This window comes from Hoplias malabaricus, chromosome 12 (genome assembly GCF_029633855.1).
Source record: "Hoplias malabaricus isolate fHopMal1 chromosome 12, fHopMal1.hap1, whole genome shotgun sequence".
NCBI classification, from domain to species: domain Eukaryota; kingdom Metazoa; phylum Chordata; class Actinopteri; order Characiformes; family Erythrinidae; genus Hoplias; species Hoplias malabaricus.
In genome coordinates this window covers 12,737,998-12,810,086 of record NC_089811.1, presented here as the reverse complement: position 1 = coordinate 12,810,086, position 72,089 = coordinate 12,737,998, and the positions used below count along the sequence as shown (strand labels likewise).

Here is a 72,089-nt window from a genome sequence, read left to right as displayed (position 1 = left end):
CACATAAGTGTCACCGCAGCACTGAGAAAGATCAAGCTCCCAAATCATACCTGCTCTGAAGAACAGGGTTAAATGGGGATAAAGTGAGTGTACAGAGCAGCAGATGGACTACAGTCTGTAATTGTAGAACTGCAAAGTGCTGAGTGGAGCTAATAAAATGGACAGTGAGTGTAGATACAATGTACGTGTTCCTTTTCGTGCAGTATACAAATATTATATTATAGAATAGTGTCCATAAATGTTATTAAAGTGTGCAAATTGTATGCCATTTTCCAAGTACTATCGGGGGCTCAGAATGTTTAAAGAATCATATATTCTGCATACTACATGTGCCTTCTTCACAATGTTTCATACAGAAAAAGCAATTATCTATCATTGGAAAATAATGGCTTGACATTACCTAAAAATAATGCAAGACTGCAACAATGGAACAAATGTCTCTTGATTATTCCTCAACACCCAAACCAAAACAACAAAAACCATGGGTGAAATTCATCAACTGACTGAATTGAATTCTATGGTGCTCTGATGAAGGCATTAATAGCCCTGTCTGAGAGGTGTGTAAGGTGCTAATTACCGTCAAGGTGAATACAGGAGAAGTTGCGGTGTCAGATAGAAGCCACAAAGAAGCCAAGAACGATGTGCTGCTCTTAAATCAGAGCGCATGCCGTTTCACAGGATAATTATGTCAGGTTCCTGGGACTAGAACAGATTTTTTTTTTCTGCCGAAAGGGACACAGCCAATTAATATGCATGGTTGCATTTTTAGACTTGCATTTATAGCCTAAGTCTACACATCCAACAATGGGTGGTTTGCATTTTCATATAGAACAGAGTTTAGGCTTTAATTATGATCCAGTTCAATTCAAGTCGATTTGTAATGTGCTACAACAACAAAAAAACATTATTCTGAATCATGCCTAAGGTCCACGTGTCACTATTATCAGGAAATGCTCTCAGAGGAAGACGCACTTAAGACAGCTTTTCCTTCAGGAACCAAATATTAAATGGAAAATTGAAGAAACCTTTAGAGGAACCAAGACTTGAATTAAGAATCTTTATACAGAGGTGTTTAATTAAAATGGTGTCAGGTTCAGTTGGAGAAAATTTCCTCAAAGCTCGGTAACATCACAGTGTCTAACTACATCATGATTCAGTGATATAATCTATATGAAGACATAGCTTAGTAGGGAGTGAGCAACTGAATGTTGGATCAAATAAAGTGCAGTAATATTTCAGCGATATTTATTGTCTATTTTGAGGAATTATAAAAACAGCAAAACTAAGTAAAACTAAGGACTGAATAAAAAAACCGTGCATCCTAACTGGCTTAATTTTAGAAAAAGTGGAAAAAAATATCACTTTTTCATCTTTGTCTGTTAACTCAAATTTTCATGAATTTTAAATCTAACATTGGGTTAGGTTTAGGCTTTGGTTTAAGTTTTGGGTTAGGTGCAAGTGATGACATTTAATCTGCTCAACATTATGCCTTTCTATTTTTTGTAACATACTTTTAGGTTTACTGTAACTTTAGGTTGAGTGATAGGATTGCTTTTGAAGTTAGGACCAAGTTTGGGTTTAAGGTTTGAGTTTGGTTTAGGGTTACATTTAGAATTAGAGTTAAGTTTGAGGTTCGGGAAAAGTTTGAATATAGGGTTAGGGAATGTTTTAAGGCTGACATTTCACGCTCAGTTGCGAGATATTCACATATAATTTGAACACAATTTACAAATCCTGGGAACAGCTTTTAAGTAAAATATGTACAATTTTGAATTGAAACCAAGCTCATTTTATTTCAGCTTTGAGAACAAGATCCAATCCTCTCTACAAGCCTTTGTCCAAGCAAGTCATTTTTCCCAATTTTGAAGGCTACTATGAATATTTTGGAAGCCCATCATATACTCATTATCAAAATCTCATTGAAAAATAACAGGATTCCAAACCAATTCAGAGATGTGAGGAGTTCTCAGACTCTTAAATAAGGATTTGGAATTCCTTCACTGGAATAGCCCAATTGGGTCCAGGCCCTTGTGGGCCTTCAGTAATGTCATCTTTGATGAACCCATCATGAAGATAATGCTGAGAGCAGCAGGAACCAGAGGCACGTGGGCCATCCACCGACATCCGATTGAGTAAATAGAGCAGATAGATGGGCTGAGATTAAGCTAGTCTGATCTCCCGGGAACACAGAGAGCAAACAAACCATCTGTAATCATTACTCTTTTGTGTAATGCCACTCAGCAACAAGAGCATGGATATGAATCACAAAAGGACAGATGAAGACAAGCCACATTTACTGTTTACCTTTTCACGGGTGGAGATATTTAATATGAAATATTTTTAATGGCCCTTTAACACCCTTAATGGATCTTTAACAAATGAAGTCTTAATGTTTCAACATACCAAGAGGTTTTGGAATATTTATGCTCCCAAATTGTGGGAACAGTTTGAGGATGACCCCTTCCTGTTTAACATGACTGTGCACTGGTGCACAAAGCAAGGTCCATAAATACATGGATAAGTAAGTTTGGTGTGGAAGAACTTGACTGACCAGAGCACAGACCTCAACCCAACAGAACACCTTTGGGATGAATTCGAGTAATGATTGATAGCCAGGCCTTATCCAACATCAGTATCTGACCTCACAAATGTGCTTCTGGGAAGAATGGTCAAAATTCCCATAAACACAAATCTTGCTGCAAAGGGTGGGCCGACATCTGTATTAAATCCTATGGATTAAGAATGGAATGTCACTCTATCATATGTGTGAAAAAGGCAGATGAGCAACTACTTTTGGCTATAAAGTGTATCTATCTGTCTAGCTATCTCTTTCTGTAATATAGCCATGCATACATGTAAATCCTCTGTTTATTGCCAGGTTTAGTGGGGTTGTCTTAGCAGGGCAATCAGCAAACTTGCTGGACACAGGTCCCACAGCATCAAGCACAGTTATGGACAAAGTTCCTTTCATCACTTTCACAGTCAGTCAACATTTTCCCAAATTAATATTGAACTGGACTGTTTTTGCACAAGACATTTAGTTACACCAATCCTCAGCAATTAAGGGGCCTGCTTGGTCACAGCTCGGTTATTTTCTTAGCTCATTTCCAGTGATTGGAAGACATGGCATCATTTGGCGGATGAATCCAGGACCACCAGACGAGACAGAGATGAGCAGATGAAAAAAGAGAGCTGTCATGGCCCCGCAAATCCTATTTCCTCAGTGGCTCTGATAACAGTAATAATATAAACACACTCTGACAGGGGTTTTGTCGTGTTTTGCTTCTTTGCTTTTCAATCGGTGGTCGTAAAAAAAAGAAAAAAGAAAAAATCGTCCTGTGTAGAACTGAGCACAGTGCCATTAAGGGAAAGGGTTTTGTTTAATTCACACATCAGGGAAAATCATGGGCCAGTATTCACACGGTCCAATGAGCAAACCCAATCATCTTGACACCATTAATTTAGCTCCATGCGGCGTAACGTGGCCATTGTCCATTTCTCGCACTGATGGCTAGAGAGCGATACTGGGTTCAGTAGAGGAAGAATGGGGAGGGCAAAAATTTACACATTTCATGGCCTCCAGGTCAGTTAATATCAGGGGCCTTTATAGAACCGGTCTCTGAGCTTTGTACTCAGACCAAAAGAGCCACGGGAGATGAACACAGGTCCATTTCTATTGTGCTTCATCTCTGAATAGATGCTGGATGATGAAGAAACAGCTTCATTTGAATTGCCCTCAGAGTCCTAGCAAACTGTAAGTGAACATTCATGGGCACTAGATATTCCTATGCTTTGTGAGTAACTTAATACGACTCTAGAGTTGAGTTTTCTGTAGTAGTATATAAAACCCCTAAGCACATGTATAGCACTGCTAGAAACAAGGCAATACATATTTTTTTATTTATATTTATTTATAGTTTTATATTTATGAATTTTTAATATTGAGTTTATGACATGGGAGGGGTCTGATGTTTAGCTGGGTTGCAGCATTTGAAATGTGAGTGGGATTGAATCTAAAACATCCCTGATAAGCTCCTATAATTAAGTTATCACCATTATATTAACATTATTTATAATGCATTGTTATATTCATCAAGTAGAATGAGCATGGTCATGAAGCGAAATGCACTTGTATAAATATTTAAAACCATGTTTCAAATGCATTATAACATGTTATAAATGTGTTTATAATATATGATAAACCTAATGGTTACAGTTTATGTTAAATCTAGAGGCCTGTTCTTTAGAGTTCTTGTCTGCAACAAGCTGCCACCTCCTAAATAAAGTGTGATCAAAGAGAGCTCTTGGGGATGACCTTGGGTTTTCAGCCTGTTAAAGGCCGGCTCTGCCATTCCGCCCACATGGACAGTGGCCAGCAGGACCAGCTGCTGAAATCTGCCAGAATAACCACACCATTAGATTGTTTTTTCTTTTTCTTTTTTTTAATGCAGCACTTGCCAAAGCAATCACATTTAAATTCGTCATGTGACAAAGTCATAGATTTGGTTTTGTGTAATGAGGAAAGCAGTCAGAGGCCACCCTTCTTTTATTTAATTTCCAGTCAAAAAAGCCACATGCATTTCACACACACACACACACACACACACACACACACACACACACACACACACACACTCACACACACACACTAACACTTAACATGCTCCTGAAAAGTGATCTAGGCATTGGTCTTACCTTTTGAAGTATGCTGGTTCTTTCTGGGTGATGCCTCTGCTAGCTGTCACAGGCATATGTTGGTTAACAGTTCAAGGCAGTTAGCATTCTTCTGGTGTTAACAGCAGTTTAAAAAGAAGCAGTACTGTTCTGCACATATGTATCACAGTAAGTATGTGCTGGATTTCATCCTCTTTGCATAAGCCCTGCCACTGCCTGTGCCCTGCTTCCCCATTGAGGTAACAAGCCAGAGAAGAAAAAACAACCCCGACCAGGGCAGAGTTCAGGACATGCCCCCCGAGCCACATAGACGAAAGCAGGACTGTGGCCACATGCCTCATATCACCCTGTTCAAGCCCTGAATACTTATGCAAGCCCAATGAGAAACACCAGGGAAGGTGGTGTGCCAATAGGTATAAAGGGCTTTGGAGAGTTGAAAAGAGGGAAAGAGACTGAGACTCTTGGCTGTTTTTCACTGCAATGTACCTACACTGCTTGACTCTACTCGTTTTTTAGTCCCTGGTACCTGGTTGGTTTTCCATTTCCATGGCTGCTGCCCCAAATTGTCATCGGGGCTTTTCAAAACTGAGACCCTAAAAAGAGCCACGGGTTTGGAAACCACAACAAAGGTGGCGGTAACATTAAGCATTGTTTACTCATGTATTTTGTATGTTGTTGTTGTTGTTGGCTTTATTCATCAGTTCAGAGAGCTGAGAATAGATTTTTTTTTCTTTGTTGCACTGAAGTTTTTTCTTCAGCCACCATGGTGTAATGTTCCAAGAGTCGGATCGAAAGAAATGTGACCTGTACAGCAGCTTTGAAATTTTACAAGCAGCTTGTTTGTGCTGGTTGTCAATGTGTGCCGATTATCTTTGGCCAGTACGCACTCTGCAAGGTTTAAACATAAGGGTTTAGTCCCTACTTGGGTTGTTTTTGGAATTAGGAGAAAACATGCAATGGGTATTAAAAGAGTAACTGGTTCCAGATACCTGGTACCAAAAAACAAAAACTCTGAGTAGAGTGGAAAATCACCATCTGAGTTTTGTACATTTGAGTTTTGTGTGGTGCCAGGAGGCTTTTGCTGAAAGGGTTCATACTATGGGAAATTGTTACTTCTTCAATGCATGTACAATCATTTTGATTAATCAGGTGCACACCCACACACTGTGAAACAAAAGAACCCAGTGAGTTTTTTTTAGGTGGGGGCATCCATCCATCCATTATCTGTAACCGCTTATCCAATATTTAGGGTCGCGGGGGGTCCAGAGCCTACCTGGAATCATTGGGCGCAAGGCGGGAATACACCCTGGAGGGGACGCCAGTCCTTCACAGGGCAACACAGACACACACACATTCACTCACACCTACAGTCACTTTCGAGTCGCCAATCCACCTGCAACGTGTGTTTTTGGACTGTGGGAGGAAACCGGAGCACCCGGAGGAAACCCACGCAGACACGGGGAGAACACACCAACTCACTCCTCACAGACAGTCACCCGGAGCGGGAATCGAACCCACAACCTCCAGGCCCCTGGAGCTGTGTGACTGCGACACTACCTGCTGCGCCACCGTGCCTCCCGGGGGGGGGTTAGTGTAATTTAAATAACATGGGTAAAACAAGCCGTTCTGATTTTGCTTCTGACTTTAGGATTGTCCTGCCCTTTTACCTGAGGTTGGTGGGATCTCATCATTTAAAGAAACAGGCACTGAAACCGGCCATCCTAAAGAGTGTAGGCAGGGGTCAGTGCTGATGTGGTGTTTGTTCCTTGTAGTAATTTGATGTTTTTGTAGAGGTTTCATAAATACACCAGAACTGTGTTCACTTCTGGAAAAGTGGTGTATGTTGTTTAAATGCTTTGTGTTAGGCTACAGCAAAAGGCCAAAAATGCCCCTGCCTTCAGTGTCACAATCACTACATATTTGTTCAATGAATAATCCAGACTATTGACATGCTGTTATATTCTGGGGTGGTCTTGAATAAAATGTATATGGCACATCCCCTTTAAATTTTAAATCTGTCCTTCATTTTCCAACTGTAGAAAGTCAGTTGTAGTCAGTATATGACGCTGTCAAACTCAGGGTCAAAACAGTCCCCTTTAAGACAAAGTTTTGGCCTGAATGCTAGAACGCCATTGTTTGTTCAATATTGTAACTGATTTTTTTTTTTTGGCCCTATTCTTTTTGTCATCATTGTCTCAGGCTACCCATGACTGGATGATTGGCCACCTCTCAGTTGCTGCCATTAGCTGATTTGGCCACAGGTTGGTATTAGCCCCCTCAGATCCAACCCATTTCCAAGAGGCTAAAGAAAAAAAAAGCTTTTTCTTATCACATGCCACAGCCTGGCTGTCCATCCTCCATTGTCCAGCCCACTGATGTGTCCACTCCACACATCAGGCTGGGTTTTGCCTGTAGAATGGTGGCATATTTCTGCCTGTTCGGAGGGGTCCCAACAAGTTTGGACGCCTGCCAGCCCACATGGTTTGGACAACTGAGTTGTTTGGAGATCCAATCTTTGCTTAATTTATTTTGTGCAGCAACCCCCTCTTTTTTGGCGTCAGCACAAACAGATTCGAAGAGGGCCTGGCTGTATGAAGCAATCGGCAGATATGGAATTCAATTTAGGCATGAGTGTTCGCACGGAACAGATGTTCTTTTCAGTCCATACTGTTTCCCTCTCACAAAATCTCTTGGCAGACCTCATGCCCCTTGGCTTTCCAAAGACTCTGTCCAAAGATCCAAGTGAACCGAGGTTGGGATGTGTTTGGGCGAGATGGAATAATGCCCTATAGATGTGGTGCTTATGCATACTATTCGACCAATGTAAATCACTTAAGCTACATCTTAAAACCTCTTTCACCTGCTTTGTTTCCAGGGTTAGAGTTGCTTAAACCTCTTGCCAGACATTTATTCCAGTGAGAAGTTAATGCTAACATTTTGGAGTCTTTATGGAGTACAGTGCACTGCGAGTATGTGTATCTGTGTGTATTTCTAGGATGGGACCACAATTTGGTTGATTATATGTGAAATAAGCTGCGAAATTGATTTTATAGTTAGGGTTAGCAGTAATGCTAAATGAAGAAATGTATATATGGAAACTGTAGTAATGCTCTTATTACTTATTAACAAATTACAGCAAAAACAAACAACTTATTATCAAAAAACAACATTGTAACAACTGAAATGTGCTGCAGTACCTCAGAAAATTTACTTCAACTGTGCAACAAACCAGGGCAGGGGGCTTTATATCTCTTTGGCCCACACTTGGCATTGGGCATCTTGAACTTAGGCTAATGCAGCTTCTTCAAAGTGTCTAGTTCTACTGTTATTAAAAGGAACACCTTAAAACTGCAGAAACAACTAATTGGAAGATGTGTCTAAAGCATGCCATATATTAGATTTGCATGCCACATGCTAGATTTTTATATGGTTACATCCCTAGTAAACATGATGGAAAGATGAAATGATGAATGTACAGACAGTGCTAACAAGCATAATTAGATCTTGGGTTAATACACTTATTCTGCCCCCTACCCAGTGTTCTCAGATATCGATGCTAATATGCTAATGCTGCTGTAATTGAAAAAAAAAAAAGGCCAGAGCACTTTCCCAGTAGATTTGAGTTAATTAGAGGGAACATGTCAGATGACTGTGTGTTTATGCATGCTGCTCATTGGCTGGATCCTCAGCCTCAGCATTTTTGCTCATGACAGATCTGCCAGGTGGCGTTCTATCCTCTGGACGCACTCCTTTCTGCTGATCCATATTTCATTGACCTTACTTGCCTAATGATCCATTCACTGACTCGCAGTTTAACATCTATATTTGAATAATAACGTTCATACCCTAGCCTGAAAAAATTGGACTGCCATGTTGGCAGATGTGAGCCAGATGTTGGGGCCTTTATTCCAGATGATGACCCATTGCCAACTGCTCTGGTCTGTAAACTCATTTGGTACGCATGGCTTTGTGCGTGATAGCACAATAATATGCTATGTTTCAGTCCCAGTGCAATCTGCACTGGGTCAGTGACATGAAGAAAATGAGTGTACACATGTAATTATTATTATTATTATTTATTACAAAACCAAAATTTTGCTACTAAATATTTTCTATCTCCATAGAAAATATTTCCTAATAGAATGGGACACAGAATGCCATGCATCAGTTAGAGAGGCATAAAACCCTCCAACACTGGGCTGTGGAGCAGTGGAACTGCACTTTCTAAAGCACACCACAATCCTGTTAGAATGAGTTGATGTGGTGTTTGTGATCCAGAACTTATGATCCAGCATCAGTGACCTGACCTGGCTCTATGCCATCAAAAGCAGCAATGGTCTAATATCTATTGCAAAGCCAGAGGTGTCAAGTCTATTATGGCACAAATGGTATTCTCAGCGATACCTTGGTTTCCAAAGAAAGACTGGACAACTCTGTGTTCACAAACATTTGAATTTCACATGTCTGGCTTCTCTGGCTTGGTCTTAAACTGGCTAAGATCACACACAAGTGGTAGTGAATTTTGTTAAGTAATAGGGCATGTGGTGTTCCCCGAGGCCCAATATTGGGCCCTTTGTGATTTTGCTTATATTGCTTTCCTATTAACAAATCATGGTATCTCAAAGATGGAAATGTTTTACATTCTTAACTTTGATGTACATTTATTGAATGACATTTTGTTCCAAGTTATTTTGAGCTTTTTTGATTGGTCCATTTGTCATGAAACCTTAACACAATCAAAAAGAGGCAGGTGGCATTTTCAAAAGATGTGGCATTCATATATGTTCCATTTTTCTGCAGGGTATAGACGGATAGTGTTGTAAACTTGTCTTCTACCGCGACCCTGAAATGGAGAAGCGGAGAAGAAAATGATGATGATGATGACTTGTCTTCTGCTGGTTTCAAAATGAAGAGTGTAGACAAGTCTGGATATAATGCTGTTTACTGAGCACTCTGTTCCAGACTGAAGTATGATCTGGTCTCACACTGAACCTCACACTAAATCTCAGACTGAATCTCAGACTGATCTCACGGTCTGTGAGAGGCACGCATCTTTATACCTCATTCTGCAACGTTACACATATATTGATCATTATCTAAACAGGATCTGAAAACAGGATGAACTGTCATAACACATCATTGGGCACTGTCATAAAACAAGCCATAAACAACCTAGGCCATGAACATCATCTGAGTTCCTGGTGCACTGTCATAAAATTAATTATGTTTGTCTAACAGACTGAGCTTACCAGATAAGATACGGTTACGGAACTTGTAATCTCCAAATCAGTCCAAATGCCAGGAGAAATGGTTCAAATAAAGTAAAAACAATTTACAACAATAGTTTTAGTCATTAGGCTTTCAAATAGTAGTTCTAGTAGTTTCTAGGCTAAACAACATGGAACATGGAAGACATTTTGATGCCATCCCATTAATGGATGGAATCTTCTTAGAAAAAATAAACTTTTAAAATCACCAACCAGATGTCCACAAAAAATTATATATTTTAAAAACAAAAAAAATTATATATTTCAGCAAACTTCTAAAAGTTTCCCCACAGCCATGATATGTGGGCTTACTTACCATCATACAGCACTTAGACCACCAAAGCCATTTTTATTGTGTGGAACATCAGAGAATTACTTCAAGCCCCTAATCAGCATCAGCTATTGGGCAGGAGCACACACTGGAGCCATGTCAGTCCATCACAGGGCATGACCCACTCACACACCTCACTCCAGAGGACATTGTCAGACAGTCCAAACTGACAGCACCTGAAAGTCCTCCCTGGAAGCAATTTGAGGTAGGGATTGAACCCAATAACCCAGGACCCCCGTAGTTTTGCCCCCCACACTCCTGCTTGTGGACCACAGTTGTTTGATTGACAACCTCTGCATCATAACATTTTATACATCAAGGTGCACTCTAAACTGTGTAGAGAGAGAATTGGGATGCAGCCTATAAAGTTAAGATTAGCCTGTGTTTGTCTCACCAAACAGGATTCATATAGTTGCACTAATGCAAAAACATGATCAGTCATTTTTCTCACAGTCCTTACATAGATGTGGCTATTCTCAGTTTGAGCTATGAGCAATATCTAGCAGATGGGTGATGAGCGAACTTTCCAGAAGAGTGAAAAGATCCAGAAGAACTCTGCAACAAGCTCAGCACTGTTTTTTCCTCAATTTGTGCTGTGTCCAATACCCATGAGTGGTTGTTTTAACTACCTCTCCATTTTAATTTATGAAACTACTATATAAGATATCTAATGATGCTGTATTTGGAATCGCTCAGTTTTAGAAAAAAATATTGCACTATACAGGGGCAGCCATTTTGTGGTGGTGTTGAAAATCTCAATGGTACATTTCACTGCCAAGTTCACTATCAAATACCCAAAATGCATTGCAAAATGTAGTGTATATAATATGTTTATATGGAGTTAGATTGAAGCCAAACTTATTGTAATTGTAAATAGTGATTTGAAGGCATACCTTACTTTGTACATTTATTAAAGTGTAAATACTGAAAGAGACTTATTTGGTAATTTTGTGGTAATAAATCAATTGTTTTTCATTTTACTTTTCAATAATTCCGATTATCTTCTTTACGGTTCAGTAAATGTGCACAATTGTTGCAGTTTTGTTGCACTGCCACCAGAATCCCAATCATACAATGTGCCTTAAGTCTAAATTGTAGCTCTTTAACATTTCGTGAAAGTAGACAGGCAGATTTAACACAAGTTTTGTGTAGTGTTCATAATTCAGCACATAAATTCACTCATATTCTTACGCACAGAGATTTTACTGTTATTGCACTTCTACATCAGTCATAACCTAATGGCTCAGAGAAGTGTGTGAGAAGTGGGCAGCTATGGTCACTTTCAACACATGATCATCGGAAGCTCCTTTTGCTTGTTCATCATGCATTCTGGTTTAACTATTCAGAATGCAGCAGTAGACTATAGCAAATCAAATGTATTTCCTTAAATGTAATTTGGGTGGCATGGTGGCTTGGTGGTTAACATGTTTGCCTCCCAACTCTTTGATCTTGGGTTCAAGTCCCACCTGGGTGGTATTTTGGTCAAATTGACCTGTTTTCTAATTTTTACAAGAGGAATAGTGGTACAAGTCCTCAGTTGTTCATCAGCATTTCATTAGATAAAAGTGACACGGGTAGCTGTGGCCTACTGGTCTGAGGACAGGGCTTGGTACCAGAAGATTGCTGATTTGATCCCCAAGACCAGCAGGAACATCTATGACCAAAGTGCCATTGAGCAAAGTATCTATCCCCCAAACATTCCCTTTGGGCTGAGAATGGGCTGCCTGCTGCTCCGGGTGTGTGTATATACTGCCTCTAATCACTAGTCTATGTGTGTTCACTGTCAAATTTCATTGTACAGTTGTACAATTATCATACAGCACTTTTCCACTGCATGGAACCTACACAGCTCTACTCGACTTGGCTCAGCACTTTTGCTTTTCCACTTGCCAAATCTGGTACCTGATCCTGGAACCAGGTACTTTTTCAGTTCCAGCTCCTTCCAGGTTCTAACCATGCTGAGTAGGTACTAAATGGTGATGTGTAAACCCTGCAGAGTGCTGATTGTCCAGAGAGACATGTCAATCACCACAAAATGCAGAGCTCCTCCAAATCCAGCACAAACTGCTGCTTGTAAAATCTCTTAAGTTATAGTAGCTTTCACATTTAATTTTTATCTGACTCACAATGGCATAACTCATAATTTTATCTTGAGGTATTGAAGAGGTTTATATGCTCCTTGGACCGATGGCTGATGAAAATTTTAAGCGAAAGCTGAATGTGTGACAAGCAAAACTGATCTGTTTGGAGATTGTTCAGTCCAAAAAAACAAAGAGAACACACAAATGCACTATGAGTAAATTGCGCCTTAATTTACTTTTATTTTCAAAATAATAAATGCGAATGAAAACATTGTCTCAATTATTTTTTTCCAAGATTTGCATGATTTACGACACCCATAAGTCTTGATTATAATGGATTTTTATCACCTTATTATCACCTTATGACAAAAAACTAATCACACGTCCATTGTTAATTGTATTCTAGTAATAATTGTAATCACTGAACATATATGTTATTTATATTGTTTAAAATTGAGATAAAGAAAGTATATGTTAATGATTTATGAAGTAAAAACAATTCTGAAATAAAATTTTAAGTCCCCAAATATGTCCCAGGTCAATTTGACACAAGGGATACCAGAGGGTCCAAAAAGTGAAGACAATGCAAGGGTTAAGTGGATTGCTGTATAAGTGTAACTATAAATAAATAAATTCTCGGGCTCAAGCACGAAGTTTGAAGATTTAATTGTTAATTATTAATTTCACAGAGCCAGGGTGAAAGCTTTGACCTTGACAGTAGATTTTAACTTACATAAACATGTTTACTTCACCAGAATAAGAGTTGTACTTGTTTTCCATCTCCTAAGGAACTGTTACATTCTGTAATGAGTGATAAGCAGACAGTTATCAAAGCTTCAGAGTCTGTATGCAAACCACAACTTTATAAGCTCTTTCTGCCGGTTGCTAATTCATCAGAATTAAACTGTTCCCTAAATTGTACAGAGGCATGGTTATTTCATAAGCTTCTCAGCATGCTAAGTGCTGTTTCTCATAGCTTCTAACTAAATACATTTAGAAAGTGGCAAACATTTTAATAGTGTCAGTTTAAAAGAACACACTGATAAATCCCAGCTTGCTGTGCAGTGGGAAGCCTGTGGTTGTTCTTCATTATATGGAACAGCCAGTATACTAACACTTAGAGGACTGCATGTATCAGAGCAAATATTAGTACATATTTTACTAAAAAGAGCACTAAAAATACTAAAACTATATTCTAAACATGGTCACCCTTATGTGGGGGCACCACTCTAAAGAGCATAAATTGGTTGATCTAGGGACTACAAAGCAATTTAATTCTCTAATTTCACAAGAGGGACCGTCCACAAAACAAATGTAAAAATAATTGGAAAAATGTCCTAGAAAGACCACACTGGACGGATACTGGTGCAAATCTGACCAAAGTCATGGGAATGGATTGAGGATTTAGAACACAGCCCATGATCCTAAAGACACCTTGTCCAAGATGTTTGTCAACAGGGTTAATTTTAGCAGTTGATTTCACTAAAATTTGTATTAGTTTTAGTCTCAGTTTAGTGTTAATTAGTGTTAGGTTTAGTTTAGTTTTTTAAAAAACATCTCATTTTAGTCATTTATTTTTTTTATAGGGTTTACTATTTTAGATATTATTTATTACTAACCTGCTTCACACAATACCTTAAAAACAATTTTCAAAATTACCTTTACATCCAAAATTATGGAAGGAATTTGGGCACTTTATTACTATTCTGCTCAGTTGTTCTTGTTGCCATGTCAACAGCACACAGACAAAGCATTATTAATCTTTCACATTTACGTTTTTTATTTGTTGATGGAAATTAATTGGTTATAATTCTTGTCTTTCTAATGATTAAATGACAAAGCTCTTTTGGCTGAATGTTCACTGTCCTAGTGCATTCCCTGTTCAAACATTTGGTTTCAGAAGAAGTATTGGACAAGCAGGTGTTTGCAAACTTTTAGCTACATAGCATTCTTTGTTTATGCATTGGTTCTCCATAAGACGGTGGTTTAATGCATAGCCTCTAGTAACAGGATTGTTGATCTCTGCTGTGGTGAGGCCTTTATTGCTTCCGAATTCAGACTCGGCGATAATCCTCAGGTGTGGATTTGTTGAATGCTGAATAAAGAATATATTTACATTTGATGCTTCTTCCTTGAGACATGGACAAAATAATGGATACAAAATATGTTATTTGAATTTATTAGTAATGCAAAGCTGATCAAAATTTCCAAGCACAGAGCCAGACCAAGAGGGACAAATCCTCTTCTAAAATCAAGGGTATAAAAGCAAAGTTGTCCTCACTTTGCTACAGTAACAATCTCAAATGTCATGAGGACCTGGCAAGGGAAACTCAAACCTGGAGAATCAGGGCAGCCTTGCCCTTAAGCAAGGGAGTGCTTTGTACCCTGCAGAACCAAAAAGTGCAATCCCAAGAGATAACCCTCAGCTTGGCAGAGTTAATGGCAGGTTTGCTTGTCATTGTGGACCAATGCTCAACTAACTGAGCAATCTTGGTTATTATAACACCCCTGTGAACTTAATGGTGGTCTCTCGACATTGCATTAGATATTCCCACCCTTAAGGGCAAGGCTCTCGGGTTGGTTTTGAGTTCTGCAGGGTCTGAAGGGCTTCCTCTTTTATCTCCTGGCATTTGAGGTCTGATGAGCATAAGTTTGTAGGAAAAGCTCTTCTTGAGCTACAAACCCTATTCCAACAAACCAACCTGTTTATATTTTGTAAGTTTTAAAACTTAATGCCTGCAATAAACTCCCCCCAAAAAAGTGACGAAGGACAAAAGAGTGAGAAGATATTAGAATATTCAAGTGGATCATAACTTTGTGCCAAGGTTTGTGATAAATTGTCAAAAAATAAAGAAGACCATTTCTCAACACAAGACCGTAAAGTAGGATGAAAAGATGAAAAGCAACTTGAAACTCTATTACACGAATAAGCCATCAACTTTAATTTCTCTGGGCCCAAACTCATCTCAGATGGTTTGAAAGGCAGTGGAAATGTGTTGTGGTCAGAGGAGTCCATGTTTTGGCTTGTTTTCAGGAAAAACGGATATTGAGCTCTCTGTTCCATAGACTATAATCAGCGATAGGTTAGAAATCAGCATCTGACATGGTTTCAGTTTGTATTAGTGCCATGGGTGGCATGGGTGACTTGCATATGTGTGAAGTTACCTTTGATTCAGAGGCGAATATTGGGATTTTAGCGCAACTATTTTGCTATTAAGGAATTGACTTTGACCAGGGAATCCATGGTTATTTCAGGGAGACAATGCCAGGCCTCTTTCTAAATGAGTTACAGCAGCATGGCTTCACAGACACAGCTTGACTGACTTTCCTACAGTCTATCTGTCTTCGGTGGCACATCATGAAGAGGTTAAGCAGGACGGGGTTATCATGGACAGCTGAAGTCTTGTATCAGCGTAGCCTTGCTACGCCCATGACTAATAATGAATAAACAAACTTTTAGTTACTGCAGCTTGCATGCAAACAGGGTAATCAGTTAAACAGCAGCAGGAATTATACCTTGTGGTGTTTAGAGAGCAAAGTGAGACCTTTGAGGCTCTTTTAAAAGCAAGTAAGGAGCATTTGCCTGAATAAAATGAGCACTAATTGCCTGGCTTGGTTGGTACACATTTTTATTTGCTGTTTGGGAGTTGCTTCATCCTCAAATAATGACCATAACGCATTATTCGACTGAGATATGAGGAAATCAGAGGTAAATATGCACACAATTGGTATTTGGAAAGGGTTAATTCATGCTAGCTTTACATTTTTCGTTCATTTATTGGAAATATTACAAATTTTACCATATATTCTGTTCCTGTTTTTGATTATACTGACAACATTTATCAATTTCCCTACATTTCCCCATCTGTAATTGGTCTCTGAAGGGTTTCTTTGTCAGTACTTGGTCCCAGTATTCATTAAAATGGTCTAGACTTTCCGTATAATACCATCATACCACCTTAAATCGCTGATAGCATTCACTTAGGGCTGCAGAAAGTTCCCTCTGGAGTGGGAGCCTCATTGCTTCTTTCTCTTTAATGATGATTTCACACTTCACTTCTTTATCTCAGAGTCCAGGCTTCTTCGGGTTGCACACACAGCGCCAAAGGAAAACAATGAAGCATTTGTTCATTAACACTATTACACTCTCCCAGTCTTTGAAAGTCAGCTTCTTTAGGGTTTGGAGGGAGCAATATCCTCCCAGAAATGTCTAGAATATGGTATTACTATGTATATATATATACTTTATATGGTATTACTATTGGGTGATTGGGTGAGTGTGAGAAATTCTCCATGAGTGTGTCATTGTGTGAGTGTGTGAAACTATACACATGTGTGTGAGTGAGTGATTGGGTGAGTATGTGAAATTGTGCACAGGTGTGTGAGTGACTAGGTGAGTGTGTGAAAATCTCCACAGAGGTGTGTGCGTGTGTGAAACTGTCCACAGATGTGAGTGACTGGGTGAGTGTGTGAAATTCTCCACAGAGGTGTGTGTGTGTGTGAAACTGTCCACAGGTGTGAGTGACTGGGTAAGTGTGTGAATTTGGCTACAGATGTGAGTGAGTGAGTGAGTGAGTGAGTGTGTAAAATTGGCCTAAGGTGTGAGAGTGTGACTGCCTGTGTGTGTCTGTGTGTGTGAATTTAGCTACAGACAGGTGTACGTGTGTGTGTGTGTGTGTGTGTGTGTGAGAGAGAGAGAGAGAGAGAGAGAGAGAGTGTGTGTGAGTGAGTGACTGGGTGAGTATGTGAAACTGTCCACTGGTGTGAGTGACTGGGTGATTGTGTGAAATTGGCTTAAGGTGTGAGAGTATGACTGCCTGGGTGTGTGTGTGAATTTGGCTACAGGTGCAAGTGTGTGAATGACTGGGTGAGTGTGTGAAATTGTCCTCAGGTGTGAGTGTGTGAATGATGTTACGACCCAGTCTAGGGTTGAGCCGTAACAGAATGATGTGTGTGTTGGAATGAATATATGTGAAGGGAATAACTGTAACAGAGATGTAAATGGTGAAACAAAAAGGACACAAACGGAAACACAGAATGGATAATGAATAGAATATATATTGTAAATGTGATATGTACAATGAAACCAAACACCAGTGAACTTCAGGATGGCCTTAAGCCGACAAAAACAACAAACAAACACCCCTCCTAACTGACCCACAAACAACTCTAACTTACCTAAGTGTAAACAAATGGAAACAAAAGACAACACCTTACCTTCCTCCCTGTCTATCCACAAAAACACACACAAAACAAACGGCAGCCAAACCTACTCTGGTGAAATATATACACAGTGTTACAATATTTTACAAAAGATAGATCTAGCGTCAGTAATCAAAAAGGGGCAAACGCAAACTCGTAGTCGAAGTAGGAATGGATCAAGTCAAAACCAGGTAAACAGAATTCAATATACACAACACAAATCACAGCACAGAACAAAGCTTTCTAACAGCGTACACAGACACGTATTTATGACTCTCGCCGAGATGAAGTAGACGAAATGGTGACAGACACAACACATGGACTGGATGGTGGACCGGACTCAGGACGACGAACAAATACACGAATATGGAATGAACTCTAGACGAAACACACGGACTGGAACAGATTGCAGAACCTATAATTTTACAGCGATAGGGAGAGAGAGAAAACACATACACATACACAGCGCAGCGTAACAATGACTATGTGAGTAATTGGGTGAATGTGAGAAATTCTCCATAGACATGAGTGTGTCATTGTGTGAGTGTGTGAAACTATACACAGGTGTGTGTGAGTGAGTGACTGGGTGAATGTGTGAAATTTTGCACAGAGGTGTGTGTGTGTGTGTTTGGGTGAAACTGTCCACAGGTGTGAGTGACTGGGTGAGTGTTTGAAATTGGCTTCAGATGTGAGCGTGTGAGTGACTATGTGTGTGTGTGTGTCAATTTGGCTACAGATGTGTGTGAGAGAGTGGGTAACTGGGTGAATGTGTGAAACTGGCTTTGTTTGTGTGTGTGTGTGTGTGTGTGTGTGTGTGTGTGAGTGACTGGGTGAGTGTGTGAGAAATTGTCTACAGGTGTAAGTGTGTAAATGACTAGGTGAGTGTGTGAGTGACTGAGTGAGTGTGTGAGAAATTGGCTACATGTGTGAGTGACTGGATGAGTGTGTCAAACTGTCTACACGTGTGTGTGTGTGTGTGTGTGTGTGTGTGTGAGAGAGAGAGAGAGAGAGAGAGAGAGAGAGAGAGAGTCTGTGACTGGGTGAGTGTGTGAAACTGTCCACTGGTGTGAGTGACTGTTTGTGTGTGTGAAATTGGCTTAAGGTGTGAGAGTATGAATGCCTGGTTGTGTGTGTGAATTTGGCTACTGGTGCAAGTGTGTGACTGACTGGGTGAGTGTGTGATGTTGTCTGCAAGAGTGAGTGTGTGAGTGACTGGGTGAGTGCGTGAAACTTTCAGTAGGTGTGAGAGAGTGAGAGAGAGAGAAATCATCCAAAGTTGTGTTTTTATGGGAGAGAGTGCGTTGCTGTCAGACTGAGTTACAGAAGATGAATGAATGAATATGGAAAGTGGACGACATGTATGTTTGAAAATTGGCCTTTACGAACATGAGGGTGATTACTAAGATCAGGATTTCCACTTTAACTCGAGACAAATCTATCCGGTCTTGAGTGTGTTTGAGCTTCATCGCTTCTCGGGGTAATATCTCTGGCCCTCAAATAGATTTAAGTCATGGCCCACGGATATCAGCCTTGTGAAATGTTTTCATTGCACGGAAATATTTAACAGAAGGTTCAGTGACCCACAGATAATTTCACCTGTCACACTGATGACTTAATGTGCACTTGGTGGTGGTGGTGGTGGGGGGGGGGCATGGGGGGAGGGTCTTTTTGTGCTTGTGGTGGCTGATACTTTAGCAGCCTGGCCAAGGCAGCAGAATGTGCTAAAAATAACTGCAGCTCGCTTTGGAATATGAATGTGGGATTTCCATATCCTCTCTGCCTTCCATTTCAATTCATCAATCACATGTGGCTGGACTGTTGAGCATCCTACACTGCAGCAGCAGGAGGCTTCAACCAGTGGGCAGGGATTTTCCAGTCTCAGTAAGAGTGTGGTTAGCAAGAAGCTAAATGTTGTGTTTTTTTTTTCAAACTGATGCAAAATAGATCATTTCATTTGGGGTGTTCCTTCAGAAGTCAGGTCTGATACTACAGTCTGTATCTATATCAGTAGCATCAAGACTCCGACCGAACCCAGCATACAAGGTAAAGCAAAATACCACATTTTCAAAATTAAGGAAGAGTTAAATTACACAAAGCAGCAATATCAAGTGTATTGTTTATAGGTCAGCATAAGTCATTACAAGTCATTTAAGGGTTAACATGACATTATACACATCGCATCAAACAGCAAGAATATATCCACTCTCGTTCGCCGATAAGTATGGTGTAACACACTTAATTAAGCATTAGTAACTGATTAATTACTTAGTAATTGCTAATATGTGCTCTGCCAGTTGAGTTTAATTATTTATTAGTTTCTAATTGGTTTACTCATTAGCAATGTACCTACTTCTGCATATCATGTGTTAATAAACTGATGATTGTATAGAATTGTTTGAAATGTGAATTATATGTTTGTTAATCTACTACATTTATCACTTTATGTATTCCATTTTGCCTTGAGTGCTGTATGGAACATGAAATATACTTAAGTGATGTAATGCACCGTTAAAACAGTACAATAACATTATACCAGTAGATGTGGTTATGGTAACTCTGAAGGATTGCTAATTTACTCCTTAACTGACAGTATGTCCATTTCTGTTGGGTTTTACAGCTGGTCAACCACAGCAGCATCTATCCAAATCGTGTCCTTTATCCGGAATCTATCTAATGGCTTAAACTGTGGCATATTGAATGTAATAATATTTTTGCTTTAATTTCAGATAAAAGGTGTTTCTCCAAGACCCCGCAAAAGTTTTCCACAGAGACAAGTTTTGAAAACTGGATCTACCTGAAGTTTTTCTTGTGAAAGTGAAGCTGTCTGCATTTATCACCACTTCTGTCTGTGTTCATACTGACAGTTGGGATGATGGGATGGGGAACATCTCCTGGATGCATGAAACGCTGATGCTTAGCTGCCAATCTGAGCCCAAAAAGCACACTGTTAACATTGGTGTGCTTCAAACTCTTTAAAACATACCAGAAAAAGAACCACAAATATGCCAATGCTATGTAATGTATAACTGGATTTCTGAATGAATATCCAACGTTTTTTAAAACTGCATTGTATAATATATATTATATAATATATGTATATATATGATTGGTGATACAATTTTTACAATATCTAATTCGACTCCTGTCCACTAGTGGCATTGTTTCTCTTAATACAAACTCTCTTGTTGTGTACCTGAAGAGCAGTTACAGAAACAGTGCTGTAAACTGTTGTGATAGGGTATTACACAGGAGAAATTCCTGCCACAACTTACAATTATCGAGAAGATTAGAGTTAGGGTTATGGTTTGGATTAGAGTTAGGTTTAGCCACAGGTTTGAAGCTGATTTGCCGTGTGAGAAAGGGAGCCAGGTCAGTTTTGCTTTCTTAAGACTCCAGACATTGTGACAGGTCAGTCCTGCAATCTCCTGGAGACAGGGCCAGTGCTTAGACCACTGAACCATTTAGATGCTCCTTATCATTTGATTAGAATTAAGACCACAAAGGTAGCTGTGGCCTTAAGGTTGGAGAGCCCAGAAAGTGCTCATGAGTGAGTTACTAATTGTCCAATATGTTCTGTGTGTGTTTGTGTTCTCCAACCACAGATGGTATAAATATCACACATCATTAGCAGGGTTACCCTGAAGATCATCCACTAAAACTATGGCAAATATGGATCATATGGACAAATTGTCCAGTTATTGCTCTATCGGTTTTTCGGGCTCTAGGAAGGAATCAGACACGGAATGACTTCATGAATCCACAATAAACTTCTTCTGCATGTGACTCGGCTACGTCCATCGTTCTGTAGGTCTGGTAACCACTTCTGTACGTATGATGAAATTTCCAAGCAATTTCTGAGTTTCTAATAGGCATGGTAAGTGATGTTGCGCACACATCAGTTACCATGCTTTTACATACAAATGAGCAGATGGCAAACTTATTGCAGGTGGTGTCCTTCCAAACATGGTGGCAATCAGATGCCCCACGTTTCTGGAATGCACTATACTTTCATAAACCCAGGACAGAACCTGAATCCAGGGCAAAATTTCTTCTAATCGTCAGAGGCCTGAATCTGGCAGATGGCACTAACAGTACACAGCAAATTCACCGGTCTTAAATGAACACTATTAGTGTTAACTTAACAATGAGAGTGTTAAATTATTACACCAACAGTGTTCATTTAAGACCGGTGAATTTGCTGTGTACCTCACATTTGCTTACAACTAATGGGGGCATACTTATGGAAAGTGTCAGGGATCACGGGGCGGACGCACTTGCTGAAACACAGTGAGTTTAATTGAACAAAAGATATAACAAAACAAAGACAGGCTACAGTGGAAACAACTAGACAAGGATTTTAAACAACTTGGACTTGGAACAGGAAATACACAAAACGACAAAACTAGGAAACAATAACGACCTGACTAGAAGAGGGAGATAAACAACACGACATGACTTGGGAACAAACAAATGTGAAATGTCCGACCAACAGGAGAGACACAAGGGAACTTAAATACAAGACACAGACAAGATACACCTGAACAGATAACGAGGGGTAACAGATGAGACACAGACGAGGAGGCGGAATAAAGGCGGGACTAGGGAAACAACAAACAGAGCCATGTGCTGAGAGCGAGCACATGGCCGGAAAAACAGACATGACAAGACTAGGGCGTGACAGAAAGATTGCTGCTTATAATACAAACAAGCGCAGTCTTTAGTGTTCAGTGATGTTTGTCATAATATGACACATTGACCTCTATGGAGTCTATTTAAAGAGACATAAGCCTTAAGTAATAATATCAGAGTATGTCAGTGGTTTTACTTCCATCATAATTGAGTGCTGATTGACCATTTCTGGAAGGATTCACGTACAGTAAAACAGGTGAAAATAACACCTGGTTATGTTAATCCTGTCTGAATTGACATGTGGACGAATATTCCATTATATCCCAGGGATAACAAGTTTTTTGCAGATTTACTCAAGAATGGAGGTGCTGGAGGAGGCATTTAATTAAAAATATACCATTCAAATATGAGGCTATGCTCAGCTGTTGAACAACACAACACACTCTAATCTGAAGGACCTAGGACCAAGTTTATTCACTGTTTGAATTACCACAGGAACTCATTTGTAACTCCACTTGTTTGGATTTGTTGCTCTTTTTGTCTGTGTTTAGTTTCATGCATTTAGCACTCTCCCAAATTTGGTATCAGCTCCACCATAAGTAACTTGAAACAGAAAAATAAGTCAATATTACCCACACATGGAGCAGGAATGCAGCAATATCCTCACCTCAGGTTCATGCTTTTCAATGTTTTGTTTTTTTTCTAAAAAAATATATAAATAAATAACCCAGATGCCTTTTCTGTTCTGTGAGCAGGGAGAGTGAGTCAAAAGCCATGCTTAAAAATAAAGGTGCTACAAGCAGCAATGCCATAGAAGAACCTCTTTTGGTTAGAAGAACCATGTTTGTTTAAGAGACATTTGAATGTGAAGAAACTTTAAAACATTTTTTTTAAATCCTTGGATCTTATGATTCTTTATCCATTAAATGTTTTAGCAATAAATGGTTCTTTACGTTCTTTTCTATGGCATTGCTCAAAGAATATTTTAGCACTTTTAAGACACTTTTTGTGCCATGACACCGGGGCTTTGTAAATATATTTGACTAGCATTGAGCACAAAACCAGATTGGAGAGCTGGTAAAGTGTGAGGATATATATATATATATATATATATATATATATATATATATATATATATATATATATATATATATATATATATAAACATCTCCTTTAAAGCTCCGTTTAATCTGTCAGTCCTTGGTGTGAATGTGAGACACTCCTGCAGCAGGTCAGATATCAAGCAAGGCTAAGTTCTAAAAACAAAGCAACAAGGGTCTAATCATTTAGCTTCTTGTCTAAGAAGGAAGAAGGGAGGGAGGACCACTACATGCCCCTGGTCATTTCAGAATATAACTCCAGCTTAATAAGAAGGCACTCGCATGGTTGAAGTTGTTGCCCTCAGACAATGAACCGCTGCTTTTTCTTGGAGGTCTCATCTACTTTGACATTTCTCCCAGGTCTGAGGGAAGTACGATTCTAATTAAGGACATTTCCAACAGAAACGGAATACAGACAAGGCTGGGTTCAAGAGAAGAGGACGGAAAATTAGTGCTCTCAACACAAGAAAAATGAAAAACTCAGTTCAGGTGCGATTTTTCACGAGAACATCTTGTGGTGCAAAGTGAACTGGCAGAGAACATGCTATTAGTGAGACGCCAAAGGGCACTCCACTTCTCCAGCACAGAGTCAGCATTGTTCAGTCTTCTCCGTCGCCAAGCCTATCCCCTCCTCTCTCATTATTCTTATCTCATCTTTCACTCCATTTTTTTCCCTCTCTTGGAAGGGAAAGAGCAAAGAGAAGACATAATAGAAAAAGGAGAAAAAGGCTTTAACTTAAAGCAATGTAAATAGTTGTGTAGTTACTGAATCATTACATACTAATAAATATGTAATAAGCATTAATATGTCCAAATCACATGCACAGTTGTTTTTAATGAAAAGTTGTTTTTAGCAATAATGTTATATGTGATAATCAACATGATTAAGTATAGCATCTACAAATGTATGTGCACACCTGCTAATCCAACATTTCTTCTGAAATCAAGGGTGATAGTAAGGATTTTGTTTCCTATTTATTGAAGTACTAGCGTCTACTCTTCTAGAAATGCCTTAGTGAAGATGTTAGATCATTTCTGTGAGGATTTAATGGCATTCAGCCATGAGAGCCTCAGGTACTGATGTTGGATGATTAGGATCACAGACGTCATGCCCATTTCTTGTAAATAGCAAATAGACGCTGATTGGCTGTGTCCACAATGCACTCCTATTACGTGTCAACATTTTTTGAACTTATAGTGTATACGGGGAATAGTATAGGGGTTAATAAAGCCCACCAGAAGCACGGCCAGGCAGAGTCCAACTGTGACATGAGCCTCAAATGAAGTCAGCAAAGCCTCTTGCCATTGTGTGGGAGTGTGCAGTGTTTTCCTTAAAGGGGGACTTTGTGGTTGTGGTATATAATTTAAATCCCCTTGTCATAAAGCTGTCACTTATTATAGGTGCCATATCTGGGCATTATTGCACCCTCTAAGCTGGCTTTTGTAACTCCCTTTACAGGAGATGGTAAATTTCTCATTTGGAGGAGGCGAAGCTAATGTGCCTTGTGTGTAAGGGGAAAAAAAAACATACGGACGTTCCTCCAGCTGTAGAAAGCGGGGTCTGGCGGAAAGGTCCATTACTCAACTGCTGTGGGCTGCTGCTTCACGCCATGGGAGGAGATGAGAGCTGAGTTTCATCTCCAGTATAAGGGGGAAAAAAAAGCATTTACACAGTCCTCCTCTACCTCCCTATACCCACTCACCCTTTCCATCCGCCCCCTCACCCCAGAGGACCCCCGTTCTGTTCTGTTTGCTACGGAGGTCACGTCCAAAAATAGCTCGGCTTGAGTTACGAGAGGGTTCGGGTTTTGAAGAGATAGCACAGGGAGATAGGAGAATAATGAAGTGTGTGTGTGTGTGTGTGCTTGTCTATGTATTTGTCCCTCTACAAGGACCATTTTTTATGCAAAAGTCTTACTTTAAAATAAGACTATACTTTTATGAATGGTTTTAAAATATGTTATTACATGGTTATTTATTAATCATTGTTTCCACAGAGGTAGAAAATACAACAGTGACTTTTTTTTGTCCAGTAGTTAGTGTTGGAGAACTGAAAATAAATGTCAAAGTATAGAATAAGCTATGACCTGAGAATGTAAATGTCTTCATTTCACATGTTTTAAAAGACATTCTATCTGTGGTTAATTGTTTTGGTGGTTACATGTTTAAACATATTAACAAATATGTGCTGAACCTGAGAGTTGACTAATGAAGGAGACAGGAGACAGTGTAGATGATTGGGGGTTCACTATTTGGTAAATTACAAGTCACATTTACCCTTTCTATGTGTCATAAATTATTATTAATGGCTTATATATAATGTGTTTATAACCTGATTAATAACATTTATATACAGATTGTAAACCATTTATAAGTGTAGTCATATTCTAAAGTGGTACCATATTAATTAATCATATGTTTCCCTTTTTTTACACCCCTAGGACAGCTTTGCCCTCGATGCTTGAACATTTGATGGCGTTAAGCCACAAGAAACATTAGTAGATGATGTTGGACCATTAGGATCACAGACGCCACTCCAACTCACCCCAGAGGTTTCAAAGAGTGATGCATCTTCCCAGAAAATGCAGATTCGCTGTCCTACAGCCCCACACTGGAGGGGGCAAGCTAACCATTGGAAATTAGGCTCATGTGCAGGTACTTCAGAGTGTCCCATTCTATTGCCATGGCTTTAATTTAATTATTATTGTTTAAGAGCCGGTCTAAAATGAATTTGGACTGAGACCCCCCCCCCTCCTCCTCCTCCTCCTCTCGTCCAGGTTTCACATGGTGGCATTTACACTTCACCCACTCGCTTCAATAAACTGTGTGATTTCACTAAAGCAAACCTGTCAGGTGTGAACACACCCTAAGATTAGGCTTGGGTTACAGCACTGAAATATTTAGCTCCTTTTGTCAAGAACACAACTGAAATACCTCACAAAGCCAGGAATACTAGTGTGTTAGACACACACAGAGAGAGAGAGAGAGAGAGAGAGAGAGAGAGAGAGAGAGAGAGAGAGAGACAGAGAGAGAGACAGAGAGAGAGAGAAATGAATTAGAAGAGAAGGATGCAGAGATACAGATAGAGACAAGAAGAAAAAAGTTATCAGAGCCTTAGAAAGTGATGGAGAGGGAGAGAAAGGAGACAGAGAATTAAAAAGAGAGAGTGTGTGGGGTGGGGGGTGAGAGGGTAAGAGAGATAGAAGAGACAGCCTGGGTGATAGAGTGAAATTGTGTGTGTGTGTGTTTGTGTGTGTGTGTGTGTGAGAGAGAGAGAGAGAGAGAGAGAGAGAGAAGGAGAGAGAGAGAGAGTGAAGGGGGGTGTGGGTTAGACAGAGAAGAAAGATACAGAGACATAGATGAAATTAGATAAAGAAAATAAAAAACAGACAAAGAGGAGAGAGAGAGAATGAATGTGTGATAGAGAGAGAGAGAGAGAGAGAGAGAGAGAGAGGCTGTTATAACAAAGATAAAGAGACAAAGTAAAATTAGTCAGAGCAACAGAAAAACACAGGGGCAGGAAGTCAAACAGACAAAAAAGCAAGAGAGAGCAAGAGAATGAGTAGGAAAGAGAGAGAGAAGTAGAGAGTGGGTGTTTGGGGGCCTGAGAGACCAAGACAGAGTAGACATGGAAATAGTGTGAAAGTGATTGAGACAGAAAAGGACAACGAGAGAGAGAGAGAGAGAGAGAGAGAGAGAGAGGCAGGCCTGTCAGTCAATATATCGAGCCCCTGAACTTACAATGGGGTTAAGCCACCACTCTGAAGCGAGTGGACATTTTGCTCAAGTCCACAATCCCCTGGACAATGTTGTGGAGCTGCGGCCTGCACTGAAGGTTTATAAAGCAGGGCCTGGGGGACGGTGTTTTTTAAGCCAGTGAACTGGATGTCCAATAAGTTGTGAAAGCCAGAAGTTTGGAGGCAGGTCATTAGCGACACAGGGAATGATTTGTTGGGAGTAAGAAGGAGGAGAGCTAACGTTAATCTAAGACTAAAACTGCTGCCAGTTTGTTATGCTCTCAAACAGAAAGCTGTGAGGTGTGCGTGGACAGAGTCAAGGCCGTGGATGAAGCACTGCTGTCCCCAAGTGGTCACTAGTGGTAGAGCATCTTTCAGATCGGGCAGATGTTTTTAGCCTTAGCCGCTAACGTTTCTTTGAGGCTATTAGCAGGAAGTGTGTTAGCTTAGCTTAAAAAATGACACTGGAATATACTTAAATGATGTATAATTAGGATACTTCCATGCACAGGATTAACGTATTTGACGTTTGCTATTTTTGGTATACTAATTATTTACTTAGTATTCTAAGTACGTATTGTTAGTGCTATTAAAGATATACTTAAACACAACCGATTGTTCGAAATCTACTACTTGGAAATTACCACTAAGATTAAGTGAAATATACTTAAATATATATTTTTCTACAAACTGTATTTTAGTGGCATTTTGTGTATTAAGTACACTGAAGAACTACTGAAAGCAAAACATACTTGTGTTTATTATTCTTAATTTTATTTCTATTTATTGCCATTATTTTTACCACACAAAAATGTATGTGCTTGAAATAGCCCTACTGATATTAAAGTATATTCCTAGTACATTTAAATATATTTATCTTTTACCTGGAAACAAAAAAAGAAGTTTATTCAAGTGTGCTGTAAGTATATGTCTTTTAAAGTTAAGAAAATAAGGAAGAATACTTTCAGTGATATAATAAACACAATAATATTTGCATATGCCCTGTGAAGGACTGGCGTCCCCTCCAGGGTGTATTCCCGCCTTGCGCCCGATGATTCCAGGTAGGCTCTGGACCCCCGCGACCCTAAATTGGATAAGCAGTTACAGATAATGGATGGATGGATGGATGGATATTTGCATATACTCTACTAAATTATATTTAGAGTATACTTGTACTTAAGCATATCTCAATCAAAGATGAATGAAATTATATTCTTTTCTTCTTTATACTTATTTTTTGTTTGTCTTTGCGCTGTAATAACTGACAGTAAATAGTATGGGTGGAACTGTACACAGAAACAGATACTATACATATATACCTGTTTACTAATAGTATACTTACAATACAAAATTTATAGTCAAACCTTTTTTTTTTTAATGCTATTCACATCCATCTCAGATGTCTTATATTTACTCCATCACCCAATCCTGGGAGGCTTTATGCCCCTTCAGCCAATGCTTGGTATTGGAAACAGCCAGTCTGTGCTTCCAGAGTGCTAGTCATCTGGCAATGCATTATCTATTGTCATTTATACAAAGCATTGTGTGTGTGTGTGTGTGTGTGTGTGTGTGAGTGTGTGTGTGTGTGTGTGTGATTTTGTACCATTGAACACTGGGGACAAGAAGTCCACTACTTTTTCAACTCCATGACTCAGCCCTCACAACTACATACTGAGGACAAAGTACGAAGGCCAAAAACTCTGCTAACTTTCCCTTTTTGTGTGCTAACTAGAACTTTAAAACAAGGGATGAATCATCAGTGGGTTCAAGCTTAGCTAGCCTACTAAAATAAGACCTATTTATTTGTTCCCTGGAGCTAGCCTTTCCGTACCATTCCAGTGCATCCATCTGGGCGTGGGATCCAGTGCTGTGTCGCTGCAGACCCTCAGCCGTGCTCCGTTTGTCTCTCTGAGATTTTTCCAGCCCTGGGTGTTGGTTTCAACAAAGCGTTAACTGTACCTAATTAGCTCGCCCTAATAGATTGAATCAGATGGTGCGGTTTTCCGCTTGGAACAAATATCTGCGGACCAGCCGGCCCTGGAGATGCCGGGCCGAACGCTGACGGAGGAGGTGGGATTATCCTCGTTTTCCTACGGCAGATGGTGTGGGAGATTTGCCGACTCTTGCTTGCGCCCTGAAATGAGAAACGGCTGGGAATCTTCCCTTGGCCATAGCATTATCATCGCATAACTGCCTGTGATGGATCTTGCTATATTCCCATTGGGAAGAGGCCTGAGATGTGGAGGGAAGAACTGTGCTCTCAGTTTTTGGAATCAAAGACTTGGATGTAACATGTAAACACTGTTAAATATTTCCAAAGCCTCCCACTTCTCAGTCTATATATGTAAATAATCGTGTAAAATGATTCAGTCCACTCTCAAGGTCATTCTCAGGTATATTCTACAATATAGTTCCTTCTTTATGGGTGTGGATGTAAACTCTGGGAGCCTACTCTTTGTAAATCAGTCTTAATCCTAACCTTGACAAAAGAAACTATAACTGTATAGTGAGACAAATGCATCTTTATGTTTTCCCCTAATTTTTGTGAAATGATTTTTCCAACCTCTTCATTGGTGTGAGTGTGTGTTTGTGTAACTGGGTGAGTGTGTGATGCCCTATGATGGACTGCCACCCTGACAGGGATGTGTACTCTCCTTCTGCCCACAGATTCCTGGTAGGGTAATGAAGGAAGGAATGTTTACTATATTATGAAAATATATATAAACATATATGTATATATATAAACATATCTTTGTTTGAAGGGTGCTCAAATTTTAGCCTACAACTACAAGTGTTTGGATGGGTCCAGAAAATGTCTGACAAAGATCTACATACTGTAAAAGACATTTAAAAGATTATATGAATCTCATTGAATCACAGGCAAATCAATGAGTATGACCCAAATGAAAGTGTTTGGGGAAATATTAGGTGTACAAATAATTTTTAAAGTTGTTTTGTATAATGTATAATTGCTATTAAAAATTCACAAATTTTGAATTTCATAGTTTTACTGTAACGTTTGTGTAGTACACTTGTAATTTTATTCAACAAATAATAACCAAAACATTAAACATTACTTACATTAAATTAACCATATTTAAATCATCTAAACTAAAACTAAGTTTTGAATACAATATTATCCCCAAGATAAAAAAAAATCCATGGACATTGTTTTGCAGTGCTATTTTCCTTGATGGAGCTCATAACGAATGCTGTGACAAAGCAATTCTTCTCACCTGCCATTTTCAAACTACTTAATTTGTAGCTTATTTTCCATTTAATAAAATGACCATTGCACTGCAACCTTGAACTGGATAAGCGGTTACAGATAATAAAATGAAATGAAAATGAAAATGACCGTTGTAATTTTTAATACTATGCAGCAGTTATTATAAAACGACAAAAGAGCAGGAGAATGTTTGGACTTTGCGTTACGATTATACACACAAAAAAAATAATAATAATAATAATTGCACTAAAACTTTTTTGTACATCTAATAACTTCCAGTCCAAGGAACATCAGCGCCAACCTGGAATCTTTTCCCCACGACATTCAAAATAACGCTGGGTCCACTATCTTTCAGGAATCCGCAGGTAAAGCTTCAGAACTCCATATAAGCGCCTGCATAAGGCAGCTTTTGTTCTCTCTGTGGCACCCCAGAAAGTCTGGCTTATGACAAGAAACTGGGAATGCAGACGGCTGTTACTTTGAACAGCTTCCCCAAGCAGCCAGCACATTGTTATCTTGTTACACGGGTGGTAATTTCTCGAGCTGCAGGACCACCATTGTGCATGAATGGCTCCAGATGAAGATATTAAATGACGGAGGCGAGGGGGCTGACTCGTTTGTCTTTTACAGCTGTAGATTCTCAATGGGTTTTCACAAAAGAACCCAGACGAGCTGCTTATTAGAGAGAGATTTCTTGCAATGCCCCTTTGGGATCACTCTCCCAGGAAGTAGAGCTTAGTATGCATTCACAGGGCAACAGCACCTATTGTGATTGTGCATACAGATGTATGCCAGATGTAATGGGACCACATCTTGCAATGAGTTTCAGGTGCAGAAGACATTCTTCCAGAAGGCTTGGGGTTCATCAAGGTTTCTTTGTCAGTTGTGAGATGAGACATTATGGTCTTCTCCAACAAAAGTGGTGGTCGCCTTTGCGAGTGTCCCTTGGATACAGACTCTTGCAGTTCCTGATCGTCTAAGGTCTTCATGACTTTGGAGGACTATTGTAACTGTAATACATCTCTGTGATGTAGCTTTTAGGGTCAAGAAATACTTATTCCTCCTCACCATTTAAGTCAGAGCAAACATTTGAGAAATCCCAAATGGACACTAGCAAGATTTACAACCCCAATGACGTTGGAAAGTTGTGTGAATCATAAATAAAAACAGAATACAATGATTTGCAAATCCTTTTCAACTTTCAAATTCAATATTCAGTTGAATACACTACAAAGACAAGATATTTAATGTTCAAACAGATAAACTTTTTTTTTTGCAAATATTTACTCTTTCTTCTTTCGCATTCTTGCTTGATGTACAACATCAGTTGCTCAACAGTCCAGGTTCTCCATTGGCATATTTTGCGCTTCATAATGCGCAACACGTATTCAGTGGGAGACAGGTTTGGACTGCAGGCAGGCCAGTCTAATACCTGCAGTCTTTTACTCAGGTATTTAGCCATTTTTGCTTAGTTCTCTTTCTTCGCTTTACTTGTTTTCCCCATATTTATTTAGGATTATAAAAGCCAGTATGGACTTTGAGTGAAGAGGTGACAGGCTGTGTGAGAGCAGAGAAATTGTAAGTGCCCATATGTAATTGAGCATGCATTAACGGTGCCAGTGGTGCTGGATACAGCCTTAGGCACAAGGGAGGACTTTGCTTAAAGAGGTTTAGCTTCAATTAAAAGTGTTTTTGAAGTGAGTACGGTTGAAATGCCAGATCCCACTGTTGGGTTTCTGGAGATGTTGTGGTAGGTGATCATGTTTCAGAGTTTCTGTGCTGGTGCGGCCCAGATCTCCACATTAATATGCATAAGCACAGAATCAAGGAATTTCATAAATAAGTTGTGGTTTGGTGCTCCAATGACAGATGATATCTTATGTATTAATTATTCATAAATATTGATGCCCCTGCTGCACCTTGTGGAGCTGATTCTTCAGCTTAATTACTTATGAAAGTTTTGCCTTTGAGAAAGTGTATATTCGCCACCGAAAAGGAGGAGCTGATTTTACTCAGGATTCATGAGCTTTACTGATCCCTCTCACGATCGTGTTCTTCAAACGGGCCTGTGGTGCCGAAGGGCTGCCAGAGGGCTGGAAATAATCAAAAAATGTTTGTTGTTCATCAGAGAACAATCTCCTGGAGAGTGCTCATCAGGGGGCGGAGAAACCGAACCTGCGTACTGCTCTTGATGGCTTTGGTGATTGCTTGTTGAGATCAATACGCTTGCACTTAGAAAGGAGAAAACGGAGCATATGCTGTTTTCCCAGGCCAGGGAGCAGTTTATCACTGAGACGTCTCACCCAGACTATTTATTTTCAGCTCCCATGTCCCTCTGGCCATTTCTTTCAAACAATCAGATGTTGATAACATTGGTATATCCACTCACTGTCCACTTGAAACCTCTAAGTTTTAACTGCACCTTGCTAGTGAACAAGTTGGAGACCCTAAGCCCTCTGTTGCCTTCTGTTGATACACAGCTTGTTATAACCATCCTCTAGCCCTGCATCAATGGTCAGTTTCTGACCACTGGCATATTACTGCTGTGGATGGAATGGTCCACCAATCAAATAATATCCTATACTGATTTCAGATACCTTGTTGTACAACATTTCTTTTAAATGTAAAGTTATAAATAGTTCATATGTATTATGTCCAAATTTAGTGAATTAACAGCTTTTTCCTCTTCTGAGCAGGATTTCACTATGGGACATTGTTGCATGGATTTGATGGCATTCAGCCACTAGATGTGTGGTCAGATTGTGATATTGGATGATTTCTTCTAGATCATAAACCATACTTCAACTTATCCCAAAAGGTAGTAGATCTTGTTAGATCTTTCTGCTAGTCCACAAACCAGTGCTAACAGGTGTTATATCACTCATAGGCTCATATGAAGCTGCTTCAAAGTGTGCCATTTTGTGTTATGATTTCATGACTGTGTTCAGTCTATTTAGCAAGTGTATTTAGTCAGTTGATCTGGTCAAGAAATCTGTGAGAGATCTGCATTTGTTGATCTACAGTCAGGTATACACTGATATTAAAAGTAATACGATGAGAAGACTCATCTTCCCCGTACATTCCAGAAGTGGGTGAGGGTGGAGTGCAAGTATAGTGTGAACACAGAGTATGGTATAGGCCTGAATGTTTGGAGGCACAATTCAAGTGACTTCTTATGGGCCACTTGCCCTCACAGAGGAAAGGATAATTCCAAACCAGTGTTCACCACCACTATCTGGGGAAATATCAATGAATGGTCTTTTCAGAATCTATACCAACCCAAGCTGTTGTGGTGGCTCACGTTGACATAACACCTTACTATTTTTTAATGGAAAAAATGGAGTAAAGAGCCTCTTTTGCTTTTTTTTTTTTTTTTTTTTTTTTTAGAAATTCAGATTTTTAGGAGCCTAAAAGAAAATATTAGAAAATTGGAAAAACAAAGGGAATATTTACACTCAGTTTAAATATTTGGATTTAAATCAGGTAAATCCAAATATTTATGTTTATCAGTTAAATGGATAAACTGATAAACCTTACATGGACCCACTTCATATTGTGTTCTAATTTTGTCAATGTTGTAAACATTGTTTTGTGGTCCATATAAAGCAGCAAAAGTGAGTGATGCTAATAAAGTGGATGGAGGGTTTCATTACAAATCTATTTAATACATTCCAAAGAATCGATTGGAAATCATGTGAAAAACAGGAAATAAGAAGTACCTCCAGTATCCATTTGATGAGTTTATGACCATGCATAACAAGCTAAGCAAATGATATACAAGGCTACACATGAGGTATTTAATTTCCACCACCAAGCAGAAGGGATCGATACTGCTTAATTATAAATGAGCTCATTAATTGATCTCTTTAAGGTGAGACAGTGTCCATTTACACACTCCAGGATGTGAGCTTTAGCCTCAATCGTTCACACGGCTGGACAGCATTAAATTGAGTCTGATCACTTTTCAAGTCAGGAGGAAAAACAGTAAATAATGAAATAATAATTGAATAAGCAGCTTAATTAAGTGATTCAAATCATTACAAAATTACTTGCACCACGCTAATTACAACGGTGTGATTATGTACAGCTTTTATAGGATTTCATTTCAAGGCCAAAATCGGATTAGGTTCAAATATGCTGTTAATTCCCTGTAGATTAATGATTTATTCTGTTATGTAATTATGTTTATGGTTTTGCTTATTGAAAGAAATAATGCTAATAACATGCAAATCATCCATCCATCTATCCATTATCTGTAACCGCTTATCCAATTCAGGGTCACGGTGGGTCCAGAGCCTACCTGGAATCATTGGGCGCAAGGCAGGAATACACCCTGGGGGGGCACCAGTCCTTCACAGGGCAATACACACATTCACTCACACACTCACACCTACGGTCACTTTTGAGTCGCCAATCAACCTACCAACGCATGTTTTTAGACTGTGGGAGGAAACCGGAGCACCCGGAGGAAACCCACGTGGACACAGGGAGAACACACCAACTCCTCACAGACAGTCACCCGGAGCGGGAATCGAACCCACAACCTCCAGGCCCCTGGAGCTGTGTGACTGCGACACTACCTGCTGCGCCACCATGCGAAAAGTTACAATGTCTTAAAACAAAAGCAAGAATGCAGAGACACTCGTGAAGTACAGTTCTTATAAACCAGGAAAATTATTGTACTGACTACTAATGGTGCCCCCTTGTGTAGAACTTTAATCCTGCTAAACATGAGTGAGTGGGTATATAAGTGAGTGAAAAATCTACACATGTTCCATGATGTGATTTGCATCTAAAAATTCAAGACTAAAAATATTATGACATATAACAGACATTTTCTAAATATTTATACGACTACTTCAAAATGAGCAAATTCATACTAACAAAAATATTTTTGTATTTTATGATTTTTGTGCAATATAGCAAAACATTACATACACACAGGCTACAGTTGTTAAAGTACACATCATTATAACATAATAAAATAAATCTTAATTATCCAACTGAGGTATAAAGTGGATTGTGTTGTTTACCACACAGTAGTGGTTTCCCTGTTTTTGACGTCCTTTACTGGAAATGGAATTAATGTTTGAAACATCCCACTTGATTGCACACATTTTTTAAAACCACGGTTTCTATTTATTTATTGGTTATGTTTTGTTTTATCTTAAATATTTGTGCTGTTAAACCTTAGTGACTCTGACTCAACACCAGTTGCTGGAGTCAGTGAAATGATTGTTCGGCTCCACTTAACTCTACCACATAGACTCTCATAGAGCAAACACGTTCCCACACTGAACATAGTTTAAACATAGTTTGAACATTCATTATCTGTAACCCTTATCCATTTCAGGGTCGCGGTGGTTCCAGAGCCTACCTGGAATTATTGGGCGCAAGGCGGGAATACACCCTGGAGGGGGCGCCAGTCCTTCACAGGGCAACACACACACACGCATTCACTCACACACTCACACCTACGGACACTTTTGAGTCACAAATCCACCTACCAACGTGTGTTTTTGCACTGTGGGAGGAAACCGGAGCACCCGGAGACACGGGGAGGACACATCAACTCCTCACAGACAGTCACCCGGAGAGGGAATCGAACCCATAACCTCCAGGTCCCTGGAGCTGTGTGACTGCGCCACCATGCCGCCCCACATAGTTTAATCACTTTTAACAAATTCAGACTCTCAGAGTCTCTCATTTAGAGTCGACCTTGACTTCCAGACATGTCCAACACAAGAAGTCTACTATTATGGAGTTGACTTTGCATCACTTTTGTTTAGGAGGAAAACACAGTGCAAGTTTATAATGAGAGACATCAAATAAGTATAGAGGGATCAGTCAGATTGATTGGACAGTGAAAGAAATTTATGCATAATGAATATATTTACTCAAAACGTGAAAAGGAGAACCTGATGTTGCTTCATTTTGTGTGTTGCTGTCCGGTCTTTTGTCTTCATGCAGCTGTTTTAGGCAGCAATGCCATTAGATAATGTTTCACTCTGGTCCAATAACTAACAGCGCTAATCAGTTTGACTGACGTGAAAAATAATTTTAATATAATATATATATACAAAATACAAATAATAATAAGGGGGTGGGGCATTGCTCTTGCCCCCCCACCACCACCCCCACCTCCGGCTCCGGGCCTGATGAAGTGTTCCTTTAAAGGACATGTTACCTTCAAGTTACTACAGGTTTTTACTGACAATAGATGGAAATTAAAACACAGTTCAAAGACTCAGAGAAGCCTCAGTCTCTTCTTTGTCGAAGTTGGATGTACAAAGTGAACGACAGGAGGAAGGAACACAGTCCGAAGAAAAGAATCCAGCGCAGGAGGGTCCAGAGTTTGTAGACTAGACTTTCAGTGAATGTAATCTCTCTGTAAACAGAACATCACAAATATGGAATATTATATTTCCAGTTGCAAATCATTACAACCATTTTTTAATGTGTGTGTTAATACAGTCCCATACTTTGTAATGGCCTCAGGATTTATATATGTCAGGTCTGAGGTACTGGAAGTTTCTTGCGTGGTCCACGTAGTTTCTGTAGTTTCTGGAGTTGTTAATCTGGTGGTGGTCACTGGTAGCGTGGTGGTCTCTTTAACAGGATGCTGTGTTGTTGGCTTTAAACACTGCGGAGCATTTTCTGCAGGGAAACAATAGCTTTTTTCACTTATAAAAATAACAGGGCATTACCTTCAACCTAAGCCCACTCCTACCCTCTTCCAAAAGTTACATACTGAATTTTCTATACTAGTGTCGAGCAATAAGTGAGATGAGTGGGTTGGGTAATTAACCAGTCTAAATTGAGAGTACATTTCTTGTATAACATCTTTAATCCTGCAACATGTTAAGGATTTAGCTCATTAAATCAAAATCGGAGTCTAGAATAATAAAAAGAAGAACAGTGATAGTGCAGCTTGATTTATTTGACAAATGTTGCTTGGTGTGGTTGCTCAAGTAGTTGGAAAACTTCACATTTCATTATTTATTTCTATTAATCTTCTAAATTAAAATAGTGAAAAGGTTTTCAAGAAAGGGCTAGGTTTCAAAACTTACCAGATAAAGCATCCTTGCACATTACCAGCTCCATGAGCTTTCTGCACCTTGATTTAATTTTCCACTTAAATATCCCTCCTTCTGCAAAGTACTTAAAGGCTGAAACTTTTCTTTTTGATTATTATTATTAAATAAAGGTATAAAAATGCTTATTTTTCACAAATCCTCACCGTGATCAGCCCTTTGTGTTTTTATCTGTGGAAAAGGAAGTGTTTGCTACTCTTCAAGTTAATTTTTGCCAATAGCTGGTCGCTCAGAGATTTTCATATTGGATTAAGCTCGTCCAGACATCTCAGTATAAGGATTTCTACATCTGAATTTTCTGTGATGTAATATTCGTCAATATTGCCATCTGCTGGACAAATCATTTTACCATTTTTGTTTTTGTTAATGAAAAATAAAATGATTAAATCAAGCATTTTAAAAGAGCAAATTGTTCCCTTTATTCTCCATCTCCACACATTCATTACGATTTTAATTACTTGTTTACATTTGATCCTATCTTCAATTTCATTTTAATTGTACACTTTTTGTCTGAAGAACATTTTGAGCTACATGTATGAAACAAATTACTAAAATTTCAAAGATCACAAGAGAAATAAAGGTTTAACACAGCATTCTTCATCCATAATTGTTTCTTATTCTTGCCAACATATTTAAAAAAGAGTTACGTGTTTTTAAATTGTAAATATGGTTGAGTGTGAAAACTGGTTTATTTCCAAATTGTTTCTGTACAAAGTTTGTCCTCAACACACTAGAATCATGCTTAAATGCACCTCTCAAGGTGGGATCATGATAATCTTTTTATTTGGTATCAAAACTATCCAAGATTTCTACTAGAACAAAACCCAACTGTAGCATTTCATCCTGATTAAAGATTAGAATGGATTACAAAATCTAGATCCAAATTTTCAGGATTAAAAAAAATTTTGTAAACTATTTTGAAAAACCCATTTTTCAAGTTTAATTCCACTAGATTGTTTTAATCTTGTCGGATCCCTTTTGAAAAACTGACCCCAGGTGATCTGGGAAGGTGGGGGGAAGCGTTAAGGTTGTCGGCGCTGCACGGTTTTTACTCCAAGATTGATAAAATGTAAGGTTCTAACTAATATGATACTTTGCGTAGTCAGTTTGTCAATGCATTCAGTTTGTTGCTTAATGCCTATTGTCCCTATGTAGTGCACTGTGGGTGGTGAATTGTAGGATGTTCACTTAAATAGTAAAAGGTTTGCCTGATGTAAAGGCATTTCATTTAAAAAAAATAATAATACATTCAATGGTTATTTATTTAAGTATTTCTCGCCTTTTAAAGTTTTTTTTTTTTAAGTAGTGCACCATGTAGGGTATACAGCATGATTTGTGTCTTAAAGTGATGAAAGGAGAACGGAAAGTTTCATTGTGGAGATTAAACTTTAGTTTTCTTTACAATGACAATGACAAAGTCACTCTGAGCTGGAGAAGGAACCACGAAATAATTATTTTACTGACAGATCCTCCCAGTGAAGTCAGACATGAAGGAGACAAGCATTCTGTGTAATGTTAAGTAATTTTGAGTGTTCAGCCTTAGTTTGTTAATTTGTAATTATTAAAATTGTTATTAGTTTATTAGTATAATTGCTAAATTTGCTATAATTATTAGTTTTTAAAATTTTGGAAAATACAAGTGGTGCAGCGCAGTGGCACAACATATAGTGTCACCGTTCTAGCTCTGCTCTGGATGACTGTGAAGAGTTTGGTGCGTTCTCCCTGCATCCGCATGGGTTTCCTCCCGCAGTCCCATAACACACACTGGTAGGTGGATTAGCATCTCAAACGTGTCTATAGGTATGAGTGAATGTGTGAGTATGTGTCACCCTGCGAAGGACTGGCACCCCCTTCAGGGTGTGTTGCCACCTTGCTCCCAGTGATTCTGGGTAGGCTTCAGACCCACCTCGACCCTGAACTGGATAAATGCTTACAGACAATGAATGATTGAATGAATCTATAGGAATAAAAGTTGTAATTTGAAGCAGGATTAAGTAGAACTGAATCGAATGTGTTTGCTGTGATTATTGTTAGCAGTAACAAACACTCTGTAACCACATTTGGACTCATGGCACATTAAAGGTTATTGATATATCTGAGTTGGCTGGTATTTTTTATTTATTTATTTATACATTTTAATATGAGTTAAATGTTAGCTTGAAAGACTGTAATTATTGCACACTGTTGCCTTAAATTTTATTTCTGAATTTACTTAAATAGGTCTTAAATAGAAAATAATTGTTTATTGTTGTCAGAAGTATGCTTAGCAAATTTTAATGAACTGACAATAATGAATAATTATTTTCAACACAGTCTCTAAACATCAGTTGAAACCACAGCAAAGATCAACTGCGTATCTGTAAATCTACAATGTTTATTAGTTTGTCTCTAGAACCTTAAGGATGGCACAAATATTGTACTTATATTGTACAAATAATCTATTAATTAGACAGTGTTCATTTTATTTGGATGGTCCAAATTCACATCTACAGGTGCTTACTTAAGAGACCCAGTGTACCCAGGACGTTTCCATTAGAAAGCATCATTATTTCCATATTAAATCTACTGAAAGGTCTATATACCTTTTACTGAGAGTTAACAGGTATCCTATTCAAATGCCAATGTATACGCTATTGTAGTTTGAAGCAAATCTGTGGGAATAACAATGATGCCTTGAGAATTTTTACACGTACCACTGACATTTCCATTTTTGCCATGTATACTATTATGCTACTGACAGCCTGTAGATAGTTTGTAGCACATCTACAGAAATAACACTGAAAGCTCTGGAATTTCTACATTCATTCCACTGAAATGGTTATATGCATTCTACTGAAACCTTAATAAGTATTCCACTGAAATAGGTATGCTACTGACAGTTCACTGATGTTTGTAGCACATGACACAGAAATGACACTGATAGCGTGACGATGGTCTAATGATGAAAACCAAATGAGTAAACTTACACTAAACTTAAACATACTACAGTCTCTGTAGTCAATAATAAAGAATCTAAATGAGTGCTTAAGTAAATTAAACTGACAGTCTGCTGATGTGTTTATTAATGGTAAATTAACTATCTACAGATACTCTCTTACAGCTAGTTGCAATGCAAGTTACTGAAAGTATGTGAAATCTCTACAGGGGGACCATCAAAATAAAGCGATACCAAAAAAAGAAAAATTCACTATGGATTTGAAAGAACACGGATCAGTAATTATGTTAATTAAATAAAGAGGCTGCTGGTGTTCTCAAAACAATGGACTCGCCACACCAGAGCCCAGACATCAATATCGCAATATGTGTTTCAGATTACTTGGAGATATGTGTTGGGTGTACTAAAGTTTTAAAGCATTTTTTGTTTTTTAATTTAACATTTAATTATAATAAAAAATTCAAACGTCGTGATTGTGGGAAATCGCATTTCTCTCTGGTTGTATCCTTTTCTGAATTTTATAAAAATTGTTTTTTGATTATAATCATGAACTATGATATAAATTTTTGATATAAATTTTTAGGTATTCTATATTGAATAATTAATGCCGTGCAACACTTACCATAAGATGACAAAATAGCATGAATTTGGAATTACATGTTACACCAAAATGTATTTGAATGCCTAATGTTTATATACACAGCAATCAGCCATAAATAACACAATGTGTTTTCTACATTCATTGTTCATTTAATCAGTACTGACCATATAGGTGCACTATGTATGTTGCTGTGTCTGATCCACTCTTAACATTCCACCACCACATCAGTGTCACTGCAGCTCTGAGAAAGGTCCACTACCAAAATAGCGGTCCTGACTAATGAAAAACAGGGTGAAACAGGGCTAATAAAGTATGCAGAGCAATAGGTGGAGTACAGTCGTATATAAAATCATCTTTATTCTCAGAGTTTCTAACTATTGTATTACTGTCATTTCACCCTATCTTTATGCTCTCATTTTCATTTTCAGTTCAAAAGAAATGAAACTCATTGTAACTCATGGAGTCCATGTTGTGCCTTATGATTATGAAATTATATTGATAACAAACATAGTGATTTTACCTGGTGAGATGGCTATCTCCATATAGATATACACGTGTCTGCTGACCCGTTCTATGCCACACCAGTACAGTCCGGTATCGTCTTGTTTAACATCCTTCATGTGGATGATGAAAAAGCCCTGGGTTTTATTGTCCTCTATGGTCACTGGTCCATTGGGCTGAGCTGACTGATCCGTGCGTATGAGTGTTTGGCAGAAATTAAAATAATAACCCTTGCACCAATATTTCACATTGTTTCGGTAAAAGGGATGGTACTGGCATGTGATGTGGATGGATCTTCCAGCACATTCCTTCACTTCTTTCGGGCCAGTGAGATCACCTGCAACTAAACATAAGCGCAAGTGTCCATTAGAACCATTAGTGTCCAAGCATATATATATTATAATGGAATACCTGAAAGTGTACTATTATTCTTGTGGCTAAACAATACCTCGCAAAATATTACAATATTTAAGATAAAACTTACATGAAGCAAACATGGACAAACTGTCATTTATAACCCTTCGCTGTAAGAAAATTTACAGTATAGTATGTACAGTACGGGTATATATTTTTTGTTACTAAAGTAAGGTGCAAACAATAGAAATGTGCCTTTAAACGTACAGTAGTGGTTCTAAAGTCCATCTCTGTTTTCTAATGGTACATTACATTTTTTCCCAGTAGGACCGATGAATATTTGTAAGTTTTTGTTATAGTTTTTGAGCTGTGTAAAATAAAATAACACCGTAGTACTGGAGATGAAATGGAGCGTATTAAATCAAGACAACTGTAAATCTACTATTGTTATAGAATATTGTACCAATATATTCCCTAACTAAAATGTCTGAGTTTGCAACCTTGAGGGTAACACCAGAGTGACTGAGCGTTCTATTCAGAACAAATGCTCCGTGAGCAGGTGTCTTCAAACATTTGCCCACATTGGTGAATGGAAAGGTACTACTGAGGGAAAAAAAAGACATATCGACACTGTTCAAAGAAAAACAAATATATCCAAAAGATTAACTTGATCAGCGAAAGAAAAAGAAACCTTTCTTAACTTTCGATGTTAGTCAATATTAAAAGTAATTTTGGAGAATTCCTATTGGTCCGTTCATCATGAGGTTTTCACACAATGTGAAGGACAGCTGCTGTGTTAGATGATGTACTAAACCAAAAATTTGACCAATCGAGACACGTTCTTCTTTCAAGAATGACACTTCAATGTAAGTTAATGTAGTAAGATTTAATTCCATTTTTTTTCATCCATTTCTAATGGTCTGTTCAAAAAGGGGGTTTTACATATGTTTATGTCATGTACATCATGCAAAATATAATCCATATAAAGCATGACTTACTCTTTTCGAACAGAAGCAGAAGGAATATAATCATTGTTGCTCTTTTTTCTGCTGAAGCTCAATGAGAGATAAGGAAAAGAAAGCCAAATGTTTTCTAGTTTCCTGCTATGCGTGTGTGAGGTCATTCTCAACTTCCTGTGGCTGTAGGGCTTGATTTGACACAGGAAATCACACATAGAATGTATGCCTTTGAAAGGCACCGATGTTCTTGAAACAAATTTCAAGTGAAGTATGTGCTTTCACTTGTGGCTTGCTTATGGTAACTGGCCTAGTATGTTACTAAGTGTGTGTGTGTGTGTCATTGCGAAAGATTGTAGTGATATATGATTCACTTTTATTCAAAGCTTTATTTGTTTTAAGTTTGAAGTGCGCTGCACAAACTGAAACTGTCAGTTTTTTGGGAATCGACTCCTAACAAGTAAATACTTTTAGACTTTATTTTGCTTTCCCTCACTGTGCAGAGAGGCATTGGACAGCACAACACGTTTGGAAGCAGACTCTGAAAATGATTTGGGATATTTCACAGTAATATTTACCCCATGTCGCAGGACTGAGTTTTTTGTTTTAAGATAAAACAGAGAGTCGACTCCATTTTAGACCAAACCATGACCAGTTGAACATGTGTTCATACAAAGGGACACTTTAAAAGCAGCTAAAGTAAAGAATTCAGCGTTCTCTTGACTGTCCAGAAACATTTGGACATATACTGTATCTCCCTCCTCCCCAAGCATGGGTCTGAGGGTATAAATCCCCCCAGCACTTGGCTGTGGAGCACTGGAACTAGGTTCTCTGGAGTGGTGGAGCTTCAATCCAGTGTCTCTGGGATAGTTTTCAATGGTGTTTGTGATCCAGAGGTAATCATCCAACATTCAGTGTTTTCATTTTCATGTGTTCGTTATTGACATGCCCAGACTTTCCCTGGTGGTGTTCCTCATTCCTGTACTTCAGCTTCACTGCACATGATGTGTCACATTCAGAGCATCATTCTTGTGAAATCCAGTGTGCCTCAGCAGGATACAATCATCAGGATCTTTGGAAAAAAAAAAGTTACACTAACAGCGCAGATTTTAACGAGATACAATGACTTCTTTTCAACCACAACATGACTAGACAGCTCAACATGCTTCGAGAAGGGCACTAACTGCACAGATGTTATGTCAGCAACAGCCACCTGCACTGGTTAATTTTGTGCCCACAATGAGGGGAAAATTTTTTGTTGTGAGGTCATGCTTAACTTCCTGTGGCTGTAGGGTTTGATTGTTCACAGGAAATAACACATTGCATACATTTGATTAAGGGCAATTTCGTTCTTACGACAGATTTCAATTCAGTGTAGTATAGAATTTCATTTATGGCTTTCTGTTGTTAACTGTATGTTACTCTGTGTGTGTTTGTGTGTGTGTGTGTGTGTGTGTTTGTCTTTTTGAAAGAAGCCAGAGTCTGTCAATCAAGAGCAGGTAAAGCATGTAGAAAGACCTTTTTACTCTTTGATATGGTTTTAGAGGTGAGGTGTGAGGCAAATAATCGCCAAGGTCAATGTGCTTTGATTGTTTAAATATGAGAGCAGTGTAAAGGCCTATGCTACTCCATAAAGGTCAGAGACCACTCTTAATGTTTGCATAACCAGATAAAATGGACATTATGCCCATGTTATTGCAGAATTAATTACTGGATCCACCCCTTTTCCTATTCACCAACTTTCTTTTTATTCAGGAGAAGACATCTCTGGAGAAGGCTGGTGAAATATTATTCCACACCTCCAAAGTTCAGTCTTAGAAGATGGTTGCATTTCATCGCTACTTCTAGCTCCTAGATGCTCAAAGAATCAGTTCTTTGGAAGTTGACTCCTAATCAGTAATGAGTTATACACTTTATTTTGCCAGAAAATATATGTATCCCTAAAAAAAAGCAAGTTTACAGGGAAATGAAACAAGCTTCTTATATTTCAATTGGCCGATGCATAACAATAGCATAATTTAGGGAAAATAAATATTCTGGGGATATGATTTTTCAAATAAAAAATAATGTTTAATGAAGGAATAAAAGAATAAAAATGAAAGGAATGAAATAAAGAAAACAAATGTAGGAAAATGTGACAAATAAAAAATTGAAGCACTAAAGAAACAAAGAACAGAAAATAAACAAAATGAACAAAAGAAAGGATTAAACAAAAAAAGAAAACAACATAAAATTAATTAACAAAATTAAACAAAACATACAAAGGTAAAATATTTAAGGACGCACTGAAAACAAGCAAACAAAAAGCACAAAACATGTAAAGACAAAATGATTTAGAAAGAAAGAAAGAATGAAAGAATAACATGTTAATGTTCACTTTTATCTAAGGTTTTAAACTGACTTCCTGTATCGGTTTGAACGGAACCTCATGCTGTGGTTAAAGATCAGTCATTTTTATGAGGTTGTTGTTATGTTGTTTAATGTCCAGCAGAGGACACCACACACCAGTAAATGGTAAGAGCCAGAAAATCCCTCAGTCAAACGTTATTTTCTTAAACGATTATGACGTTGCCAGTGAGGCATGGCGAAAACTGGCTGTGATCGCTAATTAGTGAGAAATTCAAAACATGATTCAGATTTGGAATATTAAGGAGATTACCGCAAAGAGGAAGGATTTTGTGTTTTACATGAACTCATTTGGACAGATCACTTATTTGAGGCATTTAGCAGTTTTCAGTTTGAATGACCATATATGTCTATTTACACTATAACCTGTTCAACACCTCCTACACTTAAGTTGTTTGCAATGTCCATATACGGAGTTTCAGTTCTGAGCTTCTATGACAGAAGGGAATGAGATTTTCAGTGCAGTGTGGTTATCAACAAAACATTTGCAAACATAATCTTTTGTCCAATGTTTATTTCCCCAAATCTCACTGGATATATTTGTATTACAAGTTTGGTTATCATTCAAAATAAAACTATGTCCATGCTTATTGCAAGCTAACACTCAGGTGCACTGTAAATACTGTTACTGAAATAACAACTCTATCTGCTTTAACTGTACTCTACTACTGCCAGAGTAAGTTGCCCAATGATACGTATTCATTGCATGGTAACTACTAGGCTTGGCTTGGCACAGCTCTGCATGCTTTTTAGTCTCTGTTCCCTGATCTTTCCATGAGCAAACCCTCCTTGTGAAATGTAGCCCATGATGTTGTTGTTGTGAGTCAGTTGTGAACAAACGTGATCTCTTCTGTAGCTGGAGATCGTACAGATTTTGTAATTGTTGCTGGATGCTTGCATTTTGCCATGTTGACATGTCCCACTGGTCATTCAGTGCTCTGCCTTGTTTAGTCCCTACTTAGCTTGCTTGGAACCACGAGTGCAGCCTGGGCCAGTCGGGATACATGAGGAACATTTGCATTCACTCTGCCCAATACTCTTTTGGGTTATTTATGGGGCTTAATGTTGTTGATGGGTGTTTGTATTGTTGTGTGTGTTGAACTTAGTGTGTGGCATTTTCCGCTTTCTTAGCGTTATTCCTCCTCCAGAGTTTGTGGCCATACATCAAGCCCAAATTGCTCTCTCTCTCTGTCTCTGTTCCCTACACGTTTATCAGGGTGTAATAAAGAGCACCTTTGAGCAATAATAGATGTCTGCCGATCTCTTTTTTGACACTCACTACAATAATTGTACTTTATGACAAAGTAATTCAAGTAATAAATCCAGTGACATTCAAAGGAAAAAGTACTTTATGGCAAACCATAGGCCTATTAAGTTTGGAAATGTTTATTCTACCACTGGGTTTTGTTTTATTTTTTTTTATTTATTATATATAGGTCATTCAGTTATTAATATTGCAAGCAATATGAACTTTCTAATAAAGGTTACATTTAATGAACTGTACGGATAGTGTCGCCATCTCACAGCTCCAGGGTCCTGGATTCAATACCCACTCTGTGTCACCGTCAGTTCACACCATGTCTGCGTTGGTTTTCTCTGGTTGTTCCGGTTTCCTCTCATAGTCCAAAAACACATGCTGTTTGATGGATTGAATATCCAAACGTTCTATAGGTGTGAGTGAATGGTGATTTTCTGACTTGCGCCCAGTTATTCCAGGTAGACTTCAGACTTACTATGACCCTGATGAAGCAGTTAAAGAGACTCAATAAATTAATTTTTAAATCTGAAATGTGTTTGGATTGTAAGCCGTTGTGTATAAATCCACATTTCTGCAGAGCACAGGTGTTTAGCCTTACAAATATATAAATAAATATCAGTACATCACTAACATACTACATAGTACATATTACTGTTGATATAAGCATGACCAAAGATATTATTCATATATTCAAACTGAATATTCATCTTTAAGCCAAAGTTTGGTTGCCCTTGATCAAATGACATGAACATTTTGTTGATATCCTATGTGAAGATCAAATTAAAACATCCTTTTCAGAAAATGTGCATACTTTAGCAAATGGATAAACAATATGTGTAAAACTGTGCCATGAAATGTGCTAAAACATATTATGTTTAAGTTACATTATTGTTAAGAATGTGTCACACTATTTCTGATTATGTTAATGAGGAAAATAAACTCAATTTTTTTGCTTAGGATGTCCAAACATCACATTCATTCATTCGTTGTCTATAACTGCTTATCCAGTTCAGGGTTACTGTGGGTCTGGTGCACACCTGGAATCAGTGAGCACAGGGCAGGAACACACCCTGGAGGGGTTACCGGTTCATCTTAGGGCAGCACACACTCACATATTCACTCACACACACCTAAAAGTGTGTGTTTTTGGACTATGGGTGGAAAACCACATGGACACTGGGAGAACACCCCAAGCTCTTTACCACTGTCACCTAAGCAAGGGCTCAAACCCACAACCCCAGGATCCTCATGTGTGTGACAGTTACACTAACTGTTGTGCCACTGTGTCACCTAGACCATCTTTCTTTCTTTCTTTCTTTTATTATAATTGAGAATTAAAAACTACCCTTCAAAACGTCTCGCATGATTCATGATGGTAATATGAAGATTTTCCTGTAGGATATGTCTGCAAGATTTTAATCCTAACGGATTTTCAGTGCTCATTTTCCTGTGGGATTCCTGAAGGGAACTCAAAAGAAATTCCAAATTATGCTATCGCTGCAGGCCGGAGGCACCTTCAAATGGGAGGTAACCTATCACTAAACATAACCCTAACCTAACCATAACATCCTACTTGCTGGTCTACGCCTTCTTACTGTGTATGTCCCTCCCACGGGCTGGTGTCCGGCCTGCAGAGATATACTTTGATCATTTGCAGGCATAAAGTAAGTTTAAGGACAATATATTCGCAGATTACGGATTTTTCTTGGGTATGTGAGTATAACTATATATTAATAACATGTTTTTAAAAATACAGATTAATAACAGATTTAGAAATGTATATATTTTATCAATGTAATATCAGTGACTCCGGGAGGGTCCGCCCATCGTCGTGACGTCTCCGCCGAGCACTCGGAGTTTCTGAGGGAGCTCTTCGCTGCTGCAGGGACGGACAGCGAGGATTTATCGGCACTGAAGTGAGTTTCATGTTTGGTTGTTTTTAAACTTTCCTCCATTTCATGTGAGCTTATATATTCTGTCTGTGTTTAAGCTTTAAAAACCCATGAACTGTTCTTTATTACGCTGCGTGTTGAGAAACTTACTGACAGTGTGGACGGTTGATGCTGCGCGCTCGTGCTATCTCCGTCTCTAACGGTTAAGTTACAAATTCAAATTCAAAAATGCTCTCTGTCGCCTGGTTCAGCTTAAAGTACAGCGATATTGTCCCCTTACATCGCTTTAACCTGAAAGTGTAGTGGCTCATGGACATGGGGACTTTCTATCTTCATTCTGTTAAACTGGTAAAATTCTGCCTTTAACAGATTTTTTGTAGCTATTTTCATAACTGAAGCTGCTTTAATGCGCTTTACTTAAACACCGAATAAATGCGACGCCTGTCCTAAGCTGCCAGGCTTTAAAACCATCTTAACGGGAGTCTTCACACAGATAAAACGGTCTATAAAATGAAATTTATGTCGTGTGATGCCAGATTCAAGCCAGTAAGTTAACTTTAGCTTTTTACTGTGTGCTGTGGTGAAGATGAGTAATAGTGTTATGGACCCATGTCCTACATTATTTTTGTGTTTAATTTATTTAACTCCCAGAGGATCCTTTATGAGGTTTTGGTGGTTTTAAATACTAAAAAAACAGGTCATAACTCATTTCTACATGACCATGTCCCAAGCTCTCTTTATAGCCCTGTTCCAGTCATACATTAAGACCCTAAAACCTCATGTCTATTCATCAGTATTACATATTTAGAAGTTATTTCAAAGAAAAACACTCCCAAATGCCTAATGACTAACATGTAGCCGAACACTTTCGTCTTCTTTCTGTAGACGCAGATGAATATCCCATTTGTCCACTTGTCTATCTCAATTCAACCCACAGGCGCTTGCTTACAGCTTAAAAGCCTTGCACCACGAGTTGATGAGATTGTTTTTTTAGGTTACTGATGTAAGAAACAGTGGTTGTCTGAATCCAACTGTTTGAGACTGTGTTTGGCACCGGGCAGAGCAAAGGAGAAATGCTCAGTCATGTCATTGACTGCTTATTTTGCACATTATTTGTCTTTTGGTGTATTAAATACACCACTGGACCTGTTAACAAGGTTAAACACTTGGTCTGTTTTTTGGAGGGTGTCTTTAAATATTAGAGTCAAAAACTGTTCAGTTGAGACTGATGTATGATAATAATCTCTGTTTTAATTGGCTTAAATATTGAAAAAGCAATCCAGGCTGTATAGGTCTATTGTAGCCTATCCATTTAAAAATCATGTATCTCCCAACAAATGAACTTTATAGGAGAAGCAAAAACCCTTCCTAAACTTAAGTGGGAGTGAATGCAAAAAGAAAAAAAAAAAATGACCAAGTCACTTTGGAGCATTTCTGTTGGTTCATTCATCATGAATTGTTGACACGACATGGACAGTTGCTGTGTTCAAATGATTCATTTATTCATTCATTCATTGTCTGTAACCGTTTATCCAGTTCAGGGTTGTGGTGAGTCCGGAGCCTACCTGAAATCACTGGGAGCAAGGCAGGAATACATCCTGGATTCACAAAAATGGAGGTGCATGTTTCTAATTGGACAGTGACGCTAGGTAAATGTATTGGCTTATGCAACTTCACAAAGAGAGTAACCTCTAAACAGACTGAGTATGCAGCATGGTTTTCATGTATGGACATGAAATCATGTTTACACATAATGTCAACCCTGTTAGACTTGTGGTGTATTTTCCCTGATATACACACCGCCCCCCGCTCCCCCACCCACACCGCCTTTTTTTTCCCCCGAGTCTAGTGAGAAGTTGGTTTTGACAGAGCCATTGCATTTGAATAGCCTTTCAATTTAAATACCTCCCTCTGTTGCACCTTCCTAGAACAGATTATGTTTAAATGAGTAAAACCAATGTAACAAAAACTAACACCAAGAAACGGAATAAGTATCATTGTGTATTGTCTTACTGAGGGGTATATACTATTTTAAGGGTCAAAGTTATTCACCCTTTGTGATTGTGTCGTGTTAAAAGAGGACAGTTTCAGGAACTCCTGATGGCTCCTCATCACAAAGGCATTTCCTCTTGGTTTTCCGGCTGCAGAGATAGTCATTTAGATGCCACTGTCCCAGTTCTTGTTTGCGTTCACATTAAAAATTCCATTACCATGTCAATTCAATTTAATTTTTTCCTGTTTATGATTAAACAACCTCATTCTGTCTGTAAATATTAATCACCAACATCATAATTTCATTTAAATCAAAATTGTCTTTTCAAAGCAGTCTGCTGAATGTTGGGTTAAATTACAGGGTTTTGTCATTTTGGATTTAATTAATTATTAAAAATACACTATACACTCTCAAGAGGTTCTTTGAGCGATAGCATATACAAAACACTTTTGGTTCCATAAAAAAGTTTGTTAATACGTTTAAATAGTGATTAATGGATTTTTAAACCTTTTAAAAATGTTATCACACTCACAGATCTCTTAAATAAACAAGGTTTTAATGAAACTAAAAGTGGTTCTTGTATGGTATCACTCAAAGAACACTTTGTAGCACCTTTATTATTAAGAGTGTATGTCAAAGCATTTGTAGAAATCACTTGTAATTATTAAATGCAGTCAGTTTCAAGTGTGCTGCATTATGGACGCAGATGTTCAGCTGTGCACACACAGTTTGTATATTCTCCACAGGAAAGCATGTAATGAAATGGGATACTCTGAAGTAGCTGCTTATGAGTCTATGGGCACAATGCCAAGCATGAGTTAGAGTGTTATAAAGCCCCTCAGCGTTAGGCTGCAGAGCAGTGAACAGTGTTTTCTGGATTGAGAAAAAAGCTCCATCCAACACCTTTGGGATTAGTTGGAGTGGCGTTTGTGATCCAGATACAATCAGCCAACAAGCCTGGTCACATGTCTAGATGATCAAATGTTTACAGAAATGTTTAAATATCAGATGTCTTTAGGTAAGAGTAGAAAAGTTCAACAAACCACTTATTAAACCAACAATTGCAGAATAACTCCTCTATGTAGTATATTTAGTTTTTTTTTTTTTTTTTTTTTTTTTTCGTTTATTTGGTATCCCATGTGGTGGGCTGCTGCTCCATCCAGAGTGTGTTCCTGCCTTGCTCCTGGTGATTCCAGGTAGGCTCTGCCCCCACCGTGACCTTGAGTAGGATGAAGGGGTTACACAAAATTAATGAATGAATAGTTAATAGTTCATGTAAGTGCTGATATTAGGCACAAGATCAGTTTGAAGAAAAGTGTTCCTTGTCTCGGGAGAGGCAAAATAGAATTTGCTAAGTGTTCTTGAAGGATGGCAAATCTTATCATTCAGAGATTAATGGTGCAGAGAGTTCTAAAGGGATTCAACAGCCACCCCCGAACCATCAGAATGTTTGTTTTTGGAGTTATTTAAGTTTTTTTTCTTTCAAATCTGCTCTTTCCTGTGGAAGTAGGCGTAATCAGATTTTGGGAGGAATCATAGCAGTTCAGTGGTGGTTTTGAGCATTGTTTTTCATATGAGCTAAACCTCTCATTCAGCTCTTTCCCCACAGGCAACAAATCATGTGAATTAATTTGATAGGATGTAGACAGCTCATGTGAATGCCTTTGGGAATATGGTATTTCACAAGCGGTTGTTAAACACTAAATAAAAGCCAGTCGGGAGGAAGGTCTTTGTAAAGATTTTCTAGAAGCAAAACCATGAGCCACCCTAGCTATTGTCAGAAAGTGACTTGCATTAAAATTTTAGTGGCTCTCATTAAATTACAATATTTTAACTACATAGGAATATTCAGTCATGCTTTCTTCCTGCAGAGGGTACAGACACTCAAGTGTGTCATGAAATTACAAATGCAAACATTTAATCTCTCTAACAATAATTTGCTTAAAAAAAAAAAAAAAAAGCTGTGTTGAAAAGGACATCATTTAGGGAAATACAATTTCTTGTCACAATTTCTTAAGTTCAAGCTTTTATCCATGGGGACATGTTTGTTATATGCAAGTTAGGTTTTAGTGAGACCTTCACAGTGGTAAGCTTGGCTATTTGTCTGAAGATACTCTTGTGAAAATGCCTCCCCTCTCCAAGGTGGTACCCATGGAAACCACTGATGTGTGCTTCTGAAGAGCTTTCTCTCTCTGAGATCAGACTTAAGAGGATGCAACGTCGCACCTCAATGATCACTCTGTGTCTGATCACTGAAGGCAAATTCTGAATTATGTAGGCTGCCACTATTTGATATTAAAATTGTTTATTTGGATGCTTCCTAACATTGTCTAACCATATGAATGAAAAAGATGAAAACTGCATTTAAACAGATTGGTAGGGATACATTTTGCAATATTTAAATTTTTGCTTCAGTTGTTTTTGTGTTCTTAAAATGTTCAACATAAAAAAACATCAATAATAAAAAATACTTTAAAGTTTTATGGGCATGAAAAAGGATGGCCAGTGTAATAAAGTACAAGAGACAATTCAAGAAGTTTAACCAGTTAAGCTTCCCTGAGACAGAGGCTTTTGTTCATGCTTCACTGCACTGGGAGGACTTAGGGAATGAGCCAAGGAAACCTGTCTAGACAGGGAGAAACATTCTTCAGTTCCTAGTTTCTCACTATGACGTGTCGTGACAAAGTGGGCCCTTTTTGTCTTTATGGTGCGGCATATTATGCAATAATAGTCATACTAATTTGGAACTGGGCTTGACTATTAGGATTGAAAGAAATTGTGAGTAATTATAAATGCATAAAAATAACATACAATAATTAAAATGCTGTTTGTAGATTATGTAGAGGTAGGGCTGGAATTATATCGTATTGACCCAAATTAAGAAATGTATTGATATATAAATATCAGTTGGCCGGCTTGTCCAGCTTTATGTAGAGGTCTAAAGTGATGCTGCTGCCATTAATATGGTTCACCACACTACAAACATTTGATGCAGTTTTCAGTGCTGTGTGTTATGTAGTAACGTGTTCTGAATATGTGATTGTATATACTAATTTCACATCAAATCTCTACTGATATTTTTCTCAGTATTTATTTGGAATTTGTATGATATCTATATATGAATATATCTATGTGAAAAACTAAATAAGTCATAGTATAGTACTGCAAAAAAAATTTTCATTTTGCACTTTTGGATTATCTTCTACTAAGTAATTATCTCTCAATATTTGCTCAACAGTTGGCATGAAAGACTTTTGATCACTTGTCATCAGAAGGCAGCAATGGGAGGAGCCATTTGACAGAGACCCAAAAGTACTGCAAGAATATAAACCATGGCTGCTCATCGCATTCGTTCAACAAATAACAATATCGCACTTCCTCGCTGCAAGTCTGAGGGAACTCTCATTGATCTGACTGAAGGAATTTCAGAAGCCACTCTCACAGATGTGAAAGGTTTACTTCAATATTTTCTCATATTTCTCGGTTTGTGAAAATGGCCTGTCAGTAGTGGATAATTCTAATCAATTTACTAATATATTTTACTCTTTATTTTTCAGCACCTACGCCTAGTGCCTTGCGACTGGATACAACTGCCTCAATTGGATCTGCTAGAGAAGTTATTGCTATTAAGGATTATTCCCCCTCAAGCTTCACCACCCTCAAGTTTTCTAAGGGAGACTGCCTTTATGTTCTTGACACATCTGGTGGAGAATGGTGGTATGCCCATAACAACACTGAGATGGGTTACATTCCAGCATCTTACGTCCAGCCCATCAAACACCAAGACTCTTCATTCTGCGACAGTGGCATGATCGAGAGTGTTGGTGACATTTCCAAAGATGAGACCAAAGAGACAGACCAACGTGGAGAATGGCCAGCATTCATGAAACCTACACTTCCTCAAAATGGAAATCCTTTTCTTACTAAGCGGATGTCTCTGAATCCTTTCTTAGATGGTTCCCTGCAGGGCCCCACTGATCAAAACAGTATCCAGAGTTCAACAGACATACTTGGTTTTGATACACTCTCTTCTCCACATTCAAAAACTAGCAGCACTAATAACTTCAATGGTTTTGGAAGTAATGTATTTGATACAAGTTTCTTGACAACTAACACAGGACAAGGTCAAGTTCTCCGGAGAACCAATCCATTTTACAGGAGCAAGCGCTGTTACAGCTTGTCAGAACTGTCTATTTTGCAGTCCCAAGCAGATGCACCGCAAGAATTTGTGAGTTTCTTTGGTGGTTTAAAAGCGCCTACACCTGAGCAGTTTCAAAGTAGGGAAGATTTCAAAAATGCATGGTTAAATCATCGGAAATTTGCAAGGTCCTGCCATAACCTTGATTCCATAGGACAAAACCCTGGCTGGGGTCAAACACAGCCTGTAGAGACAAATATTGTTTGTAAATTGGATAGTTCTGGTGGTGCTGTCCAGTTACCCAACACTTCTATCAGCATACATGTGCCTGAAGGCCATGTTGCGTCAGGTGACACTCAGCAAATATCTTTGAAGGCTTTACTGGACCCACCATTGGAGCTAAACAATGACAAATGTACAACGGTGAGCCCTGTGGTGGAGGTTAAGCTCAGTAATATGGAAACAAAAACCACCATAACCTTAGAGATGAAAGTGTCTGTTGTAGTAAAAATGGAGAGTCGACAAAATGCAGAAGTGATCTGCGTCCGGAGTGACTGTAAGGAAGGACCTTATGTTCCCATTCCTCATGCTTATATGTATGGAGATACAGTCCAAGTAGCTTTGGATAATTTAGAGCCATGTATGTATGTGTCAGTTGTCACTCAAGCCCAAGTTGTAGCTCCATACTCTACAGTCTGGGAGCATGTTCTCAAGAAGGTTACACTTGGTGTGTACGGTCCCAAACACATCCACCCATCCTTCAAGTCAGTAGTTGCCATCTTCGGCCATGACTGTGCCCCAAAAACATTACTAGTGAGTGAAGTTAAAAAGCAATCACACTGCACTCCGCCAGTGACCCTTCAGCTGTGGGGAAAACACCAGTTTGTCCTCACAAAGCCTCAGGATCTTCAAGTTGGTATGTATTCTAATATGTCCAATTATGAAGTCAAGGTCTGTGAGCAAGCAAAGGTTGTGAGGGGTTTTCAGCTCAAACTTGGCAAAGTATCCAGACTAATCTACTTAATATCTGCCCGTGATGCAGAAAAAATCTCAGATTTCACTTTGCGGGTTCAGGTCAAAGATGACCAGGATTGCATCCTTGCCCAGTTTTGCGTTCAAACACCACCACCCCCACCAAAGACTGCAACACGACGTTTCTTGAAGAAAAAGGATGCAAACAAGATTATCCTTTCACCTCTTGTGACAACCATAAAATACCCAGTGTTTCAGGACAGGCCAATCAAAAATCTTAAATTTGCAAAGTTGCTGAAAACTGTTATTAGGCAGACCAAGAACCAGTATTTGCTGGAATACCTGAAAGGAGATGTGGTGGCACTTTTGAGTGAGGACAAAATCAAAATTAAGGGGCATCTTTGGACCAAAGAGTGGTACATTGGATATTATCATGGCAGAATCGGGCTGGTACATGCAAAAAACCTACTTATAACGGGAAAGGTCAAGCCAGTTAATTTCAAGGGGGCTGATTTAACTTCTGCTCTACTCTTGGACCAAATCCTCAGGCCTTGCAAATGCCTCACTTACATCTATGCCTCAGTAAGGACTATACTGATGGAAAATGTGGGCAACTGGAGAGCATTTGCTGATGCCTTGGGCTATGTCAACCTTCCTCTGACACACTTTTGTCGCACAGAGCCAGACAGTGAGCCTGAAAAAGTGGCCAGTGTTCTGGAGAAGCTAAAGGAAGACTGCAATGCACCTGAGGGAAAAGAAAGGAAGTCCTTCCAGAAGGAGCTCATGACAGTACGTACCATCTATTGTACATTTATAAGTATTGATAAATTGCCACGAGGTTCCATCATGAATGTCCATTCATATATTTTGTAGTTTGGAATTCTGCAGTGTTACAAAAAGACACTGAATAGATGCATGAAGTATGTGTGGAAACACCCTGTAGACCTAGGCTACAATACACAATCTATTACAATATTCAGTTTTAATATTTCAGTAGCACTCGTGATCAAATGATGACTGTGTTAATGGTTTGTGTGAGTGTGAATCAGTATATTACTCAATCAGTGTGAGGTTATATTGGGGTCAGTCACTGTGAATCCTTTGACCTATTATGAGCAACATGAGCTTTCCTGGAAAATTTTAACCTGATATTGTACTTTTTTGGTTGGCTCATATAAATCCAAAGCCTAAGTAACAGTATCTATATAATCTATAAACTACAGTATTACATCATATATTAATTATCCGTTATTGATATATTATTATTTTATGTAATTTATTTGCATGATATGTGCTGGTAATAATTTGGGAACCATAGATTCAATATAGCTACTCTAGTTTTAAAACAATCACTTGACCTGCTTTAATTCACTTTACATTATATTTTTTGTTATATCAATTAATTTGTGAAGGGAATGGAATCGAGTGAATTGGGTTTTTTCTACATCAATCCTTACTACATAAAATATTTAGCTTTTATTAGGTGTACAAATATGTTTTAAAACGTTTTTGTGTAACATTTAATTGTAATTCAGAATTTCAACTTACTCCTTTGGGTAGTTGAACATGACAACTGGCATTTTACTACAAGAAAATAACCTAAAAAATAAGTTGTTTGCATGGGTTTCCTTCCACAGCTAAAAACACAGGTAGGTAATTTTATTGGCTACTCAAAAATATTCCTAGGTGTAATGACCCTGCAAAGAACTAGCGAAGGAACCTCCAGGGTGTGTTCCTGTCTGGCACCCAGTGATTCCAGGTAGACAGACAATTGATGACAGACAGTGAATAAATGAATGTAGTCTAGATCTATGTTACACCCAATTGTTTTCAAGTTGGTGGCATGGTGTCACAGTCACACAGCTCCAGGGGCCTGGAAGTTGTGGGTTCAATTCCCGCTCCGGGTGACTGTCTGTGAGGAGTTGGTGTGTTCTCCCCGTGTCTACGTGGGTTTCCTCCGGGTGCTCTGGTTTCCTCCCACAGTCCAAAAACACACGTTGGCGACTCAAAAGTGTCCGTAGGTGTGAGTGTGTGTGTGTGTCTGCGTTGCCCTGTGAAGGACTGCCGCCCCCTCCAGGGTGTATTCCCGCCTTGCACCCAATAATTCCAGGTAGGCTCTGGACCCACCACGACCCTGAACTGGATAAGCGGTTACAGATAATGAGTGAATGAATGAATGAATGTTTTCAAATTTAATATATATGTAGTATTGTGCTGTAATGTGACTTAGCTCTAAATTTCTTGTTTATATTTAATCTCTCTTGTTTAAACAGCTGTCTGTATCACAGCATGGATTGCAAACTAATCCATGTTGATCATTTTTTGTAATCAGCGTATTGTTTGTACAATTTTTTGGCTGTGCTTAGTCCAAATGGCTATATATCCATAAGCCTATTACTCAATATGACAAAGGACCACCTGCTATTCCAAATCTGACCAGCGCTAAAACACTATCATATAAGCTGTGTAGAGTTACAAAACACCAAAATGCACACATACACACTACTACACTACTGTGTCAACACTACTGTGTTTTGGAAGTAACCCATGACTCAACAGGAACATGAAACAGGATGCTCACTAAAGAAAGTGTTTTTTTTTTTTTTGGGAAGGAATTAATAAGGATCAGGAACAATAAGGGAAAGGATAGAAACTGTTCATTCACTGTTTAAAACCCACAGTAATTTTTCTCTTTGATACATACCAGTATGTTCAGCATAATTAGAGGTTTTATGCTGTGGTCAGACCAAAGACCAAATTTATGTTATTATATGTCAGGTAACTTAAGTACAACATAATACAAAATTCCAACAAGTAGGATTGTGTGTGATAGTGCTGTGCATCTGTCATTCTAATGTTACAGGCTGACAGAGACAAATAGACATCAAAGAGAGACTGCACACTCATTCGAGAGCAAAGATTTAGTGCAATCCAGTATTCTGTAGAACACCACAAAAGAAAGGAACAGTGATAAGAAGTTTTGATTTTATTTCTGCACATATATTGTGAAATGTCTGCCTGATTGTGACATTGCTCAATAGGTAACAAAGCACAAAGATTAAGTTGGGGTTTGCTTTAAGGTTTTGTGAAATAAAGAACTATGTGAAAACTTTTCAGCAGATGTGATACAAAGCCACAGTACCTTTCTGTACATAGAGTTGACTTCAAAGCTGCTGTTTTTTTTTTTTGTTTTTTGTTTTTTGTTTTTTGGCCAGATGGCTCTGTGATTTTTGTGTCTGTGTGCAGTACATTACAGTTAGTCTCCCAAATCAGAAGTTCTATCAATAAATTCTTGCATCCTGTAACCCAGCAAATTGTTATAAATGGACAGGGTTTGAAATCCACATGGTCTTAGTGTTAAAGCATGTGCTTGTCATGCTGTATATTTTGCAACATATAGAATTTGAAAGAAAATTGGTAAGAGCAAAGTGTGTTAAAACACTTTTTAAAACACAATTAATGATGTTTACCCGTGCATGGTTTAACTGGCATAAAAGCGGTAAAACGGTGCCGCCCTGAATTTCAAGCCAAATCCTGTGGAGCATCTTGGAGTCTCATCAATGTGACCAGGCCAGACTGACTTGTGATTAGTATTCTGTTCTGTATTGCCGGAAGATGGAAGGCGGCCAGAGGGTGTCTCTCTGTAGAGAATCTTAGCTCAACAGATGTTTCCTTTTTCATTGTTTGCATCTAAACAGAATATCCATAAGGCACCCCCTACACTATGACCCCCTCTCAACATTTTGGGCCCAGCCAATGATAACAGACAACAATTTAGTTTATGATGTTATATATTCATGGATGTCTCATGTCTCATAGAGTAAAAAGACTTCATACATCACCTTAGGTTACTATCTGTGATGAATTTGGTGTTTTATACCTGTGTCTACGAGGGTTTCCACTAGGTGCTCTGGTTTCCTCCCATAGTCCTGAAATACCTCCAGTAGGTGGATTGGCTATTTAAAAGTATGTAGAGGTGAGAGTGTGGCCTGACCAAGGGCATCAATTTGGGTAAAAACAGAATGGACATGTCTCTTTACCAATCCAGCGATTACTGAATTGTCCCTCGCAATAATTTTGGGTGAAAATCAAAATAAAACGCTCCGTCAATGTCTAGTCAATGTATTTCGTACAAACAGTTAAAGGAGCAATCTGTAGGATGTTTACTGTACTTTTTTACTGGCCAGGGTGTGTGATAATAGATTAAGGAAACAGTCAAAGCTAAAACACTGCTGCCTCTCATAGCATTGCTGATATATCATTGCTGTATATTCTCTTTGAGAACTGCCCAGTCAGGAGCGGAGCGCCTGTGATCCTACCCTCCGAGGTCCTGCCTGTGATCCCGCCCTCCGAGGTCTTGCCTTTGATTTCAAAAGCTATAGTGCTAGCTTCAGCTTTTAAGGTTGAACAGAGAATTCAGTAAGCAATAAGACTTGTAAACTGACACATATAATGTGGAATGAAATGTTTGACTAGGAAAATTGTGAATAAAAAGCAAGGTTCTGCCTCCTAAATGGCATTAATGATGGAAGGGAAAATCAATAAGTAACATCAGCGTTGTCTAGTCGAAATATTTAATGTGGATTTTGACAGTAAAGGCTTGTAAATGCTGAGAAATGGCGGCCACTCATTCACGTTCTTGTCTTTTTCTTGCGCAGGTAGATGTTTTAGTGAAATTATGAACACTTTTCTGTGTAAATATGTTGATTATGGCACATTCTTCTCAGCTGTTATGCTCCAAAGTTCTTATACTTGCCTCTTGCTTGTTCGTTCAGTTTTCCTCAAACTGGCAACCTGGTCGTGCTTCACGTCAGGGGAGGAGGGGAAGGAGGCATAGGGCTGTTCACTGTTTTGAAACTGTATTATAGTTCAGATTTCAAATGATTGCTCCTTTAAGATTTCCCTCTGTACTCCAAGTCCTGCCTTTCGAGCCCATACCGCTAACAAGGTTGGCTTTGCCGTTTCTTCTTGATATGTGAGAGGCTGTGGCTGTAAGGAGACAAAGCGATGTAAACACACGGCTGTGTGGGAGACACCATCCACATCGTGTCTTGTATTGACTAAGGGACAGTGCCAAAATCTATTATTTAATCCAGGTCACAGTGGGTCCTACAGAGCCTACACATAATCATTGGGCGCAAGGCGGAAACGCACCCTTGAGGGGGCACACAATGATTTTACATTTTCTAAATATTATTACTTTAGTCTCAACATATAAACAACTTTAATCTCTCAATATTTTTGATATGGTATTAGAAAGACTGAAATCCATGAGCTGACCCTTTGATTACAAAGTCTGAGGACCCCTGCTGTGGACCCACAATGAGACCCTGAGAGCAGTTACAGAAAATGGATGAATGAAGGAATGAATGTAGTAACCATTAATATTTAATTGACAATATAAAGTGTCAGTAAACCCTAGCTTATATTTAACACCTCAAAACTTGACTGACCAAAACAAATAATTTAGTTGAATAAGGACTTTTTTTACGATTCAAGAAAACATGTTGCTTGTAATCGCAATGCATAGCAATTACAGGAATTAGGAAGGAATTTTGTAACTGTTTAGACTTACTGGTAATATTCACCTCACACCATAATAACCACCAAAATATTAAGCATCCGAATGTGTGTGTGTGTGTGTGTGTGTGTGTGTGTGTGTGTCTGTGTTGCCCTGTGAAGAACGGGCGCCCCCTCCAGGGTGTATTCCCACCTTGCACCCAATGATTCCAGGTAGGCTCTGGACCCACAGCGACCCTAAATTGGATAAGCGGTTACAGATAATGAATGAATAAATGAATATTAAGCATCCAAGAATAACAAGAAGATCCCATTTTTTGTCATTTTAAACTCCACTGATGTAGAACAAGCATTTCTAATATACTCCTATTCTTGGGACTGAATTTACTTGGAAATCAATGAAAACAAATAACTTAGATTATTTTTATATAAGCCACTAGCTGAAAGAAATTTACCACAATCCAAGCTAAATAAACAAAGTTTTAAAAACTTAGAAAGCCATTCAAACAATCACACCAACATTCCTTACAGTTGCAATCGAAAAGAGACCACACTTTTTCTCGTGGCTGTTAATGGCTTAGTTTGATAGTAGCATTTCTAACATGAGTTTCTAAAACATTAAAGGTATGTGAAAATTGGCATCTGGGTAAACATGTAGCGATGGGTCTTATCAGTGGAGGATTTGTTTATCGAATCCGAGCCCTGAACTGCTTTGAACCATGTAATCCCTTCGATGCAGTCAGCACGTTTAAAATACTTTTGAAGTCAAAGGCAGCAGTTCATGTTTTATGAGTAGTGAGCTGATCTTCCAACACATCAGGAGTACATGAAAACTGCCATCTGTGTAAACATGTGGAGGGTCTTATCAGTATGGGATTTGTTTACCAGGGCAGAGCACTGTACTATTTTATTGTTAATGTTAACGACAAATTCAATTTTTTGAAAGCCTATGGGCTTTTTGAATAGTTCTGGAAGTTTATGCAACAGTTTGGCGTAGCGAAATTTGTTTTTGTGTTAAAACCAAAAGGTTCATTTAAAAAATCTAATTTAAATATATGATCAAAAAATATGAGGAACATGACAGTGATTCTGAAAATAATAATGGGAAGTTCACATAAATACAAAAAATAAACTGACAAAAGCAGCATTCATCAACTGAAAGGCTACCTACTACTGACTCACACTATCTTTTTTTTTTTTTTGGGTGCTTTGTTTGAGTAGTTCCACTGAAGTATCATAGCTTCCTCCCCCCTCCTCATTCATTTCCTCTCATGCCATGCATTCCAATCTTGCAATCAGAGATTAGAGGGCTCAGGGAGTGTGGAAGTGTGCATATGCCCATGTCTATAGGTAGGTTTGCATGTGCAAATGCCTTGCTCTGCTTTATATTTGTAAAAGATTTGAAAGTGCTTTAAATCTTGTCATGCCTTGTCTATTCACTGTAAAACCAGCCAAGACCAAATACATTCTTAAGTCATCCTTATCTAAAATTGCAGATATTTCACTGAGCATTTGCAGATATCATGAGTGGCCCACATTGAACTAATGAACTGATTGCCATTTTCACTGCTAGGGCAGGGTGGGAAAGCAACAGACCAGTTAAACCAAACAAAAACTCCAGCCTTTTCCTACACACCAAGCGGATGTTCCTCCTTCCCAGTTTTTCCCGTTAGAAAGGGCCTGAGTTTGGCAAATTATGCTCATAGCAGCACGTACTTCCCTCACTCCCTGCCTATCTGAGAAGTCATCAAAGTGCACAGCATGTAAACTCAAACCCCCGATTGATCCAACTTTAGCAGTGTGATGCTTAGCAACTCTATAGGAAACTGCTTTACAAATGTAAGTGCTTGGGAAGAGAAGTGCGTTGCATGAATGACACGTGTAAACATACATACTTTTTACAGTATATTCAGTAAACAATATGGGTTATTACATGCAATGTACTACTCTAAGAGTGTTTTTGCCTCTTTCTTTGGATTTATAGCTTGCTTTCATGCTAATATAAAAAAAATCGTGTTGGCTATGTATATAATAGTTTATGTTAACTGTAAGCATTTTAATGTCAATATATATTTCATACCTTCCTTTACAAAAATAACTATGGAGGTTTATATATAATGGGGTGGTTGTGTGTTTAATAGAGATTTGGACAGAACTCTGTTCTTTATAAATGCACCTGTTACATTCACAAGCTGTTCATATCTACCTTGCTTTGTTGCGTTAGGGGCTTCGGAATGGTCCAACTCTTACCATAATATATAATTGCTACTTTAAAGTCAATAGTCCCTGTTCTACTGCTACATCATCTGCAGTAATGTTGCAGTACTTTTCAGTACATTTCATTAAACACAAAGTTCCAGGTGTTTTGTGAATGTGTGGTGTAGTAAACAGCCATGGAACATGATGGGAAAGTACAATTAACCCTTCCACTGAAGACAAATACAGCTTCAGTTATTGTAATTGAGAACCATCCATGGTGATACAGCCTGATGCCATTTTTTTCCCATTACTATGCTTCATGGTTGGGATTCATTTCAAATATACAGAAATTATATAGAGAGAAAATATTTTGTAATCTTTATGTAGTCACTAAATAAGTATATACAAAAGAGATTCAGGTTTAGATTTTGTAACAAATTTTTTTATTAATTTTACTTTATGATCATGTTTATAAGATCTGGAGATATACACAGTTGAGACCTTGTTTCTACACTCACTGTCCATTCTCTCAGCTCCATTTGACCATACTCAGTTGACCATACAGGAGCTCACAGACTCAGTTGACCATACAGGAGCATTCTGTAGTTCTACACTTACAGACTGCAATTTGTCTATTGTGAAATTTGTTTCAAGGAGAAACAACAAGGTAAGTGTGTCTAATAAAGTGGACAGTGAGTGGACACCATGTTAAAAACTCCAGCAGCCTTGCTCTGTCTGCTCCACTTGTACCGGTACAACACACACTAACACATCACCACCATTTCAGTGTCATTTGAACAATGAGAATGATTCACTACAAAAATCCTGACCATTGAAATAGTGCAAAAAAGTAAGAAGAGCACTAGATGGACTACAGCCTGTAATTGTAGAACTACAAAGTTCTCCTGTATGGGCAGTGGAGTTAAGAGAGTGTAGAGTGAGTGTAGAAACAAGGAGGTGGTGATTATATTATGACTGAATGGTGTTTTGGGATTCGATTCCGCTGTTTGAAAAGATTCATACTCTTTCTTTTCTTTCCAGTGCTGAAGCATTGCTTGAGCTCAGCAAGTAAAATCATACTCTACTGTGCCTTTCAGGCTTTATTGAAAATGGACTGTCAGGGCCTTGTGGCGCGACTGGTCAAAGATTTTGCATTGTTGACCACAGCGGTGGAGGTGGCTGACCGTTGGAGGGAGCTGGCTGAGAAACTGTCCAAAGTGTCCCGGAAGCAAATGGATGCTTACGAGGCTCCTCACAGAGACAGGGACGGGGAGGTGGACAGCGAGGTGGGAGCAGAACACACAGACTTACAATCTGATATAAAACTCTGTGGCTTTCAGTTACATCTTAGTTTTATATATGCATTATAATTTATTTAGAATATGTGGTAAATATTTATGTTATATATAGGACTGCCTCAAAGAGTCTTTTTTCATAATGTGTGTCTCAGTGAATTATAATGACCATGTCCAATCATGCATGATTCCACCAGAGAACAAGCTGCAGCTAAAAAAAATCATCTAAAGTGTGGGAATGTTTTAGACAGAGACCCAACAATGTGGTTCTCTCTAAGCTCTGTAAATTGTAAAGGGCTTATCACAGTAGTACGACACATTTGAAGTGCACAGACATTTGAAGCAAAAGCATCCTGGAGTGCTTTGTCAGGATGGAAGTAGCACAACACCGTAAGTCCTGTTTATGTTTGTCCCCATCAAAGCAGGATATTTTAGGAATTTCAGCACATCACACATGTTTCTGTCAATAGTAATCACTTAAAATTGAGTTTCTGAAGAATTTTTCATCTTCCTGTGTTTGAAGTAATTTCTGCACTGCTGCTGTTTTGTAACATTACATGTTCCAACTTGGTCTGAGTGAGAACACAGCAGTGTTGTGGAAAATATATATATTTTAAAAGAATTACACTATTATTTTTATTCTAAAATATGTTCTGTCTTTCTCAAAGCTGTGGGAAGTATTCAAATCCTATTTTTGTTGCAGAATGATGCACTGCAGTGCATAGATTTTTTCTTGTTACATTTTTTTAAAGAGAAGTTGATTCAATAAATTGTTAAAATATTAATTTGACATGGATCATTTATTTTAGGGAAATTTTGATATTAATTGAGCAAAATATTATTTAAAAAAATGAAAAATATAATTAGATTACATGAGTAATCTACAAAAACATGGGTAAATAAAAAGTATTGTTAAAAAAAGTATGGTAAGGAAGCTAGGAATCAGAATTGATTTCTTGAACAATTTCATATTGAATATTCTGTTAGTGCTCATTATTATTTGTAAGACACTGTGCCTGATGAATTTTGCATATCTGCTTTGGATATGTCTTAGATGTGTGTTAGAGTGGAAAAGAAATATTGGATTTTTTTTTATGACTCACCAGTGTGGAAATTATAGGCTGACGCCCTTTTTTTAACTTTCCTGTCTGAGCATTTTGAAGTGTTAGATTTGTGGTGGCTTAAAAAACGCTGGTGTAAGAACAAAACCATATTTTGATTTATTTTTATTTTAAACCACCTGAATGGAAATTAAAAGTTACATTTTTTTGTCTTTTCTTGTGAAGTTATTGTTAGTAAGATGCCCACAGAACCCACTATAGCCCTGAACTGGTTAAATGGTTACAAATGAATGAATGAATGAATGAATGAAGTACTTTTTAACACACTAGCCCAGTGTCTCCTAAAGAATCTGAATTTCAGGAGTACAAACATTACATAATCAAATATTAGTGCAAGACATTGGCAAAAGAAAACGTCTGTCTCATACTAACATTTTATTTATAACATATATATCAATATATATATCTTTTTTTTTTTAAAGAAATTGTCTGCAGAAAACAACACAATTACAATATTACCACATTTTTCTGTTTAATCACAAACTTCATTTAACACTCTCCATTGTTGTCATTTTCTGACTCAGGCAATGTGGAAGCCAGCTTACGACTTCCTGGTCACATGGGCAGCTCAGATTGGGGATAGTTACCGAGATGTGCTTCAGGAGCTGCACACAGGCCTGGACAAAATGAAGAATCCTATCACCAAGCGCTGGAAACACTTAACAGGGACTCTTATCCTTGTTAACTGCCTGGACCTCTTACGAAGCTCTGCATTCTGCCTTGCACCTCAGGATGACTATGCCATATAAAGTTGTTTTGTAGGTAAATTACACCATCACTATCATACCTATAGTAATGAAAGAAGTGTCACTGAGAAACAGTGGGATGTGCACCTGGTGGAGCCAAACTCTGGACTGTTTTGGTGTATAAATTATTCTTTAAAAAAAATCCAATATGGTGTCTCTTTTTTGGTGTGCTTCAGTAAAATACTCATGGACAGTGGTGAACAACTGAGATTAAACTACTGACTGAGCAAATATCTAATGTGTTAACCTGTATTTGAAACAAACTACTTTTTTGTTTTTTTGTGAAAAATTGGCATATCTTCCTGCATGTGCCCTTACAATTTAGGGCATTTTATAAACACATTTGAAGTTGTGTTTTATGAATTTGCACATTCTACTACATACACATGTCTTAATTTAGCTTAATTTCATATGAAATCTTAATCATACGTCTTTTGTCTCCAAAACCCAATAGTTCAAAACTGTGTTTAAAAAAAAACAATCAAACTACTTCACTTTTGTCTTTTGCACAGTTTGTCTACAATCTATCAGCTTTTTTTTTTCAATATACTTTCACAATTGTGATTGTACTTAAGTATTTTTATGTATACACGTTGTCTACAAACATGAAAACATACATATATTATGTGTAAATGTACATTTGTATTTTTTGAGATTTTGCACATATTTAATACCATTTAACATCCAGTTTATCTGTGGTGCACGTTGACTACTGTTCAGATTTTAAACTGACATTTTGTAAAATGAGATTCTTTTAACAGTATGGCTGACTACCTGTGAATTGTCTTTTAATGTGTGTGTTGCACCAAAGAATTAATTTCTTTTACCTGTGCTTGTATCTGTTTCTGTAATTCCAAACAACTACTGTATGTAAAAAAAAAAACTTCTACAAGCCTTTTTTTTTTTTTACCAAACTGATATTTGTTTGATTATGCAGGTTGACTCATGCTGTGTTTTCTCCAGTTTCCTAAAGTTCTTTGCTGTCATTTCCATATGATCAGCCATGAAACATGAGTAATGTCATTATGACCACTGTGATGATGTAGATTGGTTTAATTTGCAAGTAACAAAAAGAAATGTTGGTGAAAGTTTGTTTGAATTCTTAGATAATCTGATCTACAGTGTGATCAAGTTTTCATCTTCATCAAAGTCAGAATGGATAATGAGAATGCAGTAAAACCAATAACAAAACAAAAATATAGTTTTTGCTTTGATTATTTAGCACAGTGGCCCACCAGGTTTTTTACTATTAAACTTGGTCTTCATTATCATGGTTTGGGGCTGTTTTGCTGCCAAGAGAGAAGAAACATTTCGAATTTTAAACTGTGCCAGGAAGTTGAAACTGTGAACTGAATCTCAGCAGTAGATGGGTCTTGCAGAATGATAATGAAACCACACACAAGTCAGTAAATCAAAGAATGATTGAAGCATAAAATAATGTTTGTGTGTTTTTGGAATGGCGAAGCCTTAATCCAACAGAAACTTTGTGGCAGGACCTGAAGCATGTTTACGAAAGAAAGCCCTCTTTAAGGGCTAGTGTGCAAATTTATCACAGGTGTAGGACCGTAAATGTTATAGGGAACTATTTCAGCTTAAGGTCACACCAGTTACTGAATGCTAACGTTAACCTTTATAAAATTTCATTTTGGAAATCTGTTACATCCAGGGTGGATGCACTCAGGAATTATGGGTAGGCACTGAACCCACCACTACCTTGAACTTGAAAAGCAGTTACAGACAATTAATTTACATGAATTTTGGATCACTTTGTTAGTTATACCCAAAAATTGCCAGTAATTTCTATGACTTGGATAAAGATTTGACCACATTTTGTATATGTTTTGTAGATGTATATAGAAATCCAGAACTCTGGACTACTTTATAGCTATGTATCTTTACACTTGCATAAACTAGTCAAAGAGACCACTATTTACTTAGTGTCTCTCAAAACAAAAAAACAATCCTAAGCTTTACAAAATGGAAATGGTAACTATCAGGTCTAGAACAGCTTTAAAAATATAAAGCCAGACTGAAAAGAAACTGGGGTTAATTAGTCATGTTCAAAGCAAGGAAGTGCACACATCGATCTTTTCTCATCTATTAATGAGCTTAGCTTGGAGCAATTAAAATGAGAAATGGGGCAACATTGCACTTTCTACTGTGACTGAGAAATACCTCTTTTTTAAGTTTTATCTTCACAATGATGTCTGCTTAAATCTGAAATGGTGTAAGGAGACAATGCTGGTGTGAAGTTATTACCTACATGACCACAGTTGCTAAATATTAGATGAGGTCAGCATGCACTTTGGACTATCAGTCTTGATGGTTATGTTCCAGTCTTCCTCTGGACCTCTATAAATGTGTTCATACTTCTGAAATATTGGGCCTCAAAGATGGTCAAAATGTCATCTAATAAGAGAGTTCCTCTACAGTTGTACCATTTTCCTATTATTGGTTCTGTCAGAGTTCTTGAGATTTGTGAGAGCATCTTTCAGTCTAAGAGACGGAAGCTTTAGAGCATTTGTGAGAGCTGATGAGAGGAGTATCTCATTGCACAGCCATATCAAGAACCAATTTCCCACTCTATGGAGGTGACATTTACTCTCTCCTTTTGTTATTCCCATCACAATTCATATAGATGTGGACCAAAAACAGCTTTATTGACTCCCAAAATATGTACTTTTGGAATTTTTACACAACATTTCCTTCTGAAGCTAAGTAAAATTATAAAGATCTGCCAGTTCTGTAATGAACAATAATGAAATGAGCAATAATCAAACACTACTAGATCTACAGTCCTTGCAGAACTGAAATATAGCTGATTTTTTTATGTTTAATGAGAGACATTATTAACAACGTTGGTTGTTAGGAGCCTCCTAAGCTGAACATTCTATTACATTTTATTCATTTATTGTAGCACTATATTTCACCCTGGTCTTAAAGACAATGTTCAGGATTGTAATCAAAAACACTTTCTAAAATTCAAAATATGTTTCCTCACCATTTGCTAGCTCTTCAGTCTGTTTGCGTGCTGCAAACCAGTCCAATGTGTCTGTAAATTAGTTTTTAAAAAACTGTCTTGGTCCTGTATGCTAAGCTCTCTTGCTCTTGCTCTCTCTGCTTGTGGGAGACAAAAAGCATCTGTCATTTTTTTTAGACAATGAAGAGTACTCCAGACATCTAAAAGCATGAACTGAGTTGAGGATATTGCGCTACTCCTGCTCCATAGGTGGGTAATATTAACTTGTTTTTGTTGTTTCAGATTACTTAAGGTGGAAACATTTGGGAGATGTCTAAATGTATTACAGAAAGTGCTAATGACAAAAAAAAAACTATCCCTACAATTCAATTGTGCAAAATGTAGTTCTCTTCTTAATGGATTATATACAGGGGTTGGAGTGAAACACCTTGAAAGTGAAACACCTGGTTTTAGACCACAATAATTTATTAGTATGGTGTAGGGCCTCCTTTTTTCGGCCAATACAGCGTCAATTCGTCTTGGGAATGACAGATACAAGTCCTGCACAGTGGTCAGAGGGATTTGAAGCCATTCTTCTTGCAGGATAGTGGCCAGGTCACTACGTGATGCTGGTGCATCAACGTCCACTGGTGTATTATATTGGTGCATTGTCATCTTGATACATGGCACCGCCTTCAGGATACAATGTTTGAACCATTGGATGAACATGGTCTTACTGGTGCAATGTGCAATTAATGAAGGTTGGCCACCAGGCTGCTCCAATTCAGCCATGAAACCTTCCACACTAAAATGACAGGTGTTTCAGTTTCATTGTCTAACCCCTGTGTGTTACTTTGTAAAGTGCTCAGCTTGAAAAAAAATCACACTTAACCCTAAGCTTCAATATATCGGATCTAGCAAGATTTTCTTTCATCAGCAAAGCTAAAATACCTTCTCCCACATCAGTTTACAGAGCTTACATACATTCTACTTTGAGTTCCTAACAGATGCATGTGGGTTTACCTAAACAGTGCCACCAGGAGATAGGAGCTTGCTGGTGGTGATCTTAAAATAACTACAAATCATAAATTGTCTTTGTAGAGGTGTTGTACGTTATACACAGACAATTTCACAAATGCGGTTAAAAAAATGTGGTGCTCCTTTTCAGCATAAACTCCAAAAGTCCATGGACTAATTTTTTTACTTCTCGTAACCCACTCAGTGTATTCACCTCTTTATAAGGATTTCATTTAGATTTTTCAGTGTGGTCTAGTATACATGTATATTATATACTATTATATATACATAGCATATTATGAGTTATAAAAATAGACACTGAATGTATCAACACTGTACCAAGTGCAGAGCCATTTCTGGTGAAGTTTTCTAGTGTTTGGACACAATGTTCAAATTATTTTTTATTAATTTATATTAATAAATTATTATTTATTAATTATTAAATCTGGGTTAAATAGAAGTTTTGTAAATAAAACTTTTCACTTTTTACTAGTAAAAGGAATGCATAGTCTGAATACAGGCTTTGCATTAGTTTTGCACTGGAGCTGGGTCTTATGCATGTTTTATGAAACCATGATTTGATCTTTATCTATGAAAATTGATAAGTAATTGATGGCCTCTATAAACTTTGTCATGTATTTTTATTTCCATAATTAAAAGACACCATACTGAAATCAGCCTCAGATTAGTTAACTCAAGGCATGTGTTTCTAAATATATATGATTCGAAGTTTAGGTAGACAACATCAAATCAAATCAAATCAAATTTTATTTATATAGCGCTTTTCACAACAAAAAGTCGTCACAAAGCAGCTTTACAGAGATCCGGGTCCAAGCCTCCTATGAGCAAGCCAGGGGCAACAGTGGCAAGGAAAAACTCCCTCAGCACACGAGGAAGAAACCTTGGAAGGAACCAAGACTCATACGGGGAACCCATCCTCCTCGGGTCGACACCGGAGACACAATAGAGAACAGAAGTAAAAGTGAAGGGGTTATAGTAATATAAATGTAGTATATTAGTGATGATGGAGAAATAGAAATGAAAATGGTGAGGATGATGATATTAGTGATGTATGAGTCTTAGCAAGGCCAGGATCTTGTACAGGACACGGGCTGGATCAGGGCAAAACCTGGAGAGCAGCAGGACATCTCAAAGCATGAGAGAGAGACAGGAGAAAGAAAGCCAGACAAAGGGAACAAATAAAAATACAAAAGGTTAGTAGGGTCATGGTAAAGAACGGGGAAATTTGTCCTGCGAAAAAAGCTTCCACTGGTCAGGCAAGAGAACCCAGCGACAGACAGCGTTGTTGGCAGGTACTACAAAGCTAACTAAGAATGCTGTAGCTATGGTGATATGACAGGATTAATACAGAACAGTGATAATATGAAAACCAGCCCGAACACCAATATAGAAGGAGTAACCTGAAGGTGAGTGATTAACCAAAAGCTTGTTTGAAAAGGTAGGTTTTTAATCTAGATTTAAAGATTGAGAGTGTGTCTGAGCCCCGAACAGTAACCGGAAGGCTATTCCAGAGTTGAGGAGCTTTGTGAGAAAAGGCTCTTCCTCCTGCTGTGTTTTTCTTAATGCGAGGAACAAAGAGTAGATGGGCATCCTGTGAACGAAGTGTACGTGACGGGCGATAAGGTATGAGAAGTTCAGTAAGATACTGCGGGCCTAAACTGTTTAGAGATTTATAAGCTAAGAGGAGTATTTTATAGTCAATGCGAAATTTTACAGGTAGCCAGTGTAGGGACGAGAGAACTGGGGTCATATGTTCAAATTTTCTAGCTCTAGTGAGCACCCTGGCTGCTGCATTTTGAACTAACTGAAGCTTGTGTAACGCTTTGCACGAGCTCCCTGCCAGGAGCGCATTGCAGTAGTC

General features: G+C 38.2%; 2 protein-coding genes and 1 long non-coding RNA gene across 6 annotated transcripts in view; 2 read left to right on the top strand and 1 right to left on the bottom strand.

The window, feature by feature from the left end:
- The first annotated feature begins 25,921 nt into the window (after positions 1-25,921).
- Positions 25,922-67,598, top strand: sh3bp4 (SH3-domain binding protein 4). Of its 4 annotated transcripts, XM_066641314.1 has the most exons (9): positions 25,922-25,939; positions 44,164-44,190; positions 44,447-44,587; positions 48,160-48,271; positions 49,784-49,896; positions 53,479-53,693; positions 53,798-56,139; positions 64,167-64,355; positions 66,010-67,598. In XM_066641314.1, the coding sequence occupies exons 6-9, from the start codon at positions 53,573-53,575 to the stop codon at positions 66,232-66,234; spliced, it is 2,877 nt and encodes a 958-aa protein (XP_066497411.1). In that variant the 5' UTR covers positions 25,922-25,939; positions 44,164-44,190; positions 44,447-44,587; positions 48,160-48,271; positions 49,784-49,896; positions 53,479-53,572; the 3' UTR covers positions 66,235-67,598. The 4 variants fall into 4 exon arrangements, with proteins under 4 accessions (XP_066497411.1, XP_066497415.1, XP_066497413.1 ...); XM_066641318.1 differs by lacking the exon at positions 64,167-64,355; XM_066641316.1 differs by lacking the exons at positions 25,922-25,939; positions 44,164-44,190; positions 44,447-44,587 and adding an exon at positions 48,015-48,068.
- Positions 36,403-42,776, bottom strand: LOC136664216 (CMRF35-like molecule 3). The gene is made up of 4 exons (XM_066641319.1): positions 42,734-42,776; positions 41,401-41,724; positions 36,733-36,907; positions 36,403-36,638 (listed from the first exon to the last, which is right to left on the bottom strand). The coding sequence occupies exons 1-4, from the start codon at positions 42,765-42,767 to the stop codon at positions 36,509-36,511; spliced, it is 663 nt and encodes a 220-aa protein (XP_066497416.1). The 5' UTR covers positions 42,768-42,776; the 3' UTR covers positions 36,403-36,508.
- Positions 67,599-71,785: 4,187 nt separating the features above from the next.
- LOC136663990 (uncharacterized) overlaps positions 71,786-72,089 on the top strand; it is a 14,564-nt gene continuing 14,260 nt past the window's right edge. The window contains exon 1 of the long non-coding RNA XR_010795055.1: positions 71,786-71,851. This is a non-coding gene — a long non-coding RNA (uncharacterized lncRNA). The remainder of the gene's footprint in view (positions 71,852-72,089) is intronic.

Bases quoted from the DNA above. Each gene is read 5' to 3' on its own strand.
- LOC136664216 (XM_066641319.1), bottom strand. From the start codon at position 42,767: ATGATTATATTCCTTCTGCTTCTGTTCGAAAAGA. The intron at 41,725-42,733 runs GTAAGTCATGCT...GCTTATGTTTAG, and splicing joins TCTGCTTCTGTTCGAAAAGA to TTGCAGGTGATCTCACTGGC. The intron at 36,908-41,400 runs GTAAAATCACTA...GTTTCCCTGCAG, and splicing joins GGAGATAGCCATCTCACCAG to AAAATGCTCCGCAGTGTTTA.
- sh3bp4 (XM_066641314.1), top strand. From the start codon at position 53,573: ATGGCTGCTCATCGCATTCGTTCAACAAATAACAATATCGCACTTCCT. The intron at 56,140-64,166 runs GTACGTACCATC...TGTGCCTTTCAG, and splicing joins TCCAGAAGGAGCTCATGACA to GCTTTATTGAAAATGGACTG. The intron at 64,356-66,009 runs GTGGGAGCAGAA...TTTCTGACTCAG, and splicing joins ACGGGGAGGTGGACAGCGAG to GCAATGTGGAAGCCAGCTTA.